Source organism: Silene latifolia, chromosome 2, assembly GCF_048544455.1.
Source record: "Silene latifolia isolate original U9 population chromosome 2, ASM4854445v1, whole genome shotgun sequence".
NCBI classification, from domain to species: Eukaryota; Viridiplantae; Streptophyta; class Magnoliopsida; order Caryophyllales; family Caryophyllaceae; genus Silene; species Silene latifolia.
In genome coordinates, this window is record NC_133527.1 from 43,816,722 (window position 1) to 43,888,810 (window position 72,089).

Consider the following 72,089-nt stretch of genomic DNA (forward strand, 5'->3'; position numbering starts at 1 on the left):
AAAACAAAACAAGAAACAACGAATTGTCAGAGGACGAAGGAAGAAGAAAGGAAGCAGGAACTGCGGCAGCCTCACGAAGAGGCGCAGCAGGTGCTGCGTCCCTTCTAAGAGGTGCAGCAGTTGCTGCGTCCTTTCTCGACGGTCACCTTCTGATAATCCGTGGAAAGGGATTTAAACAAAGGGTTTTAGAAATCGGTTTTAACTGTATTTTTGACATAAACCTTACATTAATGATACAATAAGTAAAGAACAATAAATAAAAAAGGATTTACACCCTCAGACTTACATGTTTGACGAAACGAGATGAACTAAGTTTATGTTTTAGTGATGCTCGACGCGAATGTAATGAAAGTGCCCTCGTAAGAGGAAAACGATTAAGATTAATTAAGATGATTATTGTGGAGTTGGTCAAATTGGTCGGTCATGCAAATGAGGCTGGTACTCAGAAGGATCCGAGCTTACGTGGTCGAAAGTTCAAGCATGTAGACACCAAAAAGTAAGAACGTGGACTTAGAATGCAAAGGGAGAAGAGAAGGGCGAACACTCGCGTGAGAAATATGAGGAACGAAGGCTCCTATTTATACTAATCACGTGGAGGAATTAGGGTTTTCGGAGAAACTTTGGAAGTGAATCTCGAAAAGATATGAAAAGATACGAAAAATACGCAGAAAAGGACCTGGGAAGAGGCGCATCAGACACTGCGTCCCTTGGAAGAGGCGCAGCACCTGCTGCGTCTGTTCCCAGGTGGTTTCCTCCTGCGGAAGAAAGATTTCCGTGTTTGGTTTATGAAATAACGGATTGATCTTATCTTCCTTAATATTTTGTGTGAATATTACGGGAAATTCTTTACCAAAGATTAAAAGATTGTGAAATATGGAATAGAAATATCCGGAACATTCCAGAACATTCTGACTCGGGATTTAGCGGTTATCATAAAATAAAGACGGTTTTAGGCCCGGACTCCAAATGTACTCTAATTACTGTCAAAACGACCGTATCGGCGCGTAGATGACATTTAAGAGGTAGACATAAATGTTTGAGCAATCACTTGACAATAAACTTACGAACTGTCACAAATCGTTCCGCGTACCAAACATGCGGCCCAATCATCACCGGGTGGTTTGCGGGAGGTGCAGAAATGAGGTATCTACAATAGTTGTGATCATATAAGTTTTTTTCACTTACTACATTATACACGATAGAACATTACAAATAGGTTTATGCATCGCACGGGCATTAAATCTAGTCTATATTATTAAAGGAAGCTTTTTTTCGAGCGATTATAGAGAGTCCATCTTTCGTAAATGACTTATTTAGAGATAATAACCAAAAATGTAAATCTAATCTTTACATCAAATAATTTTTGATAGAAATATATTTTAAGATAACCAAAGATAAAAATTTGATTATAAATTTGAGAAGAATAGTGATAGACCAGCCGTTGAACCGCATGCTACGTTTATAGCTAGTCAATATATATACTTAAAAGCGGAACTTTTGAAGCGGTATCATTGACCACTGTGTTTGTAAACTACTTGAATACTAAAATATTGAAATTAAACAAGAATTTAAATAATTAATTAGTCACTAATAGTTGTTGTAACGGTGTAGGAGTCTCAAGTATTATATTGTTAAACAAGTAGCCTATGTACTATCTAATATCTATATAAGCAGTATTATTATTATTATTATTATTATCAATACCTCCTTCCATTCACGTCTATATTTTGGATTGATTTGTTGTTTTTTTTGTTGCAAATTTTTGATTGATTTGTGAGGTATATAATAAGACTAGTTTTTGAACCCGTGCACTGCACGGATAGTAACGGAAATTACTATTAAAAGTTAAAAAAGTGTGTATTTTTTTATTTAGTAAATAACTAAATTTTAGAAAATACTCCATTACTTTGCCTACTTAATTATACAGTTTTGATAAGTTTATGTTGCTTAATTTTATTTGAAGTACTTTGCTTTTTTTTTTCTCGGTTTTTTTAACTTATAAGAGGTGAAAAATGAAAAGTGAATGTAAAATTATTGTAGATTTATAACCTGTTTATTTACGCAAAATGTATTTAATTTTTCTCATTGTTATACGTTTTTTGAATCATATTACCCCCTTGTTTGTTCTCCTTTTATTTCTCTACATTATTCTCTCTCATTTTGCACTCTCACCCATCATCGCCTGGACGTCTGGAAGTAACATTCAGCATCACTAACCGACTACCTCAAGATTCACCAGTAAACCCTCCATCGTAGTGCGTAGTGACCGTACCCAACACCTTAGCCCATAAAGTCCCTCTCAACCCTTATCTCAACAGCCATCACAACTAACCACTCATTGCAATCCATATCCTATATCCTCCAACTACCCTGCCCTATCTTGCCTCCACTATCCCCTACGTCCCGCACCTCCAACATAACCACCATCCCAGCCCCACTCAATGCGTGACCCCTAACCCTTCTCATAACCTTATGTGCGACTCCTCACCCCATCATTACTCACCCATCGTGACTCCTCCCCTATCACGACCTCCACCATCAACACCGCTCATTCATTTCACCTTTTAAGACGTCAAATACTTTTTTTTATTGGGCCATGCATGTTAACACTTGTCTTTCGACATTATAAATCATTTGTCCTGCTAATTTAGGATGGAAAATTGAACAATATAAGTAAAATAGATAAAACATTTTTTGCTAACACCTTGTTTACTCATTACCTTTCAATGTCATAATGTTATGCATTAGTTGTTGGATAAATTTTTATAGTCACTCCAACTTATACAAATTGAAAATAATACCAATTATCTAAATTAATTTTTTGATAATTCTATATCATCTATTTCTTTGTTTTCAACTTTGTTGTTAAAGAGTGACGTTAAGTACTCAGTACAACATTTTTTAGGTCAAATAGTCTTCCAATAATTCAAATGATAATTACATTTTATTGATTATCTTTGCAAATCTAACCTAATTTGCATTTATCTGTCTCACAAACATGAATGGCATTAGTAACTTCGGTGTGACATTATGTGTTTCCGATATAAAATACATACAATTGTTAATAAAAAAATGTACCAATTCAAAGATCACAATTCTCATTTAGACAGCATTTGCCGTTAAGTTTAAGCATCATACGACATGTATGTATAAGACAAATATATTGTTTTTCCTTTTTTTATACTAAAGTGGTATGTACTTACTCGTCTTATTAAGCTCAAGATGGATAGTATCGTCTTAACGGAGACTTATTGTTGAAAAGATTAATAGTGATATACAATAAGAATTATATTCCCAATTATATCCCCAATTAGGCAATTTTTGGCATTTTCATTAACAAAAACACGATTACATCTGTCATCATCTATCTTATCTATTACATTCATCTTATTATGAAAAAAAAATGTACTCATTTCACTGTATTCACATTATCACATATCAATTGATGTAGAGATCAATCAACCGAGGGTGTATTGTTAAATTACAAAAAAAGATGAAGTTTTATGTCATTTGAATATATTGAACAATTTAAGTTTTATGTCTGTTATCGTTCCAAGTGTTATGTTGACCATTTTGTATGAAACTATTATTGGCTCAGAGGATGATTTCAATATTTGATGAAACCAAATTCATCTGTATAGTGCCCCCCCATATAGAGCATAAAAGTGTAATTTTGCTACACAAAATAGAGAATTAATTAATGTATTAAAAACAATAAGCTCATAGTATTGAAATATACTTAATTATATGTAAATGGAGTGGTATTTACTCTTACTTTATATGAGTTAGCGCAATTGTCATTAGCTTTCCAGTTTTCACCCTTATTGTTGGACAACGTGACCTTAGTATAACTCGGGAAGCTCTCCAATGACATCTAATAGCCCGAACATTCTTATTGGTCCTTTTGATCAGATGGTGGCTTGAATTAGTTGTTGATGGGTCATCGAAAAACATTGATATTGTGTAACAAATTAACAATAATACTCGTAATAGTTAATATTTAATTACGGTTTTTCTATCATGTGCCTAGTTTTTCTAATATGTGCAAAACGAATATGGAAAGATTAAATGTTTTTCTTTTAAAAAATAGGAAAAGTAATTGCATATTCTAATTTCCTATAAAATGTCATTTAATTCTTTCCATTTTGGTTTTCGCACATGTTAGAAAAATCGATTTAATATATATGGTTGAAAAATATCTTTCGTCACATGCAAGTTGCTTCTTTTTGTTGCACGCATCTTTTTCGTTGAAAACATTTTTTTCATTTAGAGATCAGGACGTTCCTACTTGCACACAACTCTGACTCGAACATTGATATATCAATCCTGAATATTAATGTCACTAAAGCGGGTAAAGATAATACTTTGAGACGTTTTATTTTGTGATGTATTAAGCTTAATGGATAATATTTGTGAATATGATTTTTTGTAGTAGAGGTGGCCAATATTTGGTGAGAGATTCAGGGGATCCTATAATCAAGTTGTTTTGAGCAAGATTTTTGGTGAACTGACATGGTCGAGATTTGTGATTATTATTCTCATTTAGATTTTGAATAAACTATTTTAGTTAACTGAAATGGTTATGTTACTTAAAATATGGGAATATTAATTAAGATTCTTATGAAAATTTATACATTGTAGTCAGTAGAACCCGGATTTCAAGGAGTGGTCTAAGATTTCGTTTTGTAATTTTAGGTAATTACATATTCTATAATAGAAAGAATAATTATTAATTTGAAGTAGAGTGCTATATTGGATGTCTTATAAATTAATTATTTGGTATGAAATAAGTCTTCAAAAGGGAAGGAATATTTATATATATGGCTGATAAAAAGTTGCTGTTTATTACAGTTTGGAGTCCAAAATCTGTGGCTAACGGTGTAGGAGTCTCAAGTATTATATTGTTAAACAAGTAGCCTATGTACTATCTAATATCTATATAAGCAGTATTATTATTATTATTATCAATACCTCCTTCCATTCACGTCTATATTTTGGATTGATTTGTTGTTTTTTTTGTTGCAAATTTTTGATTGATTTGTGAAGTATATAATAAGATACCATATATTACTTATCCATTGTAAAATTATCATGAGCTTTTCTTATATCACCGTGAACTTTGTAGCATTAAGATTTTTTATGACCTTTTAATGTTTACCGTTATTACTTATACTTTGGCTGCCATAATGTGATATAATATACTAATGATAACCTCTTTCGTCGTTTCAGGATTTGAGTTCAATTTCATTAAAGAAATATATCTCAACGTAAAAACGGTTAAACATCTTCGTTTGTATATTGCCATGAAGCATTTTAATGGAACAAACAATTATTTTGACCAAACTATTAGAACTATGGAAATCAGAAGATAAACTAAGGTAATACACTCTACACATATTTAAGGGAGTATTTTTTTTACCCCATATCAGTAAGTTTTTGGGTATTGTGTATACCTCATTCTCCTTATTTCGTTGTTTAATTTATACGAGTTTCTTTGGTTAATGTGTGGATTTAACGTATCATAATAAAAGCATGTTTAGCTTGACTAACAACGGGTCTAATACATGAACACATCACGTTTACTGTATATGAGTTACTCCCAGGGTCGGTTTTGAAGGGGGTGCAGGGGATTCATCTGCATCCCCTTTATTCAGAAATATGTAGAAGTTTGTTTCAATAAGGAACATGAACATCAAGTGTTTAGTAGTCCAGTGGTTGGATACTTAATTTCCAATCCAATGTTCTTGAGGTCGACTCCTATGTGTTGGAGCTTGTGTCCTCCACAGTTAGTGTGATAACATATATAAATCTCTTATAGGTTCACAAGGGTATACTTAGTATTTTATCAGTTGATTAATGTTTATTAATAACGGTTGGCTTGCTAGAAGTTTGACGTTATTATCATACTGATGGCGGTGATCAACTGGTCCCTAAAAGTCACACCTAAAGGATGTGTTTGAGAGATGTGATTATATGAAAATATAATCATATTGATGCCTTATATGACTAAAAGGTTAGTCCGTGTATTTGACTAAACAGTTAGTCAATGTGATGATGAGACGATTATTTAATACAATTAAATAATATTAGCTGAGACGAATTAACTGTTAATTCGTAAATTGAGTATAAACTGTTATATTTAATTAATGTATATAATGTTAGCTTAAACGAATTAAGATGTTAATTCGTAATTAAACGTAACCAGTTATATTTAATTAGCAAATTATAAATATGTTATATTTATAGTTAACGTATATATTATGCGAAATTGTCATAATAAAATGTTGACAGACCGGTATTAATAAATCAACTACAAACTGTTGTGTGTGAACTTATTAATACATGTCGACATAATTGACAATTAATATGATACAAATTATATACAAATTTGACAACAACCAAAAATAAGAAAATTTTCTCCTTATTTTTGGTGGTTGGTGAAACCGAAAATAAGAGGAAAAAGAGGAAGAAAATATCTTCCTCTAATCCCTCCTTGGCACGGTTTTAAGAAAGAAAAAAGAGAGATCATTTCTCCCATTCTTTTTTACCTAATTCTATCATCACAAAACAAAACCCTAAAATTAATTAACAATTTTGGGGATCTCTTTCTAGCAAGAACAAGGACATTTCTCATAGCATTTTGGGTGCAACGATTAGGAGAATATCGAATACGATATTGTTCTTAGGCCATATTGCTAGGACCAAAGGTTGATTCATAATCTCTACTCCTTTTTGTTTATGTAATTTCATTTATGACTCGTATGTTCATAATTATAATTTCGTTATAATCCGAATTCTTGATGAAGTATACCAATATTTCCCACAAGTGGTACCAGAGCATAGGCCACAAAATTATTTTTATATGATTTTCATAAATGGATTGAAACATAAAATTTTGAAAAAGAAAAAAAAAACAATCGGCCGAATTATTTTTTTTTGCCGAATCATTTTTTTTTTGCCGAGTTGTTTTTTCGGTTTTGATGTTTTTGTTTCCATTTTGATTTATTCATATTGTTGTTTTAATTAGTTAAGATGATAATATGATAAATTTGTAGATGTTTTGATTTAATGAGAATTAAATTAAAATGTAAATGGAAATTGTTTTAATGATGATTATTTGTTTTTGCTATATAGTTTTTGGCTCACATGATGTTAAATTGTTGTTTAAGATCATGATTCATTAATTTAAATGTTGATGATTATGCCAATCATGTTCTAGTAGCAACATTAAACAAATTCGTTCATCTTAAAAGGGTTGTTTTTCTCGAAAAAAAAATCTGTTTTTTTTAGGGCATGAATGCCGAGAGATTAAGAAAAAAAAAAAAAAACTGTTTTTCGTTTTTTCCAGTTTTGCCGAGTGCAAGAAAAAAAAGGAAATAAAAACGGTTGTTTGCCGAGAGCAAAATAAAAAAAATATTTGTTTCTTTTGTTTATTTTGGCCAATGATTATTATCTATAATGTATAATAATTATTGTGAAAAGGTTCACAAATTTGAGATACCCAATTATTTTAAAAAGGTTTAAAATAATGTTGGATTAATTCATATCACAAACTAATGTGAATTAAGATTGGAATTATTGTGATTAATTGAGGAATTGTCACATAATTTTGATAATTATAAAATAGGTGGTTTGGAAAAATTACTCTACATAATTAAGGAATTATGTCTTGAATGATTAATTTATAGTTGATGCATTTTCAAGTTGAATGTTTTGTTGAATGGTTTAATTTACGTATTTTTGCAATCGGTTGTAATTTGTAATACCTAGTGTGGCCTTAGTTAATTATGTTTTCGTAATGATGGAAACATAATTTTAATGTAATTTTGAGATCTCGAATCTCCTTTAATTTTCTTTAGTATTATGTTTTTTGAAATAAGAATGTAAATAGGTTTATTTTTGTAATTTTATTAATTGTAATTTTGAGAAGACTAAAGATGGAGATTGGATTGCTCACTCCCGCTACATGGACCAAGATGAACATCAAGACAAGCTTCTCGGGTCCTAGGAAGGATTCCAAAGTTGTATTTATGTTCATTTACGTAGATAGGCCAGACTAGGACTTTATTTTGTTTTACGTTTTTCATTCTCGTTGTTTTTCATTCGCATGATAATTAGTGAATCATTTTCCGCCTAAACCAAACCACCTACTATTTAAATGCATGAAAATTGACTCATATAGATTGAATGTTAGTTATCATGGACATAAAGATGTCACACTTTTTAAGCCATCGCCTTAGTTTATTCATTCTCGCATGCTAGATATTAGTTCACTTAAAATGAATTAAAATAAAGTTGATGGGATAATCCTCTATAACTAAAATTGAGACTAGTCTTTATAAGGCCAAACAACTATGAATCCCTTCTTCGTCGGTAGGCATATAGGACCTTACTCTCCATGTGACCCCTTCTACGTTGGGTAAGTAGTTTGTGTTGACTTATTTTACCTCAACATTATAATCCGAAGAGTTTCTCGTGATTATGATGGACTATAGATAGAATTTACAGAAATTTATCAACCAAGAATTCTAACAGTAGAATTAGCCAAGAGGTTGGCTTATCAATTTACAGATAATTGAGTCTTGGGATCATTTATATAATTCTTGAGGGAGGTCAATTGTATAAATGCTTGAGTCTACGCTTTATAAGCAGTTTTGCATTAGACTTAAATCATAACGATGAGTATGCTTATTATATTTTTTATTCTTCTTTTCGCAGTGTAGAATTCGTTTATATTGATAATACTGCTTACAACAAATGGCTGGAAATAACGAAATCCCTATGCCAAGTGCCACACTTACACGCGAGTCCTGGCTCAAAACTTTCATGGACCACATGAATCAGTCCACCCGACTGAAGAATGACGGATCCAACTTTGCTGACTGGAGGCATCATTATGGAATGCTGTCATTGCTGACGGTAAGCTCAAGTACTTAACTGAGCCAATACCGCCAAACCCAGGCCCCAATTCAAGAGTCAACGAGTCACTTGCTTATAGTGACTTCATCATGGAAGCGGGTGCGATAAAGAACGTACTCATTTTTGCAATGGAAACCAATTTGCAAAGACGCTTCATAGCCCAAGGTGCAAACAAGATTTTCACCACGCTCACTAATGAGTTCTCAAAAGCACCGAAAAACGTTACTTATTAGCATACCTGTCGCTTCTTTGATGTGAAACTCCAGAAGGGCCAACCGGTTAGCCCACACATTCTCAACATGATTGAGAATGTCGAGAAATTGGAGGCACTTGATTGCAAAATCAGTGAGAGCATAGTCATTGACCGTATGCTTCATTCACTTCATGATGGTTTTGCCCTCTTCGGGGCAAATTACTACATGAATGACATGAAGAAAAGTCCTCATGAGCTACACTCACTTCTCGTACAGACCGAGAAGGATATGAAATTGAGTGGGAGCATGAAGCAAGATGTTCTCATGACTTCCAACAAGAATAAGGGTAAGGGCAAGGCTCACGGCGACCTAACAGCAGGAAAGCCAAAGTTTAAGAAGTCAGGAAACGGTAAGAGTGGGCCTGGTGAGACTAGTGGCTCCTAGGCAAGGCAAAGAGCAAGGACGGTAACGTTGAGTGCCACCATTGTCACAAAACTGGGCATTGGAGGAGAAACTGTCCCGTTTACCGTGAGGATATAAAAGCAGGCCGCGTCACTCCTGTTGGTATGTCATCTTATATTCATATGATTGAGATTAACCATATAAGTTTCGGAACTTGGGTACTTGATACTGGTTGTGGTTCTCATCTGTGTAATCATTTGCAGGGCCTAAAAAACATCACACCCCTCGCAAAGGGTGATGTGGACCTGCGAGTCGGGAATGGAGCACGAGTTGCTGCAGTCTCAAAGAGAACATACGTAATCCAGCTCCCTAGTGGGTTTGAGTTATATTTATATAACTGTTACTATGTACCCAGTTTATCTAAGAACATTATTTCTGTTTCCGTATTTGATAAAGACGGTTTTTCATTTTCAATAAAGGACAATAGATGTATTTTCTCTTTTAATGAAATGGTTTATGGCAAAGCAGTTTCCATGAATGGAATTTATATTTTAGATCAAACCACAGATATATTACATGTGAATAATAAGAAATTAAAGGTTGGTGACAAAGATCAAACTTATCTATGGCATTGTCGAATGGGACACATAAATGAAAAACATGTAAAGAAACTCATCGAGAGTGGAGCTATCTCCACATTTTATTTCTCTTCATTTGGCACGTGTGAATCATGTCTTATCGGCAAAATGACTCGAATTTCCTTCAAAGGTGTTGGAATGCACGCTAGTGACCTATTAGGACTCATACATACTGATGTATGTGGACCTATGTCAATCATCGCTAGAGATGGCTATAGATATTTTATCACTTTCACGGACGATTTGAGTAGATACGGATATGTCTACTTAATGAAGCATAAAAGTGAGTCTTTTGAAAAATTCAAGGAATACCAGAATAAAGTTGAGAACCAACTGGGAAGAAAGGTTAAAGCACTCCATTCAGATCGGGGTGGCGAATATCTTTCAAATGAGTTTGATCAACACCTTAAAGACCGTGGAATAGTTTTACAGTTATCTCCACCTGGAACACCTCAATTAAATGCTGTGTCCGAACGGAGAAATCGAACATTACTTGATATGGTTCGATCCATGATGAGTCACACGGTAGTACCTGATTCATTATGGAGCTTTGCTCTTTTGTCAGCTGCTCTTATACTTAACCGAAGTCCGTCTAAAGTTGTTGACAAGACTCCATATGAAATGTGGAAGGGAACGGTCCCTAACTTGTCCTTTATTCGGGTTTGGGGCTGCGAGACTTATGTCAAGTGGAGACACGAGGATAAGCTCGACCCGCGATCGGTCAAGACATACTTTATTGGTTATCCAAAAGGAATGTTTGGTCATTACTTCTATTCGCCTACCGAACATCGAGTTTTTGTTGCGGCTAGTGCAAAGTTCTTAGAGAAAGAATTTCTCGAGAACAAGTCATGTAATAGAACCTTCGAGCTGTCGGAGATTCAAGAACCAACAACCGAGGAACAGATGGAGGAAGTTATTCCTTCAACTGATGATACGGTTAATATTCCTCAGGAACCTAGGAGGTCGGGTAGAGTCTCTAATCCTCCAGACAGATACATTGGTACGGTCGAGGAAAATGACTTTTTGCTCCTAGAGAGTAATGAACCCGCTACTTATAAAGGTGCCATGGCCTGTTCCGACTCAAAGCTATGGCTTGAAGCCATGCAATCCGAGATGGACTCCATGTATGAGAATGACGTATGGGATCTTGTTGATTTAACTAGCAAGGTAAGACCTCTTCAGTGCAAATGGCTTTACGAAATAAAGCATTCTGTAGAGGGGCAACCAGATACCTATAAGGCACGACTAGTGGCAAAAGGTTTCACTCAAGTGCACGGATTGCATTATGATGAATTTTTTGCACCCGTAGTTATGCTGCGTTCCATTAGGATAATCTTAGCGATTGCCACTTTTCATGACTATGAAATCTGGCAGATGAATGTGAAAACCGCCTTCTTAAACGGTTATTTGGAGGAGGAATTGTACATGGTACAACTCGAAGGTTTCAAAGATCCTGAAAATCCTAAGAAAGTGTGCAAGCTTAAGCGTTCCATTTATGGACTTAAGCAAGCTTCTCGGAGTTGGAATCATCGTTTCGACCAGGTGATAAAAGAGTATGGTTTCACTCGATCGGTCGAGGAACCATGCTTATATGTCAAGTCGAGTGGGAGTAAGATTGCTTTCTTGATATTGTATGTCGATGATATACTATTGATTGGGAATGACAATCCTCTCTTATTTTCAGTAAAAGGATGGTTGAAGAACCATTTCTAGATGAAAGATCTGGGTGAGGCACAACGCATATTAGGAATCCGTATCTATCGAGATAGATAACGACGGATGTTATCACTGAGTCAGGAGTCTTATTTAGATAAGATTCTTGAAAGGTTCAGCATGACCAACTCCAAGAAGGGGAACCTTCCAATGACATCTGGGATGCATTTGAGCAAGTCTCAGTCACCCAAGACACCTGAAGGGGATGAACGCATGAGTCGTGTTCCTTATGCATCAGCCATAGGATCAATCATGTATGCCATGATATGCACACGTCCAGACATGGCATATGCATTGAGTATGACGAGTCGGTACCAAGGCAATCCTGGTGAAACACACTGGATAGCTGTTAGAAACATCCTTAAGTACCTACGGAGGACTAAGGATTGGGTATTGACTTATGGAGGAGATACTAAGCTATGTACAATCGGTTACGCAGATGCTAGCATCCAAACAGATCGAGATGATTCGAAATCTCAGTCTAGATCGTCTTTACTCTTAATGGTGCTGCGGTCAGCTGGAAGAGTTCCAAACAGGATGTTGTAGCAGATTCTACTACTGAATTCGAGTACTATGCCGCTTCGGAAGCAGCAAAGGAAGCTATATGGATGCGTCAATTCTTACAAGGACTATCCATAGTTCCTAGTTCGAATGACCCAATCACCATCTATTGTGACAATAGAGGTGCCATCTTCCAGGCCAAGGAGCCTAAGTCTAGCAACAAGTCTAGACATGTACATTGGAAGGCTCACCTAATCCGTGATTACGTGGAGCATGGGGAGATAATGATTGATAAGATTGCTTCGGATGACAACATCGCGGACCCTCTCACTAAACCATTGAAATATGATAAGCATGAAGGGCACGTTATTTCCATGGGAATTAAACGTGTTCCTGAGTTGTACTAGTTGATTATGAATTCGATACATTGTCTTTTCATATGCTATTTATAACTTCATCGTATTATTTCATATTTTGTTTTTCATGTGGATTGTACGACAACATTGAACGCCACAAAGTGAACTAAATTACATTATATTTATTTTGGTCCGTAATCGCCTACATGAGCTGATAACGCTGGCTATTATATTGTGAAGTTGATTGATGGTGGGTTCAACGAGCCATAAGTCAAACGGTTGGCTGATCGATCACATATGCGAGTTATGACGATACCTCGTAGGACAATTGTGACAACGTAATGGAGTTCTAAATGTTTAAAAACATTCGGTGCCAGGTCGTGGATTGGACGTCCATTGTGTTCCTAGAGTCGATTCTTTTGACTATCGACTGTCTCTTGAGATTAAGGCAGTTTTTGGGTGACTTTGGTTTCTTTCTCATGGTCGACCTTAACAGGAGGCTAAGTAGATTTTCACTGGGTCATTTCATACTGTGCTTACATCTGCAGAATTCGAGTTGAAGAAAATATCCAACATTTATCAGGTTTAGTTATTTCTCAGGGCCACTCGAAGAGTTGTAACTGAAATGCATGGCCATGCTCGAATGATGATTCATTTATCAGTTAAGTTACTCTCTAGTCGGGAAAACCACTCTTGATATTGATCACTTGTGAAATACGACCTTTGTGAATACGGATTTTGCAAATTGTTTTACATTGAGTGGGAGAAATTTTAGGATATGAGAATCGGTTATCGCACATACACTTGTGAGGACAAGTGGGAGTTTGTTGGAGCTTGTGTCCTCCACAGTTAGTGTGATAACATATATAAATATCTTATAGGTTCACAAGGGTATACTTAGTATTTTATCAGTTGATTAACGTTTATTAATAACGGTTGGCTTGCTAGAAGTTTGACGTTATTATCATACTAATGGCGGTGATCAACTGTTCCCTAAAAGTCACACCTAAAGGATGTGTTTGAGAGATGTGATTATATGAAAATATAATCATATTGATGCCTTATATGACTAAAAGGTTAGTCCGTGTATTTGACTAAACAGTTAGTCAATGTGATGATGAGACGATTATTTAATACAATTAAATAATATTAGCTGAGACTAATTAACTGTTAATTCGTAAATTGAATATAAACTGTTATATTTAATTAATGTATATAATGTTAGCTTAAACGAATTAAGATGTTAATTCGTAATTAAACGTAACCAGTTATATTTAATTAGCAAATTATAAATATGTTATATTTATAGTTAACGTATATATTATGCGAAATTGTCATAATAAAATGTTGACAGACCGGTATTAATAAATCAACTACAAACTGTTGTGTGTGTACTTATTAATAAATGTCGACATAATTGACAATTAATATGATACACATTATATACAAATTTGACAACAACCAAAAATAAGAAGATTTTCTCCTTATTTTTGGTGGTTGGTGAAACCGAAAATAAGAGGAAAAAGAGGAAGAAAATATCTTCCTCTAATCCCTCCTTGGCACGGTTTTAAGAAAGAAAAAGGAAGATCATTTCTCCCATTCTTTTTTACCTAATCTATCATCACAAAACAAAACCCTAAAATTAATTAACAATTTTGGGGATCTCTTTCTAGCAAGAATAAGGGCATTTCTCATAGCATTTTGGGTGCAACGATTAGGAGAATATCGAATTCGATATTGTTCTTAGGCCATATTGTTATGACCAAAGATTGATTCATAATCTCTACTCCTTTTTGTTTATGTAATTTCATCTATGACTCGTATGTTCATAATTATAATTTCGTTATAATCCGAATTCTTTATGAAGTATACCGATATTTTCCACACTATGGCAGTCATTTTTTCAGTTTTATCTCATTTAGTTATAAATTGTGTTTTTAATGCTATTTAATGCCTAGTTTTAGTCATTTATTTTCAGAATTGTGTTAGTTATAAATTCGTTCTATTATTTTTCGGTAGTTTCATCAATTTTTATATAAAATTTAAGTTAAGAAAATTAAGAGTTAACGTTGGTTGTAGTTTTAATGTTCAGAATTGTGTTAGTTATAAATTCGTTCTATTATTTTTTGGTAGTTTCATCAATTTTTATATAAAATTTAAGTTAAGAAAATTAAGAGTTAACGTTGGTTGTAGTTTTAATGTCGTGACTTTCAAATATCCTCGTATTTATTTAGTTACGATAAAATATTATGTACTCAAATATCTATTGCATCATATCATATACTTCTTTAATGCAGTAGCCACATCCGCTGATGTGGCATCATAATTAACAAGCTTAGTCCTACGTGGCAGCTTATTAGCATCAGTTAAAAAAAATTGTCTATCAACGTTGAAATTTCAACGTGAATATTGTGGCAATATTGTACAAATCCCATATGATTATTGATATGATGATGGATGGGATAATAATGGGATATTCCCAAACAAAGCAACGTGATTTCCCAAACAAAACAACTTGATTTCCAAAAAAAAATTTAGGTAAATCAATTAATATCCTTTCCAAAATAAAGTAGAAATTATAAAATTTGACAACTAATTGCCCATATTTTAGGGAAGAGAGTGAATATAATAATTAAAAAAAAAAGATAACGAATGATAATGATAATTTTCCTGATTCAGGTTAACTGATTTCTCCCAAACAAGGCAAGGTGATTTCAAAAAAAATATATTGAGGAAAATCAATTAATATCCTCTCTAAAATAAAACTAAAATTATAAAATTTGATAACTAATTGCCCATATTTTAGGGAAGATAGTAAGTGGAATAAAAAAAAAAGATACCAAATGAAATCAATTAATATCCTCCCCAAAATATTGCTAATCAATTCAACCCTACTTCCTAAATCACTATAAATTTCAATATCAACCCAGACGTTCCATCTATCACCATCGTTCATCTTTCATAAATAAATAAAAAAAAAAATTCACAACTCCTCTATGGCCTTCAACTACACTCCCGTCGCCATTCGTCACTTGAAAGAAGGGATGCTCACCGTAGAAATTGTCGTGCGCGTTGTACACATATGGGAAGAAAAAGTCTCTACAACAAAGACGAAACATTGGCGTTATAGATACTATTGTTAGATGCAGAGGTATTACGTGTTTTAACATTAATTTACACGTTTTTTCTGTGAAACAATCATGTACCGTTAAATAACATACCATAATGACTATAATTTACAGGACAGTCTAATTCAAGCAACTATCCGCACAAGCATCATTACCAAATTCAGGAATAGAATCAACGAGGGACATTTATACAAACTGTCAAGATTCACCGTGAATGCAAATAAGGAGGCTGAAATTACAACTTCTGGGGAACTTCGCATTGCATATCCTACAATTGTTAGAGAATTGCACGATCTACTCATCCCTCGATATGGATTTAGGTTTGTGGACTTTGGTGATATTCTATCTGAGAGGATATCTGATGAACATTTCATAGGTACGTCTACTAAACTCATACTTATAATTTCTTTGGTGATATTCCAGACAAGTTATAATATTTACTTATAATTTTTTATACACGCAGATGTCATTGGCAAAATTCGTATAAAATCACAAGTATGCATCAAATTAATTACGAATATCGCAATCGTTAGCATTATATAATAATACTCCAGTAACGAAATTAATAATCAAGGTACGAAACTCACCTTAATTGAACAATCGAACATCCAAATAATCAGGGTGATCTGAGTTGATCACACCGCCCTTAAAACGATCATTACGCCATATATTCTACGATTCATAGTTGTGATTTTTTTCCTCTAAATACAGATTTGCTTCCTACACAACATAAAAAATCACAAGTGATCAAATTAAACTACCAGCACAGCAATCATTAGCATTATATAATCAAAATGAAAGATACGAAGGTAATAATTAAGGTAATAAATCAGTGAGGACGACATCTGCTGATGCGAGATGATCTGGAGAGATTTTAGTATGAAGAATAATCGTAAATTGTTTCGCTAAGAGATGACAGGCATTGGGTTGGAAAATATGCACAATAATCATTGAGAGACGACGGGTATGGCGAGGCAGGAGACCAAAACATCTAATAGTGTCTGCCTTCGGTTGAAGTTTGAAGTTTCGAGCTTGGGGTTGGAGATTTAAAGACAAACCGATGAAATAGAGCTCACCATTCATGGAGGATATATGATGATGATGATGATGATGATGATGATGATGATGATGATGATGATGATGATGATGATGGAGGTAGAAGATGGTGGGGTGTGACGATTAAGGAGACAAACCGATAAATGAGACGGAGTGTGGTGAAGAGTTGGACGGAGTTAGGTGAGGGGTTAGAGTTGTGTGAGAGACGGAGTTAGGAAATGTTGGGTGAGGAGTTGGACGGGTTAGGGGAGAGTTAATCATCTGATATTTGTTTTTGTTGTTTTAGTGTTTTACTCTAATAATCTCTCGCGTAATGTAATGAGTAATGCAGGCATTAATTCGATTAAAATTTTGTAAATGGGCTCGGTTTTGTACCCGTGATTTTTTATACAATATCTATATTTTATTAATGAAAATTGAAATGTTTAATCCTATAAGAGTTTGATTGACTTCGGTTTAATAGATATAATTGTAGTCTCAATAAATTTAATTATTTAACACAACTTTATTTGTGATGATATTTTTATTAATCGAGTTTTTTAACAATCGGTAATAATTCACAAGTTTTAATGTAAGATTATTTTTATATATATTAAAAAATGTGCAATAGATAATTAAATGTGTACTAATTTTATTGCAAGTCTTGATCATAGTACTGAACACGATATAGCTCAAAGAAGAATAATTATTCGAAAATAATAACTACGTAAATCTTTAAACTATTTATCTTTGCTACTATTAACCATATTCATCTAAAGTCTAAAAGCAGACCCGTGAATTTCACGGGTTTTAACCTAGTTTAACATAAAGGAAAATATCATATTATTAGACTACTCGAATTATTTGGATCCAATTTTATTTTAATTTAGTGTTTTACTTTGTCCTCGGAATTTTTGTGTTTAAATTTTAGTTCCTGACTTTCTGTCGCCGAAATCATTGTTAAACTTGCACCCCCTATGATCAAATCCTAGAATTGCCCCTGGTTACTCCGTATATTATTGGTCAAAAGACTTGGCAGAGACCGACTCGATGAGCATCTTACCACATTGATATAAGAGCAAACATCTTTTTGGATATTTTACTATTTGAAATTATGATTTTATTTAAAGAGAGATTATATACTAAAAGAGAGAAGAGAGAGATTAGCATTAAAAACATAATTTTATGAACGAATTGCTTGCATCAATCGTTGGTGTCAAATTAAAGACCGAGGATTATATAAGTTTAAAACAAATCGCATCTAACTGCATTATTATTGATAAAATTTTAAGAGTCGGCCCTCCTGAACATTTGGTTTTCCTATAAAAAAATTTTTAAACCCCTTACGACAAATTTGTGGAGACTGGCCATTCTCGAGATGACAAAGCCGAAGATAAGATTTAGGATAGTTTTTTCATAAATATAATAAATTATAGCGGCGTTTTCATATAACCTAACTAAGAAGAAATAGTTGCTTTAGGATAGAACTTTATCAATTAATAACAGAGAAACTCCTAAACAAATTCTCAAATTTTCGCAGCAACGGAGTTATGCATGAGCTAGCACCAAGCTTTCCCAATAACTTTACAAACAGTGGAACTCTAGAAGAAGAATAGAACTCTTATACGGAGTAATTGTTTAATTAAAATAGGTTTACTTATTTATGTAGTGATGTTTATATTGTATTTGCGTCTATGTCTCCATCTTTTTCTCTACTTTAAAATGTCATATTAAAATCTTATCAAGAGTTTTTTCAAATTCTATCAAAAGATTACATTTATATATATTCTATTGAAAAAAAGAGAATAAAATCTTATCAAGAGTTTTGGACGATGAACAAAAAATGGAGGATGATACTTTAATTCTTTAAAGGCTTAAAGCAGAAAACGAAATACAATGTGATCCATGTCACACCAAACCAGTAAATTTTTAGGCACCCAAGAAATTAACGTTACTACACTTCCCCATATAGCGGAAAATGATTATTGTTTTACAAGATTCTTCATTACTGTATTCTCCTATGAAATAGACTCGATGTGTTAATTTGATGCTTCAATTGGCAATTTTTTTTGTAGGGTTTTTGTATAATTAATGAGAGCGTTAATTAATAACAAGTTCATGAATAAATTGTGTTTCTTTATATTTCCCCTTTTGAGTTTATAGTCGTTCCATGTTTCTGAAAAAAAAAATAGAATTTTTTACCATTTCTTGTATTTTTTATACAATGTAAAACTCATAAGTCATAATAACCTAACTCATTATTGGTTTGCATAACTTAAATGGCTAAATCAAATTGTGAATAATGTAGCTTAATATTTCTCTCTCGGAATTAATACAATCATTTTATCATACAATGGAATTATTATGGTTATACTCTGTATTACTTATATAGTGTTATATTGTGTTTTTGATTCAGGAACTTCATGAGTGACAAAACAATTCGCAGAGGACAAGATTCCAGTTCCTTGATCGACTTTAATGGCGGACTTATATACTTTCTGTTTTACAATGGAGATAATCACTCAAGTCTTTAGCATAGGCACATAGCAGAAGATGTTTAACTAGCTCAATAATTATTACTCCATAGTAATGATTACTCCCTTCGTCTCAGTCATTTGTTTATCCTTGATTTTTGCACAAAGACTAAGAAAAGAGAATGGTTGATTACTTAGATGACAAGTGGAACAAATTGAGTGTTGCGATCAAATTATCGATCAAGTCAATTACTTAGATGACAAGTGGAATAAATTGAGTGTTGGGATCAAATTGTCGATCAAAGTTATTCCTAAAATAGAAAGGTAACCAATTGATTGAGACGCCTTATAATAGAATAGTTAAACAAATGACCGAGAAAAGGGAGTATATAGTATTAGAAACCCATTTTCTGTAAGTTGTTATGGGTCACTTTGAAGACAAATTAATGTCAAAACATGAAGTTTCAGGACCGGACAATTGAATACCCTACTCAAGATTAAGTCACTTTTCTATCAACTCGAATTTTATGATCCTAAAGGTGTTGCATTTTAGATCATCTTTGATCTTTCGATAAACTTATTAGACATTTGTAAGTGAATCTCATGATAAACTATTTGAAATTGTTATTGTGTATTACCCGGGCAACGCCCGGGCTTGAACCCTGGTATAAATATAAAGCAGGAATTTTTCGAGCGATATTAGAAAGTCCAACTTTTTTAGAAATCATAATGAGTGCAGATCTAGCTTTTTCCTCTTAATAATTTATGAGAAAATTATCCTAATCGAATTAGATCAAATAATTTATGAGAAAGTATAATCCTAATAGAAGTAAATCTAATAATTTATGAAAAAAATAATACTGATAGAAGTGGATCTAATAATTTATCGATAATTTTTTACTAAAATAATAATAGAAATATAACTTTATAAAGAATATTTATTTTTCAAATATTTATAACGCAAAAAAAATCATATAATAAACGTTTGAAAGTGTTAAAATTGTATATTTTATAAACATACAATTAATCTTTAATTTATGAGGGGAAAAAAAGAGATCCTAATTTCTTACAAATATAAAATATTGTCAAAAATCTAAGTTGTTCGATTTTAACTACTTAGTGAAACTCGTGTAGTAACAAAGATAATTTTATTTAAATTTTTTTTTGAATATTTAAAAGATTTATAAAATATTCGAGTTGTTAATTATAACCAAACCCGTAATTGTCTTACAAAAACCTTAGGAAAAACTGATTTTTATTTTTTAAAAATATTTCAGGAAAAAGCAACATGTCATAATAGGAAAAAGAAGTAAACATTTACATTTACTTAGCATTTGGCAGAGAAAAAATTCTACAATGACAATATTAGAAATAAAAAACTTCAACGATGGCATGAAATAGTTTTAACTCTGATTTTTATTTTTATAAAAATATTTTTAAAAAACCTTACGGAAAAACTGATTTTTATTTTTAAAAAAACATTCCAGGAAAAAGTAGCATATCATAATAGGAAAAAGAATAAAGATTAACATTTACTTAACATTTGGGAGAGAAAATTTTCTACAATGACAATATTAGAAATAAAAAACTTCAACGATGGCATAAAATAATTTTAACTCTGATTTTTAAAATAATTTTAACTCTGATTTTTATTTTTAAAAAACCTTACGGAAAAACTGATTTTTATTTTTAAAAAAACATTTCAGGAAAAAGTAACATATCATAATAGGAAAAAGAATAAAAATTAACATTTACTTAGCATTTGGCAGAGAAAAATTTCTACAATGACAATATTAGAAATAAAAAAACTTCAACAATGGCCTAAAATAATTTAACTCTGATTTTGTTTAAAAAAAAAACCTTACGAAAAAACTGATTTTTATTTTTAAAAAAACATTTCAGGAAAAAGTAACATATCATAGTAGAAAAAGAATAAAGATTAACATTTACTTAGCATTTGGCAGAGAAAAATTTCTACAATGACAATATTAGAAATAAAAAAACTTCAACGATGGCATAAAATAGTTTTAACTCTGATTTTTTTTTTTAAAAAAAAAAAAACCTTACGAAAAAACTAATTTTTATTTTTTAAAAAAGATTTTAGGAAAAAGTAATATATCATAATAGGAAAAAGAAGTAAAGCGGGTTGTATTCAAGTAAGTCATCCCACAATTTCGTGAGTCTATCGTTGTACGCCATTAGAGATTCGGTGGAGCCTTGGCGACAAGCACTAAGATCGGCCTACAATTGATAAATACGAGGATCGTTTCCTTGACAAAAGCGATTCTTAATATCTAGCCATACCTGCTTCGCCTCGGGACGTAATGACATCGTTTTGCGAGTACTTGGTTCGATGGAAATGAAAATCCATGTCGTTACTAGTGCGTTGGTAGATCGCCATGTCTCGAAGTTGGTCGCCGTATTTTGGTAATAGTACCATCATATTTTCTCTTTCGCGAGAAGAGCTAGATGAAAAGAACGAGACCATTCATCGTAGTTATTCCCGTTAAAGGCAATTTGAGTGATATTAGCACCTGGGTTCTCGACATGAACCATGGAATATGATTGGGGTTTTGCAGAATCAATAGTTGTGTCGGTGTTTGTCATTGATCGTGTTCGTTTTTTTTTTCAGGTTTCGATTTTTATGTAGAAAAGAAAGCGGAGGTAGAGTTAAAACCCTAAGCCTGATACCATAATAGAGATCGATATTGAGAAATATAAGCATTATATTACGCAATTTATTTTCGCAATACATTTTTTTTACTCATTATAGTACTTTTTACCTAGTATTATTTTCCATTCGATACCCTTGGATGAAAAGTTGAAAACTAGTGTGTACTACATTCAAAAAAAAAAAAAAAAAAAACAAATGATCTACGTAGTACAGTACTCCCAAGTCCCAACCCGAACCCCAACCCACCACCACGTTCAAGTGTTCAACCACCACGGCACCACCATACACCCCACGGCCATATCACCGTAGTTAGGTCGCCATCCCACCCGTCCCCTCGTTGTAGCAACTGTTTCATCCCCGTTTGCGTTCAACCCTCCGTCCCTCCGCCTCGTCCAACAAACCCACCCTCGTCACACCATACTGACCCTCCGCCAGCCACCGCCCACGCACCATACTTTAAGCCCCTTCTGCGGGAAGCCCGGAAACTAATTCGTTCTTCCTAACACATACACGCACAAACCTGTCATTTTTGACATCAGTGGAACCATGTATGGTGATAATAGTTGTCGACGGTGGAATAGGACGGTCGTTTATCGCGGTGGTTAAAGTGGTTGTGGGTCGGAGAATAAATGGAAAAATAATCAATTAGATGGCTGCTTCTTGTTTTTTGGGAACACGGCTTTTATAATTGATTGTCTACTTCAAATTGCATATGGGTACTTGTTTGCTTTATAAGAAAATTATTGGTCTAAGATGCTATTGTTTGCAACTTCCAATTAATCAGAGAAAAATAGTGTGAATTAGAGAAAAGAGATTAGAGATTAGTTAGAGAGGGAGAACTGATGGGAAAATGAGAGGGGTATAATTGTCAATAATGTACTGCGATGAGTAAAATACGTACTGCGAAAATCAGCACCCTATTACTATTGTGAGTTGTTTTGTTACATCGTATAAGGCTAGCTATTTATACAGGGATGAGATAAACATATTTACGGAAGGAAATAAGTATAACGACTATAATATATACTTCATCCATTCAACTCCACTCTACCACTTTGCTTTTTCACGTTGCGTGTTTTACGCGGTAAATATCGTTAGCTACGTATTTGCAAAAATTATAAAAGATATTTCTAATGTACTCGTAAAGACGAATCAAACAAGATCCCGCATGAATATATTTTCACTTATATATTGAGAGCAAATCGAGATTGAATGTGTATTTGTGAATAGTGTAAAAAATAGAAATAGGTAGAATGGAGTTGAATGGAAGAAGTACAAGCAGGGAAACACGAGATTGTTGCCTTGAATGGAGGAGAACAACGGCTAGCTTGACCGTGGATTGCGTAATACTCCCTCCTAGTCTAGATAACTCTTCCTATTCAAGAGTGACACAAGAATTAAGGGTGTTTGAATTAAATAAGCTAAAGTATTATGGTGGGATGAGGTAATTCGAGAGAGGGAAAATATTGTGGGTTATTATTGTGGGGTGAGGTGATTAAAATAAGTATAAAACTTTACTAAATAAGAAAAGAAGGAAGATATTGTGAATAGATGAAAAAGGAAAGAGAGAAGGCTATTTAAAATAGGAGGGAGTAATAAACACGGGTTATATTCAGTTATAGGGCGTTAGAATATCACAAATTCTCATTATAGACGGACACTATCCCTCTATAGTTATAGACAGATAGTGTCTCCCTCACAAATGAAAGTGGAAGTGGGTGGGAAATTGATATCTTCACTTGCCCTCCCACTTCCATTTTGTGAGAAGGCCACTATTTGTCTATATCTATAAACGGATAGTGACCGTCTATAATAAGACGGACTGTCAAAATATTTGAATGGGAATTGGGGATACACCTTCATGCGGAAGGCAGCGCATCTTAACATAAAAGTTACTCCCTCCTATTCACTCATTTCCTCCCTCTTTCCGTTTTCATGATAGTCGGATTTTCTTCCTCTTTCCTTTTTCGGTAGGTTTTGGAAGTATTCAACTGTGAAAACTCTGAGAAGCAGAAGTGCTGTGCAACCAATGGGTTAAACAAATAAATAACATAAAGAAGCTTGAAGCAGCAACAAGGTCGTTGTAGTATAGTGGTAAGTATTCCCGCCTGTCACGCGGGTGACCCGGGTTCGATCCCCGGCAACGGCGCTTTTTAATATTTTTAGATCCTCGAAAGTTCAAACCAAAGGCAGTATTTTATTTTCTACTCAACCCCGCCTTTGAAATCATCTATTACCAAAAATCCCATTATTTATTGTCCTCTTTTTCTTCTTCTCAATCTTCCGTAGTTTTAGCACAGGGACACAGGGTACTTCACTCTCACATTTCTCCACTTACTTATCAAAACTGAAGCATGTTTTTCAAATGCTAGGGTTTTTTACATGCTGATTTGATTACTTTATTCACTTTGAATTTTACAGCTTTTTGCCCTAATGGAAACCGATGATTCCACCCGTGCTGTTCCCTTTCAGCTCCAATTCGACAAACCAGCGCCTTCTCAGGTATCCCCCTCCTACCCTTATTCATTCGTTGCTAGTTACTTTGTGAGACGGTCTCATCTTTTTTTGATGATCGGAAATTATCCCCCTTTATATGCCCAGTGCTACTTGCTGCCACATTTTTACAATGTACCTTGCTTCGGATGTTGTTTCCTACTTCGAGAGACGGTCTCATACTATTTCCATGATCAAAACTTTGCTCCCTATATATGCCCAGTGCTACTTTCTGCCACATTTTTACACTTTGCTTGGGATGAGGGTAATTTTTGCACCCTTAATCATTGTTTTGTTACTTTGTGAGACGGTCTGGTGGAATTTCCTTGATCCAAAGTTACCTCCTTTATATGTCGATTGTTATTGGCTGCCGCATTTTTTACAATGTAGGATCAAGGTTTAGGGTTTTTGAAGTTTGGCGTGGTTAAGTTGACTGGTCTAGTACAAGATGTTTTGATTTAATTTAGTGTTGTTGTTTAGCTTGATTTACTTATGATTGATGTGGATATATATGTAATTAGATTAAATTGGCTGAGTGGAATCCGGAAAAAGATTTATTGGCAATGGTTACGGAGGATTCCAAGATCATACTTCACCGCTTCAATTGGCAGAGATTATGGACGATATCACCTGGTATTGATTGTTCAATTTTTTTGTCTTCCTTCAGTTTGGTGATCTTGAGTGGGAAATGGGAATAGCATTGTGATGAGTTATGGAGCAGTTGTGAGTTTTGTTGTCATTATAATTCTGAATGTTATCCAATAATATTAGTTATTAATGAGGGGCTTACACATTTTTTTCTTTGTGGTATGGTTTTACTTGCTATTGGCGGTTTCAAATGATGAATTCATGTCAACCGACCCCAAAACATGTTGGAATTAGTTGCAGTTTCATATTTTTTGTGTAGTTTGTCCTATAATATTAGTTGTACTTCCTTTTTTTTTTTTCGGTGCATTTGGTTTTAGCACTATATGTAAGTCCCGTGAAAGTTAAGTACTTTTTGCGCCACATTACATGTAGAATAGTGTATGAGGCATTCTCATTCATTTTCTTGTGTGTTCCTCACTTATATATAAGATCGATGGGCTAGTCTTACATGTAACACCCTTTTTGAATAGTTTTTTGTGTGTAATCAAAGGGTTCGTGTGCTGAAATCTACTGTGCTGTTTATTATATTGTCTGTAGGGAAGCCTGTCTCATCATTATGTTGGCGACCTGATGGTAAAATTATCGCAGTTGGACTCGAAGATGGAACAATTTCATTGCATGACGTTGAAGTAAGTGCACGCCGAATTTTTATTTTACCACATTCTGTATTTTTACAATCCTGTATGGCATTGCCGCTTCAGCTGGTATATTGCTTTTTGCCAAGATTAATTAGGTTATTAATGTGAATCCATTTATCAGGATTAATTCCGAGCTTCTATGCACTTGGTTTATAAACCTTTTCCGAGTTTTCTGTTCCAGTCTGATACAAAGGAACAATATGTAAAGTTGGTAAAGAAACATAATTATACTTATTTACCTACCTAAGTGTGAATGTTGCTATTGATGCAGAATGGAAAGCTGTTAAGAAGCATTAAATCTCACAATGTACCCATAGTCTGTCTTAATTGGGAAGATGCTGATGGACGCGGACAGGTGAGCACACTATGCATTGTTTGAATATTGAATGATCTTGGTATTCCTTGGTGCTGCATGTTTGATGATTGATTCAGTTGGGGGATGGGTTGGAGTTCATAGAGCACTACTAGGCTCAATATAAAGCACTACGAGTCTATACTGTACCAAACTAGACGAACCTTCTTCCAGTATATGATTTGGTTGAGGATCCAACAACTGATCCTACCGCGCTTTTCTCCGTTATCAAATTATTTGTCGCCTCAGGCCTAAGGTTCTTGCTTAAGGTAAACTTACAAAATGTATGTGAATGTTGTTGATTTCAATAGATTCATGGAGTCAAATCTTAATATTCTTAGTTGGTCATACAGGAAAAAAGCAAAATGGCTCTCTATAGTGCTTGCACGTCGTTTTAGTGTGAAATAGTAGCCCATTGAGACAATGATCGATGCAATTTTCATAATAGGTAATCTGAAATTTGACTTTTGGTTACAACACACAAGTAAAGATGCGTACATACAGCTTCCCCCACGTCGTTTTAGTGTGAAATAGTAGCCCTCGAGACATTGGGGTAATTTTGTTGTATGTGATTGCTGTATTGCTGGAATGCTCTATGCAATTCTAGATCGATTATCTGCTTTCTACACTTGGTTTTTCACTTCTCACTATGGAAACTTAACTTTATATCCTAAACAGGACGATGAAGATGATTATGTTTATGAAGATCGTACTCCGCGTTTCTTCCCTCCAGCTCCTCGAGTCCCACGAATGCCTGGAGTAGTATCAGGAGATTCCACTCTTATGGATAACAATGAAGAATCCTTCCAAGATTTGTTAAATACTTCACATCAACAGTTCAACATTCTCTGCAGCGCAGATAGTGAGGGTGGAATTTGCTTTAGTATATTTGGTATATTTGCCATTGGAAAAATTGTGAGTGATTTCACGTTCAAATTACTATAATATGTCACTCTCAAGAGTTGTCATGCATATATTTTCTATATGAGAATCTCATATTCCAAGTCAGATGATCTAATCATCGGGTAATGATAAGGCCCCCAAATGTTTCAGGGTGGGTGTGTAAGGGTTAAAAACAAAAACAAAAAAGCTAGATATGAAAAAGAAAATCAGTCTCTTATTAGTTACAGTATAAAATTTAAATTCTTATATTAAACCTTCCTTGGATCTTGAACATAGCGGTTTGATTATACCTCCTGGATTATGAAACATGTTACAAGGACATTGCAAAAGGATGTGATAATTTTTAGATTGATATTATAGAGTTTGCCTTGTGTTGACTATTCTGTTTTTTGTAGATATTGTTGTTGTACTACTCTGTTTTTAAAATTTGTCACTGTGATTCTGTCAGAACATACACAGCTTGTCTCTTCCAATCGTTGGCGAGGAAGCAGCTCACCGTGTCCTGCAAGCTTCAATTTATAAGGTCTGCATTCTCTACTCCAATCTAGTAATTCCTTTTACTGAACTTTATTATATTATGGGACAGTAACATCATCTGATTATTTACTGGCCGCATGTAGTTGAGTTTCTTTAGTCCTTTCTTCCGACTATAAAGTAATTTACCTGAATCACACACAAACATCATTAATAAATCATCTAGTTGCTTTTGAGCATACATGTTCTTTGTTAATTTAAAGAAATTAAATTATTTATTCTTCTCTCCTTTATTACACTTTTTTACCAACCACTCTATGTTGCTCGGACTCGGGTACGGCGTACGGATACGGGTACGAATCCTTGTATCCGACACTTGAAGTCATAAAATCTAGGATACGAGGACACGAATAACTAACGGATACGGCAACATTTGGACACGGTCAACGTATCCACTTTTTAAATTTGGACACGGTCAACCTATTTCCAATTTTATATTTTTCCTAGTTTATAATTTAAAAAAAAAAAAAAAAAACTCCATATGTATAATTGCGTGTTGAAAATTAGGTGGGAAAGTATTATGGTTGGTTGAAATTGACAGATGTAAAAGAGAGAATAAAAGAGAATAAAAAAAGAAAAACCCAGACCCACAGACTGACCCCCACTATTTATTAGTGAGAGAAGATAACAAAAGCTTTTAGTCTATCGAGACAATTAATTCCTTCTGGTAAAAGCAAAGATAAAAAAATAACAATTTTCTATTCCCCATAAATCTACCAGTCTTTCTTTCTCCTCTCCCTCATAAACACATCTCCTTCTGCTCGCCTTCTTCCATGGCTTCCGCGGACTTTTCTTCAATGGCGTCAGGTACTCCTCTTCTAAAACCGTGTCTATCTTCTACGATGATCTGGACCTCAGACGTGTCCGTTTTTCAAGCTACCGACCGGACACGAATTCCGTGTCGGTATCCGTGTCGGATCGGCCGGATACGGGTACGGCGAGTAAACAGGCGAGTCCGAGTATCATAGCAACCACTTTCTTATAGATTTTACTTGGTTTACTTTTAAGGCATTTCGGATCCTTAATTCTATTTCGGTTTTTAAAATCGTTTTAATCTTTTCTCTCGATTTAAATTTTAAGTTTTTATAAAAGAAATCCGGAATTCGATTTTAAAACCCCTAAGTTTACCTTGACTTTCCATTACATTTTCGTTCTCCCTTTTTGTTTTTCATTCTCCCTTTTTTATTCGCATTTTGAGGCGTGCGTTCACCCATGGACGGTTCGAAAGGATGATTCATGTCAGCCGACCCCAAATCATTTTGGGATTAAGGCTCTGATGTTGTTGTTGTTGTTGTTGTGTGCAAACTTTTTAAGCTTTATTCCATGATTCTAACGTGGTGAACATATAATCAGTTCCCTTAGATTCAATGACCTGTTTATACTTTATACAATACATTATTTTCATTTTGTTTCTCACTTTTATTAGGAGTATTTCTTTTATTGAATTAATGCATTTTTGTGTGACTTTGTTTTTAAATATATCTATCAAAGAGGCTGAGATGATGCATATAAGAATGAAAAACGCACCTGATAGAAATTGATTAGGGAAGGAATAAATGAAGGGGACCATGTGAGTGACACAGACAATCACGTCAAATGTAGAGCTTGTTGGCAAGTCTTCTCCTCATGGGTCTTGCCTTTCTTAATTTTGGTTGACACTTTTGTTGTTTGATTATTATTTAATGAGAACGTTGTTTGATTATTATTTAATGAGAAAATTGATAACTCTCACCTTTTCTATACCACACTTTCGAAACACCCCCATTTTCTAAAAGTCCTTTAAAACTCCCACCTTTTCTGTAGTTTTCTTCCAAAACCTACACCAAAAGCCATATCTGAAAGGGGAGAGGGTGCCTACTTCACAAGCCAAAGAGACCTCCATCTTTCCTAAAACCAATTGGCAATAGGAGAAAACCCCTAGCCCTTATAAAGTAAGCAAAACTCTCTACTTTACTACCAATATGGGACCTCACGTGTGGGGTTTTTACATTCCAACACTGATGAAAAAAGAAGTGATTTCCCGAATTAGCATTAAATAGTCTCACAACCATGTTTCATTTTTCATTTGCTTCCTCTAGATGCCAGCTTACATTTTAAAAAACCCAATTCATGCAACATTTGTTCTTAATTCGCTTAACATATGTTCTTAATTCAATCAACAACGTTGAAGGACAAACTACCTCACTTTTCATGCTTGAATCGGATTATTCTCAATTCATTCAACATTGGTTCTTCACAACAACATTGGAGCCTTAATCCCAAATGATTTGGGTTGCCTGACATGAATCATCCTTAAGAACCGTCACTGAGTGTCGCACACCTCAAAATGCAAAGAGATAGAAAAAGACTTGGTCATGCGGTTAAGCTAAATTCAATATTGGTTCTTTATTAAGCTAAATTTGGGGTTTTCTTAATTACAGTTAACTTAATTTATTGGGCAACGTTGATTTGTATATTCGAACTTAAGATGTGAACCGCTCCATTGAATGGGCATTGAAGATTGAAGATTGATTCATCAATTAGATATTTCGTAAGCATCCAGTTAGTTGTCTGTCACCCACTTCTCATGTGTACAATTTTGATTCTCTGGAAGGTATTTTTGCAAGTTCTGTGAGGTGTTGCATGATTTGCATCTAACCAATTTGTGGGAGAGACTTGGTCATGTAGTCAAGATCAAAGGTGTGAGTGGGTAGAGAATGAAAATAATGAATGAGAGCACATAGGACAAAGAAATACCTGAAACTGGTGTAAAAGGTGGTGTTTAGGCTTCAAATTATTGAAGAGATGTAAGGGAGATGGGTGTGCTATAACAAGGGGAAGGGTAGTATAGAGGTAAAAATCTCCATAAAGGAAAAAGTCAAATACTTGCCAGAATTGTTATCAAATTTTTAACCGAAAATCGTTTTTGCTGCCACTTTTGGAAGATAATTATATGAAAGGCAGGAGTATTTTTTTAGAAAAGGTGGTATAGAGATGGGGGGAGTTCAAGTTTCTCTTAGTCCATTCAACAACTGATTCATATCGGACGTTGTAACATTCAGTGGTTGGAGAAGAGGGAAATTTGGGCTGAACAGATTCAGGCCAATGAGCTTTACGAATTTGGAGGAAGAATTATTCAATCAGTAATATCCATATCACATGGTCTAATCAATCATCTTTCATATTAAAATTTGAAACAAGTACACAACTATTTCATTGAAATGTCCTCCAAATTGTTTTAAATTTCCCTGACAGTATGTTTTAATTGGTCTTCCATCTATGCATATCAATTAGATGGTGAACACTTTCTTTCGTTTTCTGTCATTAGATTGCTTTGTCAAAGGATCTTTGTCGCATGATCATCATATGCTCTGGAGAACTCAGCAAATTCAGTGGCGAATTTAATCACGGAAAGTTGGCTGGACATAGAACCAAGGGTTTGCATTGCTTTGTGTTGGACACATCAATATTCCGGAGGAGGTAATATATGTAAATTGGCAGTCTGATGATTTTTTTTATTACTTAAAATGCCTAAATACTGATCCCTAACTTTACTTTTGAGTGTATGTTTTTTTATTCATTCACTTCATGCTGATAGTCATTCAATATTTCAATGTGCTTTCACAAGATCCTATTTTAGGATTATGTAGTCCTAGATGTACCTTATGAGTCCTCTTACCTTTACTGCATTTTTTTAAAATCTGTAGTGTTCATCATCTACCTTTGCAATTAATAATTTACTAGAAGTAATAATGTGCAATATCAATTATCAAAGCACAGAAAATGCAATGAAGATTCATTGACAACACTATAAGCTTATAAGGCACATTTGAGACCCAAGAGAGCTTATTTACAATTTCCCATGATGCGTAATTAAGTTTGCTATGTATATTCAGTTCCTTATAGGTACCTTATCCATCTAATTTCGAATTATTAATAAATTTTCTCATATTATCAATATCATACTATATATTAATCTTCTAACTCACTGCTGACATGTCGGCCTATATTGTTAGCACAAATGACATGTCAATCTCAGCTATGAAATAGAGGCATATGAGTAAATAAGGAAAATAAATTATTTCATATTCAATCATCATACATTTTAAATGGGAATTAAAAGCATTTCTGTTGGTTCTCTTACTTCTCTACGGTTGGAGTTTATCCTATTTTTTTTATGATAAACAAATATTTAAATTAAATAAAGGAAAAAACGTATGAAAAAACAAATTCATATAATTAATTAACCACTGTTCGTTATTAACATTGTGACCATACATATTACTTCAATCTAAACCATCAACTAACAAAATTTAATATTTTCTGATGTAACTTGACAAAAGAGAAATAATAACTAATAATAGATGAGTAAAATTTTATTCAATGAGCATAAATCACATCCCGAATCTTTTCGCACACAAGAAGTTGATAAATTATGATTTTGAATGCTTTTTCAATAAATATATGAAGCAAATAAACAATTTTATTAAACTGTAATAAAATAATTAATTTAATAGATAACGAGTAAGTGGGTATAAAACAAGAACAAAAGCTCCATCCTCTCCCACCATCTATAACGGGTACAATATTTAATAACCATATTTGCTCCACCGACAACTCTATATAGCTTTTACGATAGTTGGCAAATTACAATAAAATAGTTCACGAAGGGTATTCTAATTTGTGGTTCATAACATATTATGAGCATGAATTATTCCATAGCGATTATCTCTACAATAATTTTACAATATGCACCTTATTAATGATAGAAACAGTAAGTACAGAGTATATAATAACATACAATAAATTTACATACGACTACCATATTGAATTAGCAGACTTTGTTAAAGATGTTTGGTACTTAACATATTAAAATTGAGACATGAACAAATTATGGACTATAGAATGAAGGTATGGTTTAATATTTTCCATGGTTAAAAAAGCGAACTTAATTTTTTCTTAATGTACTGATAGAATAAGGTAGGCGAGCTGCATATTTTAAAATAGTAAATTTGACCCTAAACTACTAAACATGTTTGCGAAACACCAAAAAACTAGCAAATTGATCGGTCAAATATGTCACAAGTCCCAAATATGCTAAAATTTTTGCAACCCCCCAATCTACCATTACCCCTACATCTTTACATGTAATATTTATATGGGTTTTAGTATGTTCACCTTTTTCAAACTTGCAATCATTTTAATTCATATAATGATATGATACTAAGTATACTCTTTAATCATATAACTATTGCATTCAATACAAATACAACAACAACAACATCAGAGCCTTAGTCCCAAAATGATTTGGGGTCGGCTGACATGAATCATCTTTTCGAACCGTCCATGGGTGCACGCACGTCTCAAAATGCGAATAAAAAAGGGAAGATGAAAAACAAAAAGGAAGAACGAAAATGTAATTGAAAGTCAAGGTGAACTTAGGGGTTTTAAAATCGAATTCCGTCTTTCTTTTATAAAAACTTAAAATTTAAATCGAGAGAAAAGATTAAAACGATTTTTAAAAACCGAAATAGAGTGAAGGATCCGGAATGAACCAGATGAAATCTATAAGGAAGTGGTTGGTGAAAAAGTGTAATAAAGGAGAGAAAAATAAATAAATTAATTTCTTTAAATTAAATAAAAAAACACTAAATATGTCAAAAAAACATCAAATACTAAAAATCCACATGTATCCTTTCCCTCCATTTTGCCCTCTCCGTCACCATACTCTCCTCAAGCCCCAGAACTCTCATATCGTGCTCTATCACTCTCAACCATGTCTGTCTCGGTCTTCCCTCTGCCTCTAGGGACTTTTTCTGTTCTCCAAGTCTCCGACCTCTAACCGGTGCATCCATAGGTCTCCTTCTCACGTGGCCAAACCATCTTAGTCGGTTTTCCATCATCTTGTCCTCTATTGGCGCCACTTTTACCTTTTCCCTAATCACCTCATTCCTTAACCGATCTTTCCTTGTATGTCCGCACATCCACCTCAACATGCGCATCTCCGCCACACTCATCTTTTGAATGTGACAATGCTTCACGGCCCAACACTCGGAGCCGTAAAGTAGGGCAGGCCTAATTGCCGTGCGATAAAATTTTCCCTTTAATCTTTGGGGCATATCTTTATCGCATAGAAACCCTGAAGCACTCTTCCATTTCAACCATCCCGCTTTAATTCTGTGAGCCACATCTCCGTCTAACTCCCCATCTTTTTGAATAATAGATCCTAGATATCTGAAGAAATCCGAACCCTCAACAACATTCCCATCGAAAATAATACTCCCTGCCTCTGTCGATCTCAACCCCGCCACCTTAGTGAACTGACACCTCAAATACTCAGTCTTATTCCTGCTGAGCATAGATGAGAACAACCCGTGAATTTCACGGGTTTAAACCTAGTTAGGTTTATTCTTGGAACTTTTTTCTTTGATTTTGAATCTTTCTTTGTTCTTTTCCCAAGGTTCACTGTTACTTTTCTCATGATTTTTATCCACACTTATCTCACCCCATTGTATCTCCTCTTAACTCCCACTCAAAGGGTGTATTTGGATAGCATTTGACGAGGGAAAGGGAGGAGAAAGGAATTGAAGGAAGGGGAAGAGAGGGAAGGGGGTGGAATGAGGAATGGGGTAAGGACAATTTCCCTTCACATATTTCCTTTATTGGAGGCATTTTGATTTACCTTGGAGAAGGAAAAATGGATCCCTCCATTATCTTCCTACCATATTTGCTAGCCTCCCTCTTCCTCTCCTCCTTTCTCTCAAATCTCTCCATCCAAATAAGGCCAAAAAGGTTTATCTCCATGCTTATGAATTGTTCTCTCTTCTGCTCACTCTTTCTCATATCTTGCTTTGTTTACTCTCTTGTTTTCCCCCTTCCTCTAGATTTCTATTTGTTGGAATGAAAGAATAAATCCACATGTGAAGTTCCATATTGGTGGTGAGTAGAGAGGTGCTCACTTCATAAGGCCTACGACTTCTCCTCCCATTGCCAATTGGTTTTAGTAAAGACGAAGTTCCCTTGGGCTTGTGAAGTGGGCACCCTCTCTCCTTTCAGATACGGCCAGGCCCATTTCAAATTATAACATGGTATCAGAGCCCGGGGCCGTGTTCGTCTGTGTTCGCATAAATCTAACTGAGCCTCATTGCCACTGCAGCATTTGCTCCCAGTCCGGTGCGTCCCCAGTCGTGGGTCTGTTAAGTGGGCTTCACATGCGACGGGGAGTGTTGGAATGTAAGAAGAAACCCACATTGATGGAGTAGAGAGTTGCTCACTCTATAAGGCCTAGGGGTTCTCCTCCAATCGCCAATTGGTTTTAGAAAGGATGGAGTTCTCTTGAACTTCTGAAGTGGGCATCCTCTCTCCTGTGGGGTATGGCCAGGCCCATTTCAAATTCTTAACAATTTTCTTCACCATTTCACATTGATGATTCCATAACACTAGCATGTTAAATTGTTAATTGACCCGAAAATATCAAGATGTTGTAATAAATTTTCTTATCCAACAAAAAAAGTCACTTAAACATTGCCAAGATCATAATTGAGCTGAATAGTTGATATTTTGATATGCAGGAAAAAAGAGCTTCATCAAGTTGCTCAACAGGCATCAAACGTCGAAGATTTGACAGAGGTCATTCGTGCCTCACTTTCAATCATGTATAAGCAATGGTGTGATGCTATGCAGATGTTTCATGACAAATTTCATTCTCTATCTACACTAATTATTAGCAATGGTAACTTACTAAAGAAACTATCCGTAACCTTATATCAGCTTCACAGTAAATTTATGCTTTACTAAGAAACATTTATTTCCATCTGCACAGGACTCGACTCTTCACCTCAAGAGGAGCTTTTGAGTCTTTTGGGTGGTGCTCGAACTAGTCCACCGGTTCATCAATTTTTGGTCAATTCTCTAGGTGAATTGGTATGTATGATCAACTTCAAGAGTTACGCCTTGTTTGGATAGAAAAATTAGATGGAAAGGGAGGGGAGGGGGGCATGGAGGGAGGGAATTTTCGTCCAAATCTTTCCTTTGATGGAGGAGAAATAAGTTGCCTTAGAGAAGGGATATGGAGGATCCATTTTCCCTCCCCTCTAAATCCCTCCACCTCTAGTGTTCTACCCAAACAAATGAATTCTCCTCCCTCCAAATCCCTCTATACCTTTTCCCTCCAAATCTCCCAATCCAAACACACCCTTAAAAGTATGTTTAATAGTCATACTATATTTCTGAATAGGGTCTCAAGCGTGTAATGAAGTCTGTATCCAGTGCAGGAAAAGAGCTACAGCTCATTCTCCTTGATCATATCCAGGTTCCCCCTTTCTTTCTCTTCTATCATGCACATCCATCTTTTCCAGTATATGAAAGCTAGGCAATGCGTATTTTTTATTCCCTTTCTTCTGGTGGGATATTGTCAAAATTCACACGTTTCGATTAAGCAGAAGACTATTGGTTGCAATTGCTGCTTAAATATAGGGCAAAGAGTTCTAAGGGGAGGAGGAAAGATATGTAGTGCATGAACACCTTCCACTGACGAGTTAAATTATCAAACACCTTCGGAAATTCTTCTTTGAGATATGATAGCTACAAAGGACAGAAACCACCCTACTCTCCAAGTCCCGAGGGAGTCCTTTAGAATGTTAGGCTCGACTCACATACACACATTGATGACCAAAAATAGCAAGAAGCTTACACATTGTGCAAACTGCAAAGTGGAACAGCAAAGGAAGGAGTTTGAAATAGGAATACAAGTTAAACAGAGGGCATGATGAAAGCTCGGACAGCATCGAGTAGAAGAGCATCCAACTAACGCCAATGTATTAATCAGAAACTAATAATTAATCCGAGTACACAGTGGAAAAACCAGGTTATGCTGATAATATGGGTTACTGGGGGTTCAAAGTTTAAAACTACTGATTTCACATTCCTCTAGAGCAAACTCCTTAAATTAACTAAATAAGAGCCCTACCTTACTTGGGTTATTAAAGGAACTTCAAATCGAAAGTTGAAACTAAAGACAAAGTTCTTACTCTTGTTAGTGAATCCTTTTTGTAAAGGCGATTTCATTCAATGATAAAACCAGCATTTACAAAGCTTGCGATATGATCTGGGTCAGGTATTCCTGGCAGAAGTACAGGGTAGCAATTCTTGTACTCTCGATTCCCATCTGCACTGTTAGTAGCTAGTCCTTTGCCTGTAAATTCTCTTATTAGGTTGGTTATCAGCATTATAAAAGACTTGTTGTGGTGGAAGACTAATATTTGAATGGAAAACTGTAGCCGTGTTCTAATTATTTACCAGAGAAACACTCGGCTACATTAGTAAGTTGGCAACACAATGTGATACTTTGTTATCTGTTTTTGTATATAAGGATGTGTAATGTTTGCGGATATGTCTGGGTGAAGGGAGCAGTGGCTCTGTTAAACATCGACTTCAGAGCACTTTTAAGTTTGTTAATCTAGCCTAGGGCGTCAAAAGGAGAAGATGATTCTGTTGGCAGGCTTTTAATGGCTACATTTCTTTTTTAATAAAAGTTCCTGAATGGGGGAGGTGATTCTGAAGTCTCATTGATAAGCTAGCCTTGTACGTCATTAGCACAGCTTTCTATTCAAGAAAAAAGGATCTGATAAGTTACCTAAGCTTCTCAACAACATTCATCCCTCTTCTCTTTGCAGCACTAAGCATTTGTGGTGTTGGTGTTAAATAATGCCATAGATTGTCCAATTTGAATTTTCATGTTTTTTATGTGGCATGACAAGATTGGTCTTTCACTTGTGAAAAAAGATTTGTCACCTGTACTCAAAATCTCAGATATTCGGTTGCCACATTGAGTTTACCAAACAGCTGAACTGCTGAAGAGAATATTGTAACAAGCATGACTTCATAGCTTATTGATACAAAAGAAAAGCTGATAACGTTATTTCATTTACTTTGACCAGCCAGCTGCAGAAATAATTGGTTTTAGAATGGGAGAACTTAGAGGCCTATCAAGGTGGCGTGCACGGTATGGAGGCATTGGTCTTGATGAGAAACTTATGGACAATGCGACCGAAAAAGTTGGAATGTTTATTATGCAGATTGTGCGTTTCGTCCAGATTCTTTCACCTGTTGTCCAGCAGGTGCACTGCCAGACTTTCCTTTTCATACAATTTTTATATGCAATATTTTTTTTTTCAGCTCTTTGGGAAGATAAAGTCCTGTATAGAAATGCCAAATTATTCCAGTGTGTAACAGCTCGATTCAGCTAGTGATTCTTTTGTTGCATACATGAAAATAAACATTTATGCATGGTCTCAAATTGACCGTCATATTTTCAATTAATTGTTCTATCACGCCTAATGCTAAATATTTTTGGTAGTTAAATTCAGTTAACTTCACTGAAATGTGTCAAATTTTGTATTGTACTCCGTTTTTAATGGAGAGCCATGCCTGACCGTTTTTTGGCTTTCAAATATGACGGAATAACGAAAACTGACTCATAAAATTGTCTAAGCCTCTTATGCTGTGAAGTAGCAGCTGGTCAATGCTAAAGTTGAGGCTATTTTCTTCTTTATCTATAAACCATTAAAGCACTGATAAGGTAGTGAGGCTGCGTACAACCTAGCCCCTAGCCTGCCATTCGCGGGAGCTTTCGAGGCATTTTGTGTTATTTGTTGCTGTTGTGGTGGTGTCAAATTGTGCTTATCTTGTTTCTGAGGTTTTATTCTAGTTGCTCAGTCTTTTCACTGTGCTATATGTCTTCTTAACATTTCTTTTCTTTGATTTTAATTTCTCAGTTTTCGAACTTCTTCACCTGGCTGTTGAAATGTATTAAAATTCTTATGTCAGAATCAATTGATCAGCTTCCGACGTACAACAGGTATTTATCATTTATGTTTGATTTTAATGGAACTTTGATTGTTCTTATCTCTGGATAGTGGTTAAATGTCTCTTTTTTTTTACTCTGCAGTGAACTCGTAGTAATGTTTTTGAAGTTTCTATACGATCAAGACCCAGTGAAGCTGCTTTTGGACCAATCTGTTATTGATCATCACGTTCAAGTTGATTTGTAAGTCATTTACGCACAGATAGCCTGTACATGACCCCCCCCCCCCCCCCCCTCTCTTACACTCCGTTGCGTTCAAATCATATGTTATCGATTAGTCAAGGGGAGATGTCGGAACATTAAAAAGTAATGTTAGTGAGAACTGTACATGAAGCTTGGGGATGCCCAACTATAGAACCGTGGTATATAGGTTAAGTGTTCTCCATTTCTAATGCAGTTGAAAGCTCACTATTCATAGTTTTTAATTATGTTGGAATAAAAAAAATGGAATATAAGAAATTAGTCATGTCTTAAATCGTACAATTTTGGTATTTGGAAGGTATTTCTGGGACGAAAGGAGTACTTGGCTATATATTGGTTAGGCTAACTAATCAGATTCCACTGAGACATATTCATTGCCAACCTAGGCGGGGGTTGCTATGTTTTTTGTTTGTTAAGTTAATTATCATGCACTTCGGTAACCATCGATTTACCTCTTATCATGTAATCATGTATTAATGCATAGCAAATTCTTAAGAGGAAAAAATGTGTAGCAAATACATAACCAGAAATAAGACTCAGTTCATTACTAGCTCTGTTATCCGGGACTTCAGTCTTTTTTCCCCTTATCGTTTTGGTTTGGCCTTAGAAGTTTGACAGTTTTCTCAAGACTGCCGATGTGGCTACGTTGGTCTCTTTTACTTGGCCTATAAATATGTTAGAATTGAGTTTAATATAGTTGATGGATTGGTTTATTATCGTTATGATTTTATAATGTGATTTACATAATGCATCAGGGATACGACTCAAAGAATTGAAGAGCTTGTGAAGCTAGGTGGTTTTGCTGATACGGAGTGCTTGAACCGCACATTAGCTAAAGAATTCCGTGATATGGAATCCAGGTAGGTCTTTTTTCTCTCTATATATGGATTAGGATGTTTAACAAAAATGTTCTTTGCATAGAGGTGCTTATGTGTCTTTCTTCATGAACTTTAACCGATTCTCTAAAGTTCTAGGGAGCATCATTTTCAAGTTCATGACATCGTGCTTAGTTTATATTACGTCTCTCTACTGTATCGAATGATGGTTTTATTTTATATGCAGTGCTCTTTGTTCAAGAGTATATTTGTTTCCTCACTTCTGTTTATTTAAAGGCTTCTCTTTGAAAACATGCTTGTGCTTTCAAGATTTATTTTTCATGTAATGATCTCGTGTTCCAGTTTCAGAGAGGCTTTTAACATGCCGTATACAACAATTTCAAAGGACATAACATGTCAACAGTTGCTTCCACTGTTTTCCTTTCCATCTTCACCACCGTCCATCCCCTGCTTTGTTCCAGCATCAGTATCATTTTATTGGGTATGTGCCTATGGGCTCTTTAGTAAATATTTCTCTAACGTTTAAGACTGCTTGTAATATAGATAAGCTTGCAACTGACATGAATCAAAAGGCTCTGTTATAATTATGTTTTTTTTTTTTCCTTGGGACATCCGCATAGTTTCTTGCCTCATAGTAAATATAGTTTTGGTTGCTATTCTGTTGTTTTATTCATATGCCTGCATCTTAAGTATAGGTCTTAAACTTTCCTTCCTATGAAACTGGCCGACAATAAGGACATCGGATCTCAGATTTATCTTCCCCTTTTTTAGGGTGGTGGGTGGGCAAATTGTTGGTATATGCATGTGAGGTTAAATAGCTGCTTGAACTTATATATATGGTGAATTCTTATCGACTATTTATTTTGTGTCTTGATTGCAAGATGTTATCTATGTTTGCGTTCTACCTTCTTTTGTTTCGTTGTGAAAGATCAAAATATAGTAAAAGAATGTATGGCTCTTTCGATGCAGTTCTCAATGCAATTTTCATCTTGGGTCATTCGGACATAGCCTCTTTGTGTAGCTAATATACAAGGGTAAGGCTGCGTTGGTCAGACCTCCCTTACTCCTCAATTTGGGGAGTCATTGAGGCACTGGGGTGTAATGTTGTTGTGATGTTTCATTTTTGTGAAATTTGGATTGTGGTGCAGTTTGAGACAACATAATGGCATATGTCGCAACATTTGCTGCTTGCTTTCATGTGCTGTGAATGGTTTTCGAATTTCAGGGCATGCTAGGGAAAGTGTGGGACTAGATTAGACTTGGCAAAACTGAGCTTGCCCAAACCCAAAAAGAGCAACCTGAAGTAGACCCAAACCCAAATTCCACATTTAGCCAATGTATCCGTAGGTCACTATTGACAAGACCCATAGCCATTGACCAGAAAACGACCCAATTAGAACTGTTGTGTATCTGAAATTACCTGATTGTAGCGCACTTGAAACAACCGGAATAACCTGTTTGCTAGGTCTAGGAAAGAGGTTCTGTCCATGGCAGCATCTGATATCTGATGTCTATGATTGTTGTTGGGTGCTTCTAATGCATTATCTTATCTAGGACACAGCTCCCGATGTTCCAACATGTGAGACCGGTCGAGAAAGCCTCGTGGACTACATTGCTTTTCAGATACCTGAATGGTCGTCATCAGATGTTTCAAGCTGTGTATGCATAATCCGAGGAATTATGGATGAGATCAATGTCAGACAGGGATACTGTAAGCTAGAAGCGTTGCTGCTGTCGGTCTCAGATAGTTTCGGCTGTGTGGACTTATCTCTATATAAAGTATAGTTCAGAAAATGCATTGTGCCTTTTTCCTTGCTGGATCTCTACCATGTCTCTAAATTTTGAAGTATTTGTGCTTCTCTTTATAAACAGGAACGTCAGATAGTCATGCTTATGAACGAGAGAGCTACTTCAGAAACCAATGGAGATGCTCTTTTGATGATTCTACAAGCAGATGATCTACCATTCATATCTATTCCAAACTCCAATGGTGTAAACATTTGGAAACTAGATCAATTGCAGGTGTGTGCTATTCAAAATTATAACTAACTTTGACAAGAAATTTCTGAGAAATGGAGCAACTCCCGTTAGTCGCTTGCGGAACCAAAATTGCTCTAGTATGGGGTCATTTTTAGTTTAGGTCATCTATTTTTTTTTTTTCATGAGGTCTTTAGGTATACAAAATTTTTAAACCACCAATTTTAGCAACGTAAAATGTTAATTGTCTAAAAAAAATGTGGAAAGATCCCTTAAGTTACATTGTGACTACGCCATTGACTTCCATAAAGAAATGGTGAGAACTAAATCCAGAATAGATGGCCAGTATAGCACCACCAATCATTCCTTCCTGGTTAAATGTGGCTTATCATGCGCCTTTTCGGAGGAACTAAAAAAGAACCTGTTCAAATTAGTAATATCTAAATAATCAGCTTATGCGCCCTCCTGGCTTTATAGGTTGATTGAATTGTGTTTTTCGTAGCGTCAGCCAACAGGGTCAGCGGTAGCACATCAATGTTGTTTAGCACTTTAGCCTGTATTTACAATCACCTGATTCCATTGTTTTTTCGTCTAATAATATATTTATTACTCTTAATAGTTACAGCAGGTTTTTTAATAATATGCTTACTGAAACTTTCTTCGTTTTTTTCTTGGTTGGGAGGGAACATTGACTATGTGATTGATGTACACATCGTTTATATTTTCTTATGACGAAGTATTCCTAATTTTGTGAAATATAGGACTCCGTGTTCCCCTTGCAAATGGAAACTGCAAAGGTGCGAAGTATTCCTCATAGCGTGGTCCCACCACTTGCTGTAAGCTGTAAGTATTCTACTTTCAAGCTGCTAATACTTGTTACCGGAAGAAAAACGCTAAACCTTATTTACCCCGTCCTTTCTCAACCCGCTTTTTGAGATAGAAAGATATGAGAGGAAAATGAGAGAACAAGAGATCCTTTTGTACCGCCTGGTTACTGATTTGTTTAAGTATACCGTTCTTTGTTGTACCACGGTCCTTTGGCAATAATAGACTTATCAAGAAAAAGTCATCTTTCAGGACCTATTTTGCGCCTTTTGGCATTAGGTCAATTGTTTATTTATGTTTTTGACAGATTGGCACTGTCCTTAATTGTGAACACTAATCATCACCAGAAGTTATACAACACCACCACCCAATATGAAAATTGCTATTGAGAACTACAATAGAAAGAGCGCGGCCACTTTAGTGAGCCATTTTGCTTTATTCCATCATTATCCAAAACCAAATAGTAATGAATTTTTGGCTCCATTAGAAATTGGAATAATTACCGCAAGTTGGGTTAAAAATTTACTTGTCATTCTATTTTTCTTATACAGCATCCAGAGGTGTTGGATGCGTTTTCGCTGCTAAAAAGCGGGCCCTAGTGTACATTCTTGAGGAAGACGAAGAAGAGGAAGAAGCATCAGACATGGACTGAAATGCCGCATTTAAATGCTCATGCATTCTAACGTATCTGCACTTGAGCAGTAATCTTCATGTGGAGGAGACAGCTCCCACAGGCCACAACAATACAATTATGACGGAGCAAGGTGTGACCACTTGTGAACATGAAGATAGGAGACTCCTATTTGGTAGGTTTCAACTTGATTTTTGTTCCTTTTAATTTGTGAGAAGAAAGGAGGGACACAGTTTGTATGATAGCAAACAGGGAGTTGAGCTACCGACCTATGGTCGACCAGCCCTCGGTCTCATCCATCCGACCAAGTCTCAATCACTAGGCTAAGACCTCATCAGTTGAGTCTGTACTAGTTATGCTCAAGTGTAAATGCAGTTACGATAAGGCATCTTTTAGGAGTTGTAGCATTGCTCATGACCCATCTCTACCCGTCTCTTTCGTTTTTCGAATATTGTCTTGGTCCATCACTTGGCAAATGGCAATGTCTTTTCAAAAAGGTCAAGTGACCCAAGAATATTGTATTTATCTAGTTGGCAGCTTATAGGATTTGTAAGGAATGTTAAAGTTTGGTGTTTTGATGGTGCCTCTTTTTGGCAGATTGTAAACATACTTTCAGTATGAATGCCATATTTCGGTTTTTTGTGGAAAACCCTTGTTTTTATGCCTGCCTTGCCACATTCATTAGAATTTGAACTTGGAAATTTTATTCTTTATGCTCGAATCCTATGCAATTCTTAGAGAGCGACGGGTCAATAGTGTCTTGTTGCAATTAATTTCAAAAGTTGTAAAAAATGTCCTGTTGCAATTAATGCCAAAAGTTTACAAAAATGTCTTGTTGCAATTAATTTCAAAAGTTATCATTCCTCTGTGTAGTTCTAACAGAGTAATAGGTATGGTTGATTATGAGACGAGACAATCACGCGAGCAATTCGAGCTCGGCTCGGGCTCGAGCTCGACTCAAGAACTTAACGAGTCAAGCCGAGCTAACGATAGCTCAGCTTGAAAAAGCCGCGAGCAGCTCGAACTTGTGTGATTAGACAAGATAATGTTCATATTTTATATAAAAAAAATAGTCATAATTATAAATTTGTATCACACGTATTAGCTCATTGATTTTTTTCAAATATTCGTATATATAACTTTCGAGCCTCGTTATTGAAAATATTGAAGAAGAAAAAGAAAAATTCAACAATTATATATAGGCTCGATATTGACTCAAGCTCGCAATCTTGTTAATAAGCAAAATCTTTTCAAGCTCAGATAAGCTCGAAATCGGCTCAAGCTCAAGTTTTGCTTTATGAGCACAAGCTGAGCAAGGCCATGCTCGAGCTCGGTTCGACTCGGCTCGTTATCACCCCTACTAACAAGAATGATGAGGTTTTGACATGTTGGCTAAACTTCTGAATATTAAACACGGGATTCTTTTTTAATTAAGAACCTAAACTTTTAAATTTTCCAGTTAATGAACTAATCACAAGACTAATGTTTGTCAGTATTGGTTGTACGCTTGGCGAATCTCCAAGGTTTGGTTTGAGGAAATAAGGAATAGATTGGTCGGATACTCGGATGTATGTAAGCTTAGTTTGTGTTTACAATTTAAAGAAGTTTCCAGATGATCCAAAATGCGTTGAAATGTATCATTACTGGAAGCGGATTGTTTAGTACACTAAATTAATTCAAAACTACAAAACAATGATCGATGAAAATGTACCCTGTAACACACAAAAAAGTTCACTTGTGTTATAGTGGTGGATCTTGGAGCGAGCGATAAGGGGGCCAAGTACTTAAACTATTAACTTTGTATACGAATATTTAATTTACAATCATCGAGGCAAGGGGGGCCGAATTATAATATAACACGTAAATATAAAAAATCAGTGGGGGCCGTACACACACCCTCCCATCATAGCTAAAGGTTCTCCACTGCCTGTGTATGTCCATAAACTACTAGAAAATAAAGCTAAATACATTATAATAATACGAAGGCTCATAATAATTCACGAGATTGTCTCATATTATACCCGGACCGTCTTATATGATAATTTGTCGACTTAAATTCATTTTATTCTCAAACATGATACATTTGTAATTGTTTTTTCGGAAAATTCACGTGGTACCCTTCAACTTTGCCACTTTTCACATAGTTTTCAATATTTTAAGTTTGTGTACATGATACCCTTTACATTTTATTTTCATGCACAATATGCCCTTTTTGTCTCAACAAAAACTTTCAATTGAGGGTAACTTCTACATCGGAATTCGGAATCGGCCTTTTTTTTTGTCCTAAAATAATTTTCTTTTCATATTCTATGATTTGAGATAAAAAAAATTGTCGACGGGCATTTTACAGGGTTTTATTTTTCCGACAACCTTAAATCAACCGTAATTTCGATCTTAAATTTACGAACAACCCTTTTTCGTTTCATAAAATTATAGATCTCGAAGAGATAATCAAGTATGAAAAAATTTTGTTTAATTCCGATTTCTGGTCTACGATTTATGCTCCATTGAAGATTTTAAGAACGATAAAAGGACGCGTCATACTTGAAAATCAAAGCTTAAGGGTACCCTGTGCACAAACTTAAAAAGTTGGGTACCACGTACAAAATGGCGAAATTTAGAGGTACCACGTGAATTTTCCGTTGTTTTTTTCCTAAATATACAAAGGGTAATTATCAAAGTATCTTCCTTATTTTGAAATCCAAATTTGTAAATTCTATGTATTTTGATGAAGTAAAGTAGAAGATAACATTAGTGACAAAATACAACAATGGACAAAGTCACAAGTGGTACCAAATGTTAGGAATAACCCATCCACGTAAGATTGTACTAAATTCTCTGTCAAGACTCAAGTGTCATTTCATAATCACGGTTAAACTTATAAGTGGTCCTCGTGATCATACAAATAATTTGTCAACACATAAATCATGATTCATGAATGACCCCCCCTCAACTTTCCCTCATATACACTCAAAATTTCTCAAGTGTCTTGGCAGCTGGTAGACCCGTAAAACAGGTCGGAATGAGTACCGATAAATTCTTGTGGTGTTATGAATGTTACTTAAGCTAGGCTTAAGTTTATATTGCAGGTCGACGTACATTTTATGGTCGGTCAATCAATTAATATCTATGTTACTCAGACAACGATCATAAGTATTGAACAAGTGAACGTGGTTGAATGCCAGACAATACTTTTTTTTTTTTTTTTTTTTTTTGCAACCATAAACAAAGGTTCCTTACACGAAGCACACTTGCATCTCTAAGTGAGGTGCAAACACTACATTATTATTACAAAAACTTAAACTAGGGCTGGTGGTACTTAAAATACGGGGCTTCTTCAAACAGTTGCTGGAGTAGCACATTGATGATGCCATATCTTTTCTTTTCTTCGGTAATTGGGCTTAAGGAGAGTACCTGCAACAAGACACACTTACGCCACGAGGACGTAGAAATTTATGGACCATGTAAATGCAATACATTAAAATAGTTAAAATGAAGAATTTGAGTACTATTGTGCTGGAAAAAGTATCAAAACAATGCCATTCAAGCGATGAAGTAGATCAGAACTAAGGAAACGAACGAGGAATTCATTCAAGAATATTGCATTTAAAGTATAAATACAAAGATCTCACTATGTTAGACGTTAACTGATAAGTCATGCTACAGAATACACTCAAGAACCTGTAGAATGAATTAAAAAACTTATTGGGCAAGATGAATTTTTAAAAAAGGCAGAAACTTCTGGCATTCTTATTCAGTGAAGGGTGTCCCAAAAATCCAGTCTCTCACAAACTGCCAAATCCTGTAGCACTCAAACAGTCGGTCATTCATCGATCACATCTGCAATGATCTCTACTTCAAGTGCGCGCATAGACCAGCAGTACTTGTTTTTTAACCATTCTGATATTTCCGCATTTCCTTGCATTCCGCCAGTTACCAAAGTCATCTCGAGTTGGGTCATTACAACTCCGGCTCATTTCACCTGTTGTTACCGGGTCACATTTCGAGCATGGGGCATGTTTCTGCTTTGGGTACGGGCTCAGTCAATCGAGGGGTTTCCGTGTCAGGTCATATTTTAGGTTAGGTCAGGGTACTTTGAGTTTGGATTTGGATTTGAGTGAAGTAATTCTGGTATGTGGATGGATCATTTTGCAAGCTTACGATGTAACAAGGTCTTCGGTAGATCTATAACTCTGTCTCATCCAGATCGACAAGTTGAGCACGTTTCTCAGCGGCTTTTTTCCTAATAAAAATTCCCCATCTAAGGGCAGCTTTGAGCTTGAGCCATCCCACAACAGCTTTACCTGAAGAACGGACTCTATCCTCATCAAAATTAAAGTTGATTTCTGGGGAAGGCGCATAAGCAGGTCCTGAATACGAGTAAGGATTTAGTGTCTGGCCAACAGGATTTTGACCATGACATTGACCCCCCATCCCAAAAACGCGTAGCAAATGTTGCATATCGCCATGTTCAAGCATCTCATTACTCCGCATGCGTATCTCCTCTTCTGATAGCAACTCATCAGTACCTCTATAGAAGTTTGATGTACCAACTGGGTGGAATCCGGGTAAGGATTGTTGAGGACTAGAAAGTGTGTCATTGTTGCTTGAGGGCTGGGTCACACCAGGAGCACCGATGTATTCATTTGGGGGCATATATGAGGCGGCGTTGTATTGCATGGACCCATTAGCGTTCAGTGTATGGGATTGCGTAGAGTACCTCGCGCTAACCACGTCACTTAGACCTAATAAAGCAGACGAGAGTTTGTAAGATAAAAAATAGCAAAAGTGTATAATGTCCGAAAATGTACGCTTAATGATCCTGTGTCCCTTTTGGTGTCCCATATTTCAATCCCCCACCCCAGCCCCATCAATCTCTTCTTATGATACTTACATCATCAAACCAACACATTCATTGCCAATTTTATTTGTTTTAAAAGCTGATTTGTCGAAAGAAGAAAGATGAAACAGATGAGGATACAACAAATGGGACACACGACCGATCCTCTTTTAAAATCAGTTAAGAGATTTCGGGATGGGCACAGCCTATTCAAAGAAAAAAAACTTAGCTACCCCTTGATTTTTTTTGAAACAAATTAAAAATCTCGTCGTACCAATTTGTGCAAGAAAATCAACTAATAAGGGCTTTGACAACATAGACTGTGTTTCTTATGTTCATAGATTACTCCTCATTTTTTTTAGTGGATCATCAATTTATTTAGCATAGCAAAGGTAGAAACTGAAACTTGCTAAAAGCACAGAATAAATAATAAGCGGTTGAAAAATCGGATTTAAACCTCCAATCTTGAGACTAGGATGAACAGGAGGCTGCTCTTGTGCAGAAGGAACTGGCACACTTTGGAAAGACAGTTGATGATTGTAGTAATTGTTTGGCTGAGTAATTGGTGCTTCAAAACCGGCATTATCTTCATTCTTGTTTTGTTTTAAGCTCAAAAGAGACTTGCTATCATATTCAACAACATGCATCCAATTGTCATATGCTTTCTTTATCAAGGTATCTGCATAAATCTGTCAAACAAGCTCGAATTTCAGTACTTAAATTGACAGAAGATATTTGAATCCCCTCAAAAGTTGATTCTTTTAAAGACCCTTGACGAAGACCTTTCTTTAAACCACAAAGAAAAAATGGAAGCAGCTTATGGGGAAATAATGTCAGTGAGGTGTCGAAGTGTCAAGACTCAAGTGTCGGACACAATCAGTCAAGTATCCATCTGCCATGCAGTAATCAAACAAATATAATCTCGCGATTAAAACGGATAAAACACTAACCTTCTGATCATCAGAGAGGGCATCAGTTGAATAGTATTGTCCACCAGCAATTAGGCCACTAAATTCATAGACACTATTGAAGATTACGCCCACACCATGAGGACCTTCAGAATAGTAAATATACAGCTTCCCACTCAATACACAAGTCTTTGCATGTTCCACAAGAGCATCCCACATTTTATTTGACATTCCACTTCCAAGTATCTACGATAACTCGAGATTGGTTAGATAAAAACATTGAGATGAAATAACCATCAGAATGAGCGTATAACATTCTTACATTCCGTAACCTCTGAGGATCTTTGACAACAAACCGCAAGAAATCTTCAACTGAAATTATTCCAGCTTTAGTCAGCCTTTTATGAAAAGCCCCGTCTTTTCCAATCTTCTCCAATCTCCAGACTTCATCACTCAAAGCTGGAGGGTAGTGCTTTTTGTACACTATATAGTGACAAATAGAAAGGGTTCTGTCAGAGAGACAGAAAGAGGCATGCAGATACCAAACAGAAGGAAATACATAAACCAAAGAATAGTGAGCCTTGAGCTCCATTAAGAATGCATAATACATAGAAAGAAAATTAAAAGGTTTGGATACTCACATTCTCCTCTATGATCCTTGACAGTAAATGCTTCTGTCTTTGCCTCACGAATTCGGATACCTTCACATTGACCTGAAGCAACCTTAAGACCTAATCTGAATTGTCTACTTCGAATCCAGCTTGAGTTATCAGTAAATGTGAGTTCCCCAAGAGTTCCAACACCATCTTTCAGTGTCACTTGCACTTCCCCAGTTAAGAGGGGCCTCTTTCCTTCACGCTCTTTCACGAGATGACTCTCAAAGTCTTCCTCGGTCCAATTTGTATCATCTTCATCATTGAAATCACCTTCAAGCACCACGATATCCAGTTTTGCATATGATTCTGGGCCCGATGTGACAAGTTTCCCAGTGTTGGCATCTATTAAAACAATGTGGATTGCAGCCCCTTGCTCGCCTTCTACTTTTCCACCGGTGAAAAGAGGTAAAGAAAGCCTTGTTCTGAATTGAAGCTGCAAACTCCTACCATCATCAGGTGCTTCTATCCTCTTGGGAGAGGACCTGGAATATTCAACAAAATTTATTGATTATAATTAGTTGTCACAAATAATCCTAAGCCTCCAATGCCTCCAACCAATGCCTTCGATTCAGATGTCATCTTCAAGTGGATACAAGAGTAAAATATATGTGGCAAATTGTACCTTCCAACAAGTCTAGCAGGCCCTAGTTTCGCCAAAGCACGTTCCACTTCCTCACTTACCTGCTCACCATTTATCAAAATCAGTCGTTTAATCTACTTAAAATGGTTACTATAATGTTGTCTATAAAGAAGAATCATAAACAGGTTTAATAATCTTACAACTCTTCGAAGAATGGGTTCCAAGGACGAGCAAAGCCTTTGCAGACTATCGACCTTAAGCGCTTCAACAATCACACTGCATAACAACCAAATACAGATGATGTAATACAAAAAATCACACAATTATTGATGCATATCAGCACAAACAACCTACTCAGTATCATCAAGTTACCGACCGAAAGACTAAATAAATCCTAATATTACACAACATCAATACATCATCAAATAGGCACAGATCATACTTCCTATATTGATACAATTCAAAAGCTTGAATCATTCAGAGAAAAAAAGAATTTTCAGTTGTGAAGGGAAACATGTTACATTATTGATTTGTGGACAATTTATTTATCTGACCATTGCATAGTTAATTCACAAATGAGACAATTAAAAACAAAGTTATACTATCTCAGTACATTATTAGTAAGTCCCCACAATATCGAATAAAGACCGTCGTACAATAGAATTGCTGAAGTAACCTATAATCAGGAAAAATTAAATCAAACACTGTTAGTAATTAGTATAAGTAAGTGGCCATTACTGATTTTCCACAATAAATAAATTAATAAAATGGTAATACATACCCAACAAAATTGAAGCTGACAACTTTACAAAACAATTTGAATAATTAATAATCGGTATAACTTCATCCGTCTCAATCAATAGTTTACATTTTTACATAATTAAAGAAAAGAAGAGGAAGGTAGGAGAAATGAACCTAGCTAAAGCAGGTCGTTTTCGATCAGGTTGAGTATCATCATCATCAACATCATCATTATCAGAAGTATAATTTGAATCCAAAGGTCTCTTTTCTCTTCCACTCATACTATTTGATGTTTCCATATATCTTGTCTGCATTGTTTTTCTCACAAATATTCAAACTTTATTATAACCAGATCTACCAAAACCACTCAAACAATTTTACTTACCCAACAACTACAAAAGAAATTGAAACCCAATTAAATTTTTTAAAATTGACCGAAAATCTGACTTACCCAATACAAGAAATGAATAAAAATGAGACCCAAATAAATAAATAAATAAATAAATATTTTGTGTCACTTAATTTGTAAAGCACAAAACGACCCACTAAAATAAATTAACATGGTACCCACAAACTAAATTTAACAGAAATTTGCAAAGTTGAGCGGGAAAAGCAAACACCTTTGATGTATGTTTGAGACAGAGAGAGTAAAATGAGTGATGATTTATATGGTGGGATTTCTTTTTTTTTTTTTTTTTGTCGGAAAGGTGAATTTTTCAAGGAAACGTCTGGGAATTTTCGTTGCAATACTGACTGACGCCTTATTTGTACACTTTTATAATGAAAATGAATCAAATGAAGCGAGAAAACGCGGTTTTAATGCTTGAGATTTATTTGTTTTTAGGGTGCTCATATTTCCGCGGGATGCATAGACCAATCCACGGGAAATATAAGCCATATGCCTAAATCATCCTTTCTTATGTATTGCAGCATTATGTGTAGGGCCCACAAAGCACTCTTTTAGGGGCATTTATGTTTGGAACATCCGTGGCTCCATACATTCACCCCGTGAATTTGTGAGAACCCTTGTTTTTATAGTACACAATCAAGTAGAATGTATTGTATTGTACTTCCTCCATTCAACTCCACTCTACCACTTTGCTTTTTTCACATTCGTCAACGCGTATTTTACGCGGTCAATATCGTTAGCTACGTATTTGCAAAAATTATAAAAGTTTGATATTTTTAATGTACTCGTAAAGACGAATCAAACAAGATCACACATGAATATATTTTCACTTATGTATTGAGAGAAAATCGAGATTGAATGTGCATTTGTGAATAGTATAAAAAATAGAAATAGGTAGAGTGAAGTTGAATGGAGGAAGTATTGTGTTCTTGTATGGAGTTTTCAAGGCTTCTTTAGCTCATTTTATTCACTTTTTTTTGGTCTTGTTTGGTAGTCAAAAAAAAAAAAAAAAGAGGTTGTCTTGTTAGATGAGTTGTCAATTGTCGAGGTTGTCTTTGTGTAATTATTGATTCTGAGTAGGAGTGACAGATGCGCCGTGTTTGGCTAAATGAACCCGAAATCGGCTCGGGTTCAAGGTTGAGGGTGGATCGGGCCTGATGAGAGTGGTCTTAGAGCCGACCCAGAGTAGGAGCGGGTCGGGCCTGGTGGGGTGGACTCGAAACCAGGTTGTGCCGAGCTGAACACGGGCCGAGTCAAATTGTAAGTGTTGGTCTTTGCTACTAGGCAAGTTCCTTTAACATTCCAACAGATTGAGAGACGAAAGTTGTTTCACATCGGAAATAAGAGGCTTGTGATATGTTTATAGAGGTTTTCAGTTTTCCACCCACCCTTAGCAATAAGACCTTGTGCTTTTGGGCTTAAATGAGGATAAATAATGGCCCAAATGTATGCATTCCATCTTATTAGGCTTGTATTACGACGGTTGTGGGTCGGGTTGTTATAGTTCTGTCCTGACTCCGTGCTAAAACCGCTGAATGCATAGGGATGATAGAATGGTAATTAAGAATAGGAGTAAGCGAGTAAGTGGTGGATTATGAATTATTCATAGCCCGCACAATTATCTTTTTAGTGATTGCAATTTGCAACTCGGTATATGATATGATTATGGAGAGCGTGATGTAGTCGTCACTACTAAACCCTAGATTTTCTAATAGTATATCGTATGTGGCTCCTCTAAATCTCTAATGGACCAAAGGTTTAGTCCATCAATTAATGGGAAATGTCTATACCACTCTTACTAAAATTTCATACTATCATACTTTAGTACAAGTAATTATAATATCAAAATTCAGGAATATATAAGGATAGTGATACACTCAAATAGAAGAATATTCTACTGTATTAAACAAGAATATTTAATTTAAGATGACAGTAATAAATTTAGTTAGTAATAAAAAAAAAATACTTCGTAGTAAGGTTGAAGTAGGGAAAGGTGGAGTTTGACAAGTCATGTTCATTCTTTTTGATGTTGGGGCTTTTTGTAGGAAAAGCAAGATGATGAGTTGGAACAGTTAAAATACGTGAAATTCTGACATGGGTCTGCTGATTACAAGGATGCATGCACGTGTTTTAGTACTGGAGTTTTTCTGCCCATTATTGCCCATCTGCCGCCATTTCTGGAATGACACTCTCCTACAGTAATTCTTTTTTACAACTTTTTTTTTTTTTTTTTTTTTTTTTTTTTTTATGAAAAACTTCACAGCCTTATTGACTTATTGAGAGACTTCTAACATGATAGGGTACAAATCCACTGAATTTCTCTTTTCCTATTATATTTTCCAATAAATTAATGGGAGACGGTCATGAGACCTACTGTTTTTTTAAGTGACCACTTTTTGGTAACTGAAAATCAATTATTATTTTTTTGAAAAACTGAAAATCATTTTGAACAATTATTAGGTTCTCCAGGAAAACCATTAACGTGTCATCTCTAACTAATGGAGTAAGAACTTTTTATGTCCATTTAAAAGTTATAAATATAAAGGTAAATATAAGAACAATATTAACATGAAGATTTCTTATTGATTAGAGATGAAATATTAATGGTCACTTTCTCCTAGTCACTCTTGAAAGTCCTAAGAATTTTTCAATCATTTTTAGTTAAATAGTGAATACTTTGAAAAAATGACTTTTTTAAATAATAAAAAATGTTCACTTTCTCCTAGTCATACATACGACGGCCGCATAAGAGAATTTGTGATTCTCTTATTTATGTCCACAAATTCCTCATTTGTGAGAAATGTGACATTTTTTATTATAAAATGAAATCTTTAGTTGATAAATAACAATCTATGGATGGTTAAGTTTTATCATAAAATAGTCATATTTTGTCTCTCACAATTTGTGACCCATCACAAGAAAGACCAATTGATTTATGTCCCAACATTTAGACTAGAAATTGGTCATTTTAAAGACGGATCTATTCGTCTTAAGACTAAAATGAGTTAAATAATATACAGTACTTGTTTTACTAGTGCCTAGGAGCTTTGCCCGTGTCCTATTTCTCCTATTTAACCTGTTTTAACTTTTAAATTTAAGGCAAAAATAACGAGAATTTGTGTTAAATTAAAGCTTTTTAAGTATAGGTTAAAGTAGAAATTGAAAATTTAGACGGATACATTAAACTACTCACATTTAGAGTGATTTAGAAATTATTATTATTTTATTGTTTAGGAAGAGCCATCATTTTACTCTATTTCACAAGTTATAGCTTAATGGCAATAAAAAGTTTTTTTTTTTTGATTTTTTTTTGGGTAAAAAGTGGGTTTTTATTAATCTTAACATTTAAATTACAACACTTCCAGTTTCATCCAAACAATTAGCTATATAAAACAATATTAAACGCAAATATCAATGCTATGTAACCAACTATTATGATCAATTAACTCAACAAGACTGTCAATCTTCAGCATGACTCTACTCTTCACGAGCTCATTTCCTCTCCATTTCCTCAAAAGAAATGGAGAGGCAAGTACCTATTAATGGCCCGGATCGTATCTTGATGTCATCTAACGGTTCTAAATTTACGCATAAAAATAAAGGCAAATGAGGGTGAGAGAAGAAATTATTATTGAAGGAGATTGTGAGAGGAAATGGAGAGAAAGGAAATGGAGAGGATCCATTTCCACTCTTCACCTCCATCTGGATATGTAACCAAATATGATCAATTCTACGCAAATATCAATGGTATGTAAGTACGTAACCATCACTTTCTCATGGTCATATATCCAGCCTCATATCCATCATGCACTTGTTCCTCTGCAACCTGATGGCTATACTTTGACTTTCGCCTTGTCCAAGCCTCAGTTAAAGTGAGAGCTCTGTAGATACCTCATTTCTGCACCTCCCGCAAACCACCCGATGATGATTGGGCCGCATGTTTGGTACACGGAACGATTTGTGACCGTTCGTAAGTTTATCGTCAAGTGATCGCTCAAACACTTGTGTCTACCTCATAGTCGTCATCTACGCGCCGATACGGTCGTTTTGGCAGTAATTAGAGTACATTTTGAGTTCGGGTCAAAAACCGTCTTCATTTTCTAATAACCGTTTAAAATGCCGAGTCAGAATGTTCTAGAATGTTCCGGATATTTCTATTCCATATATTTTCCAATCCTTTAATCTTTGGTAAAATATATCCCGAAATTATCATATAAAATATTAAGGAAATAAGATTAATCCGCTATTCCATAATAGAAACAGGGAAATCTTTCTTCTGCAGGAGGAAACCACTGAGGAAAAGACGCAGCAGGTGCTGCGGCTCTTCCAAGAGACGCAGTGCTTGCTGCGCCTCTTCCTCAGTCCTTTTCTGCGTATTTTTCGTATCTTTTCGAGATTCACTTCCAAAGTTTCTCCGAAAACCCTAATTTCCGTCGTGTGATTAGTATAAATAGAGACCTTCGGTCTCACATAGTTCTCACGCGAGTGTCCGCCCTTCTCTTCTCCCTTTGCATTCTAGACCACATTCTTACTTTTTGGCGTCTACGTGCTTGAACTTTCGACCACGTAAGCTCGGATCCTTCTGAGTACCAACCTCGTTTTGCATGACCGACCAATTTGACCAACTCCACAATCAATCAACTTAATCAATCTGTTTAATTCCTCCAAGAGGGCACTTTCGTCGTACATTCGAGTCGAGCATTACTAAACATTTACTTAGTTCATCTCGTTTCGTCAAACATGTAAGTCTGAGGGTGTAAATCCTTCTTTTAATTATTGTTCTTTATTTTTGTAATCATTATTGTAAGATCTATGTCGAAAACACACTTAAAACCGATTTATAAAACCTTGTTTTAAACCCTTTTTACGGATTATTAGGAGACAAACGTCGAGAAAGGGCGCAGGAACTGCTGCGCCTCTTCGAAGGGACGCAGCACCTGCTGCGCCTATTCCTGAGGCTGCCGCAGTTCCTGCTTCCTTTCTTCTTCCTTCGTCTTCTGTTTGTGTGGACACGGCCCACCTGCGAGCCCACTTCGATCTGTGGACGTACAACGGTATTTTTGAAAGCCACGCTCGGCGGCGTAAAAATGCTTTCGACCGGATCGTTTTAGATCGGCCGGTTTCGTCTCGGTAAGGGTCTCGAAACGATTAGAGATGTTCGGAGTCGCCACCAAGCATTTGTGGGATGCCTGAAACCCGTTCGAAATCGACTTTATACCTCGGTCAAATCGAAGCACAAAGCAGCGTTTGACATAGGTACTAAAGATAAGGAAATCGTCCCTCTTTAGCATCCTATCTCTAGAATGACTCTCGTACGTGCTGGATAAGGTCGTCCATTATCCAAAGTTTCTGAGTAAGAGGTGAAGGTACGTATTGGGAAGCCCTTTAATCAGACACCCTGATACGTGCATATTCTATACACTTTATTTGCAGTTTTGGCACGTATTTCTATGCGTATTTGTTAACTTAAAGCTACTATTTCTCCCGAAACGGTTTACTTTGGAATTTCTATGATTTATTGTAGGAATGAGTGGAAGTGAGCTAAATCAAGCTTAAATCGTCCTCCGGAGGCAACTTTATGGAAACTTGGAAGATGGGAGTTCGGACTTGTCACCTTGGGATGCGTGCTGGAAGTTGAGAGCTGCTACAGCATATCTGGTCTATCGACCAGATACCCCAGCCTATCGACCGTGGAGTTCAGTGGGGAAAGAAGTGGTGCGAACTGTACTGGCTGGTCGATCGACCGTGCCACTTGATCGATCGACCAGGCCGCGAAGCTGTTGTTTATTTTATGCTTTAGTCTTTTGAAAGCCCACTTGTAATTAACTTTTTGGGGAGAACGTTTATCAGTAGAAGGCAGCAATAATTTAGGTTATGCTTTTTATTATTCAAGAACTGAAGTTTTGGATCTAGTTTTGGAGACACGAAGTGGAGGCATGGATTCGAATTAATTGTTGTTCATCAATTTCCTTAGTAAGCTTTAATTTAATTTCAATCTTCTTTTATTCTCGTTTTTAATTCTTGTTGTTACCAATTTATATTCAAGTAATTCAGTTTTAATCCTCTATTTTTAATTTCAATTCAATCATGTCAATTTTATTCTATGTCTTTAATTTTGCAATTGTTATAGTCTTAATAATGCATAACTAATTATCTTGATTGGGAACTAGGTGAGCCATGGCGTAAATTAGGGTCGATTTTATAGTATGATTTCTTCCGTATCGATCTTATTTTCTTTTGATAAACCCGTCTTGCCAGATTGAAAGATTAGTAGGTTAGGTTTTCATTAGTTTTGGAATTTCCTTTGAGCGAAAGTTTTGAGAAATTCTAGGGAGTTAGAAGACCGTAAGGTTAAATTTGAGCATTGATCGAAAGGCTTGCTCATATTTCCTGAGACCGTATTACAGGACCTCTGCTACCTTTTCGACCTGACCTTAGCCATGGTGAACCGAAGTTCCTGATCTCCCTTTTATCTTATTTGAGAAATTTCTTATTTCGCCAACTAGCCTCTAGAATCAAACAAATTCAAAACCCCCATTTAATTGTTACTTCAATGGATTAAAAATAGCAAATAGAATTGATCTTGTCTCTCTGTGGTTCGACCCTTACTTTCACTAGCTATAGTTTTAGTTCGGATTTATAAATTTAATTTTGATACAAAACGACGGTATCAAATTTTGGCGCCGTTGCCGGGGAGACGGTGTAATTCTGTTTGCTTTATTTTTAGTTTATTTTTCTTGTCTCAAGGAACTTTGGTTCCTTGAGGCCGTCGCTTACTCTTGCTTCTAGTTTTGCTTTTGCACAGTTAGAAGACAGATTTTTGAGGGGAAGACTTGAGTACTCTCAGTTTTGCGATCATGACTACAATATATGATAATCTTCAGCCACAAGTGCAGCATGTTCCAAAGGGATACGATTTACCCACCCCCACTCATGGTCATTTCGAATTCCGTTCCTCCTATATCGATTTAGTGGAGCGAAATCAGTTTGCCGGTCTACCGGACGAGGATCCTTTGAAGCATATGGAAATTTTCACGGACTCTCATTGTTCCATACCCGTGCACTACTGGGTGACCCAAGATGAAGTAAAGGGGATGATGTTCTTATACTCCTTGAAGGATTCTGCGCGAGATTGGCACCGCTCCCTTGATAGGGTAGCAGCTAGAGTCACAGATTGGACATCTCTAGCATTAGCTTTTTACAAAAAAATACTTCCCACTCGCAAAGACTGATGCCTTGAGGAGCAAAATTACAAATTTCCAGCAAGGACCTGATGAGGAATTTTGTGAAGCATGGGGACTGATACCTGTCGAAGTGAGTACCAAAAATAATATTTATAAATTCCGAACTACAACTAGCAAGCGGTAGTAAGGGTCGATCCGCAGGGAGGTAGGGAGATAATAGTTGCTTTTAATCTTAGTCTAAGGGTAACAGTTTTGAGGGGGTTTTGATTTGAGTTATATCTAAGTCTAAATGCGAAAATAAATAAACAAGGAATAAAAATAGGAATAAGCAAATGATAAAAGGAATGCTAAGACGGTCGGTTCACTATAGCTGTGACGACGGTATCTAAGTAAGTCTGATAAATCACGATAGGTGGGCAAATAAGAAGTCTTAACTAGTGGCGCCTCTCAGCCTATGCTACTGGTCCCTAGGTCTCACTAATACTAGCTCTCGCCCTGAAAAAGCGATTCCTAATACCTAAATTACTTATATTTCGATCTTAGCAATTTATTTTTTGGGAAAATGTAAGTCTTATCATTAAAATCATAATCTCCATACAAACTTCTTTTAAGGCAAAGTCCATTGGACCTTTGTTCCTTAATTACTCCTAATTACATTCAACCATGCTAAAGTACGAACATTTTGACACTTAATTTGACAATTTTTTAGCCTATGAACAACATCACACTTAACCTGCTCCACCAGTTTCTCAGGTCGTAATAAAAACGATTCCACCCTGCTCTTGTTACGGCACATCCAGATGTGATACATCAGTGAGGAGACAATGATTCCAAGAGCCTTCTTCTGAGTAAGGGTCCTAGACCTCAACGCTATCCACCACTGGATACAATTTGCAAGTGGTATCTGAAACGAACACCAATCAGAAACCAACCTGCAACAAGTAGCACTATAGACACACGCAAAGAAAAGATGCCTGTGATCCTCAGGCAGAATTCCACAAAGATAGCAGCTATTCTGTTGAGCAATTCCCATAGTCATCAGTCTGTCTTGGGTGAGAAGTCTCTGTTGGACAATCAACCAACAGATAAATCTGTGTTTAGGTAAAACCCACCTGTTCAGATGCCATGAATGCCAGTCAATAGTACCAGTGTCTGGTAGCAGCCAACTGTAACCATAATTGATAGAATAGTGAACATTCTGAGCCCAAATGCAGTCCTTCATCAGAGTCTTAACTTGACAAATTTTACGCCATGCCCAGCTGGAATTTAAAGGTGGTTCATAATCTTTCCAGATATCACCCTTAATATAAATGGCATGCACCCATTTCACCCAAAGGTGATCTTCTTTCTTCTCAATCCACCAAACATACTTAGCTATGGCAGCACAGTTCCAGATTTGAAGATTCTTGATGCCTAGCCCTCCTTGTTTCTCAGCTCTACAGACCTTATCCCAAGCCACCATAGCAGGTCTACTCCCAGCATCCTTGCCATGCCAAAGAAAATCTCTGCAAATGGCTTCAATCTGCTTGATCACCGTTTTTGGGAGGATAAAAATTCGAGCCCAATAGCTGTGAAGTGTACTAAGTACATATTGTATAAGTATCACCCTCCCAGCATAAGAAAGCTGCTTTGAACCCAGACCCCGTATCCTGTCAACAACTTTATCCACAAGGCAATTGCAATCCAATATAGATAACCTCTTGGGAGAGACACTGACCCCAAGATACCTAAAAAGGAACATTACCCCTACACATGCCCGTAGCTCTCTCAACTTCCTTTACCAGTCCTTCATCAACACCATTATAGTAAAAATTGGATTTACCTCTATTCAGCTGTAACCCTGAAGCTTTGGAGAAAAAATTAAAAGCATTCACCATTAGCTCAATTGAAGCTCTGTCTCCTTTGCAGAACAGGATCAGATCATCAGCAAAACAGAGATGAGAAAGACCAATCCTCTTGCATAAAGGGTGGAATCTGAACTTAGAATGTTTCTGAACAGTTTGGAGTATTCTACTGAGATATTCAAGACAAAGGGTGAAAATGAGAGGGGAAAGGGGGTCCCTCTGTCTAAGGCCCCTTTGTCCCTTAAAAAAACCAAACACTTCTCCATTCAGAGCAATGGAATAAGAAGGTGTACTAATGCATTGCATAAGTATTTGCACCATCTTATCAGGAAACCTCAGAGCTCTTAAAACTTCTTCCACAAAAGTCCACTCTATGGAATCATATGCTTTTTGCATATCCAGCTTCATCAACATTCTAGGGGAGCATGATTTTCTTCTATACAGTCGTATCAAATCCTGACAAATTAGTATGTTCCCTACAATATCTCTACCTTTGATGAAAGCACTCTGAGAGGGGTTGATGACATTAGGCAGAATATTACTCAATCTATTGCAGATAACTTTAGACAAACATTTATAGAGTGTGTTGCAGCATGCTATAGGCCTGAACTGCATTACATTGTCAGGCATAGCAATCTTAGGAACCAAAGTTATGACAGTATTGTTACATTGCTTAAGCAGCTGCCCACTCTTGAACACTGACTGGATTGCCTCAACCACCTCCTGGCCCACACTGTTCCAACTGTCCTTAAAGAATTGACTGCTGAAACCGTCAGGGCCAGGTGCTTTAGTACCAGGGATAACGAACATAGCTTCCCTGATTTCTGCAGCAGTAACAGAAGCCATTAAACTCATAGCCTGGGAATTATTCAAACAAGGTCCTTGCCTCATCACATTAACCTTGACATGATCAACAGGTTTTGAGGAACCCAGAAGAGATTCATAGTATTCCACAAAAGCAGCTTTGATATCATCAACCTGGGTGCAAAGCTTACCCCTTATATCTTTCACCTGGTACACCTTATTATGAGCTCTTCTCCTTTTGATGCTAGCATGAAAAAAAGAAGTATTGTCATCTCCCTCCTTTAACCAAGCTTCCTTGGACTTTTGCCTCAGAAACTTCATTTTTGCTTTTGATAAAAACTCAAGTTCCTTTGAACATACTTTCTCAGCATGGCACAAGTCCTCATTAAGGGGATCCTCCCTCAGTTTGGTCTGGAAGTGCTGCAAAGTCAACTCAGTGATTCTGGTGAGGTTTTCAATATCACTAAATTGATCATTATTCAGCTGCCTCAGCTCCTTCTTCAAGCCCTTTAATTTAGAGACCACATTGAATATAGGTGTCCCTGGTACATTCTTTTCCCAACCCCTCATGATAGTGTCCATAAAACCTTCAGCCATTGACCACATGTTAAAATATTTAAAAGGAGGTTTACTCCTCTCCCTAGTCTCCTCAAAATGCAGATCAATGATCAAACATGCCTTCTGGTAGGAAATTAGCATAGCTAGATGGGAATTGGGCTAGCTATTCCTCATTATGTAACACTCTATCAATTTTGCTGTAAACTTTTCCATCAACTTCATGCTTATTATTCCAAGTGTAGTAAGAACCACAACTCTTCAATTCATGGAGATCACAAGCCTTAACCATTTGTGACATGGGCTGTATATCAGCATTTGAAACTGCAGCCCCACCAATTCTCTCAATAGGTGCCATGATTGCATTGAAATCACCAAACACTAACCAAGGTCCCTGGCAGGTCCTGCAATAAAGTCTCAATTTCTGCCAAAGAAACTCTCTCTCAGCTGCTTTATTAAGCCCATAAACCACAGTCATCCAAAAAGTAACCCTCCTTCCTTTATCAAACACTTTCACATGAATACATTGAGATGTAATATCCTGCACATCCACCCAGAAAGAATTGGGGTCCCAAATCACCCATATCCTCCCTCCTTTATGCATACTAGAGTTAGTGCAGATGGACCATTGCTCACAAATATTATTCTTCACCTTTAGCCACGTGCTACTCCTAATTTTAGTTTCTAAAAGCCCAAATAAACCTACTTTATTCTGATTTAAAAACCACTTTATTTCATTTTGTTTATCAACATTATTCATACCACGAATGTTCCAAAACCCACAGTTAACCATTATCAGGTGTCTGTCTGCTAGGCTTCCCTTTCTCATACAGAACCCTCTCAATCAGTCCAGCCTTAGATTTTTGGATAGACAGAGTTAAAGCTTCCATGAAAGAGATGCTACCAGGAGTAAACACCTTCTTCTTTCCATTATCACCTTTCAGCAATTTAGAGATAAATCTCCTAGGCATTGACTGAGTCACCACTGGTGTATCCTGCTCAGGTTCTGGAGAGGTAACCCTTAGAAGGAGCTGCTGAGCAGGAGTAACTGGTGGGCAAGTAGCCTGTGGAGGTTTCTCCATCCTCTTCTTCTGAGGCTGCTGCTGTTTTGGAGGAGCAGGTCTAGGTTGTTGAACTTTCTGTGCGGGAGCCTTTGGTTTCCACACTTTCTGAGCACCAGTCCCTTTTCTACACACTTCAGCAGTATGCCCCATGCCCTTACAGCTAGAACAAGTAGTAGGCAGCCAGTCATATACAATTCTAGCCCTCTGATTATGTCCGTTTTCATCAATGAATTGAACAACATTAGGGAACTGTTGACCTATAGTGACTTCTACCATAACCCTTGCAAATCCCAGATAAGTTCTATTGCATGTAGCCTCATCACACTTAATGAATTGACCCACAGACCCACAAATTTTCCTCAAACTCTTTTCACCCCAGAATTTGATGTCTAGCCCATATACTTTCATCCATAATGGTATCTTCGACACATCATGCTTTAGCAATTCTGAGTCAGGAGTCCATTCATTTATGATTACGGGCTTATTATCAAACAACGGTGACCATTCAGAAAGACGACTTTTCATTTGCTCTTTTGTTTTGAATCTAACCAGGAAAATCCCATTCGGGAGAAAAGAAACCCTATCAACCCCATTAGCCGCCCATACCCTCTTAACAAAGCCATTGATCACATTGCTAGGAGGGTTTGCACCTAATATAAAACAATAGATTGAAGAAGACCAGTATGAAATCTCACCAACAACATCCTCTTTCATACGACGGATTGTTGGAGCAGAAACAACTGGTTCCTCCGGTTCCTGGATAGGTAATTCCTGTTCCTCTTCTTCCTCTATGATGGAATCCAAGTCAGACTCAAACTCCATCGATGAAAACTTGATATGCCTCGCAACAGCTTTTCCTTTGCCTTTGATTGACGACGACGAACCATTTTTTTGTGTTTTTTGTGATTTTTCTCCTAAATTTAGTGAAAGATTTTTATTAGATTTTTCTCGATCTTGTGGGTCGGTCAAATACTAAGCATTTAACAAGTCTCCTCTCGGTCTCGTTGTCAAATATTGCAATTAAAACATTGAAACAGTGCTAATATATCGCACGTCAGTCGATCGACCACTATAGGCAGTCGATCGACCAACAGGTCCAGTCGATCGACTGACTAATCCAGTTGATCGACCAAAGGCCGACATCAGGTTTACTAATCTACGCTGTCTTCGCTACAGATCCCCTCGCATCTTAGCACGGGGTATTTAGCTACTCATAATAATTCTAACTACAACTACGAAAGCAATTAAAACAGTAAACGGAAGCATGATTAAAACGATTTAACAGTAAATTCGCAATAAAGAAAATTACGGCTTTAGGGAACTAATCTAGCAATTTTAACTACGAAGATAATAAACTTAAAGACTGAAATTATGATTGAGAAATACCGAAACTGAAAGCCGAAAAGGAAATCCAGATGCAAAATAGCGAACTTTATTGAGAAACTAAAGTATTTGAATGTAAACTATGCTAAACTCGAGACCTCATGTCTCTCCTCCAAAAACTGATAATTATTCTGAAAACATAGGTTAGTTATATAGGAATATCACGCACTCTTATTCCTAGACCTAAGAATACATTGGGCTTTCTAATTCTCGATCTTTTAATTTGCGCATCAGCTCGCGTGGTGGTCGATCGACCACTGAGGCCAGTCGATCGACCAAAGGTGCTTTGTACAGAATTACATTCTGATGATTCCTGCAGCGCGCACCGATCTTAAAACAGCTGCCATTTCTTCGTTACTTGGTCAAATCAGGCGTTCTACGCGGCGTTGGAAAGCTAAGAGGATAAACTTTCACCTCCAATTAGGATCACTCGATTAGATGCTCTAGAACTCGAGATATAGCCATATGAACGAGGCTGCAATATCGTGAAATGCTTCTTTGCTTGTTAAACTCGTACGCACCCTCGCTTTTGCTATCTTTAGGCCTTGAAACGCGCACCAAGCTCATTTCTCAAGTCAATACTCCATGTCAAATGCAATGCTAAGTACTTAGGGACGGATTCGGCTTATTTTCCACTGAAATCTTCATATTCCTACAAAATCACAAGAAAAGGAAGAAATACACGAAACAAGGGAAATAGTAGCATAAACTACTCAATTGAGCTCTGAAATGCGTGTAAAATAGGGTGTAAAACATCATATAAATGACACGCATTAGGGACGTTTCAAGAGTTTGGTTCGGTCTGTCCCTCACCACGGTTTCCAGCAGTGGTACCTTTGTAACTTATTCTACAATTCTTTATATGATGACTACAAGGTTATCCTGGATGCAGCTGCGAATGGTAGGTTCCAAAATAATACTGGTCAGAATAAAGGTTGGAACACTATTGAGGAGATGGCAGTCCATAGAGCTGAGTTTGGGAGTTCGCGTGGAATCTCGCGAAAGCCAAGTGATGAAATGAGTGCCGTTGCGACACTCATAGCTTCTATTACAGCCCGACTCAAAAAGCTCGAGACTTCTAAGGTTTCCGAGAGAGAAATTGAAATTCTTGTTCATAACTCAGATGAGACCGCGGAATTGAGAGAAATAATCTGAGCTCTTTTGGTTCAAGCCACAAAAATAGAAGAAGCTGGGATTGAATCTGCAAGGAATTTTGTGAAGCAGTTAGAGAATCTAGCGGCTAACCAAGCCGCCAATTCTTCAAGCATATGTGAGGGGCCAATTGAAACCATTATTGCCATTAATCTCCGAAGTGGCCTTTCTTATGATGGTCCTGATAAGCCAAGAGAAGACTCGGGAAATGATGAAAAGACAAATTTAAATCCTGGTGCGAAAATGAGCTTTACTGCCAGTACTAGCGGTTGATCGACCAACAACATCAGTCGATCGACCAGAATCTCTGATGAAAAAGTTTCTGACCAGAAACTATTTGAAGCCAGCGCCGGTGGTCAATCGACCAAAACCATCAGTCGATCGACCAAAGTTCGTGATGAAAAAGTTTCTGACCAGAACCTGTTCGAACCCAGCGTATTTGGTCGATCGACTGGGTCTCCAGCGCAGGACGCAAATCCATCAATTAATTTGCATGATTCTGTACTTATTAATGATTTGACGGAGGTTTTAAATTTACGGAAGCCGAAGGTTGCTGATCCTACGGCCAGTGTTGCAGTCCCGTATACGGAGCGTTTAAAGAATACCAAGCTGGAGCGCAAGTTTGGTAAGTTTTTGGAGATGGTCAAGAATCTTGAGGTAACCATTCCATTCACTGATCTAATTACCCAGGTACCCTCTTACGCTAAATTTATGAAAGACATTTTGAATCGTAAGAGAAATTTTCATGATAATGGTGCTGTTGCTTTTATGGAAGAATGTAATGCTCTTTCGCAAATTAACATACTACCTAAATTAAAGGACCCGGGTAGCTTTTCAATTCCTTGTACTATAGGTAACCACGAAATTGGAAAGGCCCTTTGTGATTTAGGGGCCAGTGTCAGTGTCATGCCATATTCTGTTTGCGAAAAGCTAAATATTGGTAGACTTAAGGTGACCGATATTACCCTTTAGATGGCAAATAGATCGACTCAGAGACCTTTAGGAGTCTTAGAGGATGTATCCGTTCGAGTGGGTAAGTTTTTTATTCCTGTCGATTTCGTTGTTTTGGACATTGCAGAGGACAGTCAGATACCTATTATTTTAGGTAGACCATTTTTACATACTGCTGGGGCTGTAATTGTTGGGAAATGTGTCCTCAACAATAGTGCGATCACATGATTTAAATATCATTATTAAATCTCATTACAAGAATACGGAAGGGATGATACATAATATATATAGTCAACTGGTCCACACATATCGGTAATGATTGGCTGGCTAGAGTTTGACATTCTTGTCGTGCTTGACGGTGGTGATCGATTGATCCTTGAGGTCACACCTAAAGGACGATTCCCTTAATTGAAAAGGTTAATTAATTGTATACCGATACAGATTAATTAATTCCTTAAAATTGAACAAATTATTATAAAAGAGAGAATAATGACATCTTATTATAATGTGATTAAATGAGATTTCATTTAGTAATTTAAGAAGTTATATTACTAAAATTAATCGGTGTTTGCGAAACACGCGAGATGAGAATGATAAGTTAGTTATAATTACAAGATATTGTGAATTATACTAACTAGTAATTAAATGACCATTTTATGAGAAAGTAATTTTAAATTACTAGTCAATTTGTTAAATATGATTTATTTAATTTATAAATGATATTTAATTTGTTAAATATGCATTTTAAATTAAAACAAGACATAAGACATGTCACATGTCTCATGACATTCAATTGTACAATTGACAAAAATAAAATGGACTCAATATTACAAGGAAAACCATTTTATATGTAGTGAGTGGGTGTTGATGGTTTTTGTTATTTAAATAATAAAATAAACATCATGATAACACCTACTACTAGCTAGCTTTTCGTGTGAAGAACAAAAGCAAATTGGGAAGAAAAATTTGTCTACTCTATGGCCTCCCAACCGGTTTTCTATATACAACATTAGAGAGAAAATTTTCTCTAATTAATTCATTCTCACTTTTTATGAAAAACCTCCCTTCTCTCTCTTGTTCTTCACAAAACTCATTTTTGTGAATCTAATTTGTTTAAATCAAACACTAATAATACTAAAAGTAGTATATGAGTATTAGTAATAGATTTTAAGGTAAACCACAATATAAACATCTAGTACATGTTAGTTTGTGGGATTAAGGGATAGTTTTGGGTGCAACTAATTGGAGGGCTTCTAATTTGAAGTCAAGTATGTTCATCCATTAATGGAAAGCTCAAGAACTAACAAGAAGGAGATCTTGTTGGTGCCCAATATGACCGAAATTATTATGGTGAGAAAATGTTTTCTTATCTTCTTTTATTAAAGTTTGCATGCATAAAATCCACCTTTAATTTTATGACAAATTAATTTTACATATATGAGTATGTTAGTATGTATATGAATCTACATTTCCTTCAATCGGTATCATGAGCCACGGTTGTTTGCATGCAAATCGGTTAAAAGTTTTTCCGAGTTATAAGAATAACAAATAAAACTTGTAAAATTTGTGTTATTATGAGATATCACGAAATCAATCCATGCATGTTAATATTTCTGGTCCTAAAATGTTTTAGGATATTTTGGTTAATTTTTCGGATTTTTATTGTTCATAATTTACTATAATGACATTTAAATGTGATTTTATGAGTAAAAATGTCATTTTTGGTCTAAAATTAGCTATACTTCGAATTTTCACTTGGATTTTGGATATGTTGTCACATATATTATTTTGAGATAACCTGTAAATGTTCATAATTTTTGGACTTGTTATGCTCGAAAAATGAATTTTTCATTATTAAATTCGGATTTAGGTGAAAAATAGGTTAATATGAGTTAAATTTCGAATCTGGTCATAAAAAATTAATATGTTGTCACATGCAATTTTACAAGATGTGTGTAAAATAATTGGCTATAAAGAAGTCTTTTTGCATGATTTATGGATTTTTGAAGAAAAATAGCATAAATAGTGACATTATTAGTGGAAAATTAATAAAACATAATCTATGACTTAGGAAAAACGTCTAATGTTGCATTTTATTATCTTTTTCAGATCTAAAATTGAAAAGTTAGTGAAAATAATTTTTCCATGTTTTTATGATTATTTTATTAAAAATCGATAAACCGCAACATTGTTTTTCCGGTAAAAATTTCGAAATTTTTAACCTAAGATTTTGAACATTATGAGTGTCATGGAATTTTTCCAGAATGTTCTTGAATTTAAATTTCAAATTTTGAATTTATTTGAAATTTTGTGATTTATTTGAAGTTTAATAGCTTATTTTTGTAATTTTGGTCCATTTATGAACAAATTTGTAAATAAAGGTTAATTATGGTCAAATTATTAGTGAAGACTATATTTTGAGTCCTAAGAAGTTAGGGTAATTAACTTATACATAAATATGAGTTTATGTATTTTTGTGATTATAAAATGTTGAAATCACGCAAATCCGTAAAAACCGAGTAATATACGATATTGGCTAATTAAAGGCGATTTAGCATAAAATTGGGCATGTTCATACATATCATAATGCTGCATTTTCTTTATGATTGTCATAATTTTTAATTTATGTAATTTTGAATTATGTAATTTTACTTAGTATGGCCTTAGTTTTTAATTGGTATTTCCCGAAATGTATGGGAATATCGATTCGGTTGTAATTTTTATTGTGATCTCGTATCACCGTTTTGTAATTTAATAGATTTATTTTATTTTAGTTACAAATGTATAATAGGAAATTATGTAATTTGTTATGTAATTTTATTCATTCCGGAGTTCCCAAAGACGGATTTTTTTCAAGAATGGCGATACATAAAGACGGTGTTACCTCGAGATGCATGCCACAACCGAAGTTCAAGGGACCAATGGAGTTGGTTTCCGAAATGTAATAGTTAAATAGTTTTTCTATTTTAGGAAGGCCATACTAGGATTTATTTATTTTTATGCTTGCATTTTATTTCATGTCGCATGCATTGCTAAATCGCCATAACTAAACATGCATTGTCATTTTATCGAGTTCATCGACCGTGTCAATTAGAATTATCGTAGTTCACCGCTTTAGTTCACTTAAAACGTGATAGATAATAAATTGACATGACCTCTCGCTAAAACAATCAATTGAGACATAGCCTTACCAAATAGTAGAAACCATGAAAACCTATTTCGCGAGGGAGTGCACTCGGCTACCCCGGGGTACAAACCTTGTTACGTAGGGGAAGTGGGTGATAAATGTCTAATCCACCGAATTCATGTTGATGAGGGTTTCATCGGCTACCCCGTGCCTAAGTTAATGTGGGTTTGGATAATGGACACATTTATTCGAAATTTGGATTGAACTCAACAAAAGTAATTGATAAGGGTTTCATCGGCTACCCCGTGCCCTTGTTGATGTGTTTTGGGCTATAGATAAATATTAGAGTAATTTTATCGACCGAGAGTTCTAAAAGTAGAATCGATTAAAGAGTTAATCCACCGAGTTATATTGATAAGGGTTTCATCGGCTACCCCGTGCCCAAGTTAATATGAATTTGGATCTTGGAATCATTTATCATAGTTGGGTAGAGGTCACTATGTAAATGCTTTACTTGTTATTTACAAGTATTAATATAACGATAAATGTTTTGTTTTCACTATTCCGTTATTATATTGTTCTATTTCTTAACCACAATTCATATACGATATCATTTCGTTTTTGATTCAAATCTCCATTAAAATATCGTAACTAAAGACAAATATGAGTTTGCTTCTAAAACCTCAAATGAACCATTGCTAAGGATCTCTTGTAAAGAGTATAGATAAAGGTTATTCATTATCAAACAGGTTTTTGATTCTTGACTAACACATCTACTTACAATGGATTGTTATGTTTCATATACTTAATTGAATTAAGTACCTTGAAATGATAAATTGTTTTGGTAATTAGTTTTGTCAAGAATTCGTATTTGACCAAAATAACGCAACCACTTCAATGAAAGTTTTTAAGACTAAAACGAACAAATGAAGAGTAATCTTCATGAATTCAATTTTGCTTCTCAAAGCAAAGACTCATTGAAATAAGTGGGAGCATTCTCTTAAACCGTTAAGATGAGGACGAGGTTCAAAAAGTAAAGATTATAATGGAATTGATACAAGGTAATGTTAAAGGTAAAGTTGTTGAGAATGACGATACTAAACCTATCAATCCCAACCGATAAAGTTTCCATTGTCTTAAATGTTGGACACGAGAAAGGAAACTACCCCAAATTATTGAAGAATCAGCAAGTTAGTTGTGGGACATCTAATGGGACCTTCTTCTTTAAAAGTGTTTATTTGATTAAACATAAATTTTGCTAGTGCCACTTCGTCAATATTAGAAACCAGTGGAGGTTTTCATCATTGTATTCGACACATAAGATGATTAGAATATGACGACTAGCAACAATAATGTTGAGAGATAGAGTAATTGTGTACTCAATCTAGTTTTTGGATTTAAAGTTGTACTTAATTGTGACTATTAAGTGCATAAACTCTAAATAAGAATGTAAACTTGTTAAGATACAAAAGAGGTTTTCACTTTTGTGACCCTATACACCACGATTTGATGTATGGCTAGCCCATTATCAAGGTGATTATATTCTAAAACAAACTAGAATGATATATCATGTAGATGATGTAAGATTCAAATTGGTAACCCAAGATTAAACCTTAAATTTTGGAATGGTGAACGCAAAGAGTTATCGAGTACTCTTGAAACCATTAGATTGTTAATGGTTTATGCATATCTTGTATTCAAAGCAAGATGTCTCGTGCCTTTTGGTTGAAAAGGAGATCGAGGTTTTAAATCATCATCCAAAATAGGTTGATCATTTTCTTTTACCAACGATTTAAGTTGACGCTAATGTGTTCGCTTAATAAGGTAAATGGAAAAATCTTTGAAGAAGTTCAAGAGTTCAAGGAATCACGATTTAGTCGTGATGGGATTATCAAAGTGAAGACTTTGATATAAGCCAAAGGAAATGTGATATAGTATCACAAGTTAATCTCTCTTAGCACGCATCATGGAATAATGTGTGATTGGATAAGAATTCAAACGCTATTCAATATGGTTTGAACTTCGATCAAGTTACTTTGAGTCACTTGAATCCTTTTGGGGATTTTATCATTTTTGTCTAAATTATTTTTCCACTAAATCAAAACATATGAGATATGAAATGGTAAGGGTACCATGCTTGTAAGTTATCACAAGAAACAAATGCTCATTTTTCCCTTTCAATTATCACGAGTACGACGGGTTTTTGCGGCTCTGAAGAAGTTTGTCTTTCTAAAATACAAGTTTATTTCTAGAAGACAGAGTGGGAGAAATTATTCAAAGAGCCACAAAGAATGTTATGTAGCAAGAAACTGGTCTTTCTTGGCTACATGAGACGTTTTGTGTAAGACGTTGTTTCTTCAAAACCTAGGAGGTTAAAATTCGTCACTTGTTAAAAATGATGAATTCATGCTACTTTGAAGAAAGTAAAGAGCTTATAACTTACAAAAGAAATTGTTTGATTCAAGTTGATTGCTTCTAGAAAGTAATGAACATATGACTTACATAAGAATGTTTAAGTCACAACTCAATACAAGGCTTAGAGCCATGAAAATCCGAATCAAAAGGGCTTGATTAGTGACAAAGGGTTTTTGCACTAATAAAGAGAAATTTCAAGGTTTGATTGGTTGCAAAGGGTTTTGCACCAGTTGAAATGCTTAAGTCTATTTGGATCTTCTTAGGGATTGTGTTTTATTATTATGAAATACGTAGCAAGTGAATCTAAAACCCGCTTCTTCAAAAGAAGGAATGTATTCAATACATGTCTTGAGTTTTGTAGATTCTTGCAATCCTAAGTTTGTGTGAAACTTAAGAGAGAATCTTAAGTAGGACATCAATGAGTTGGAATCAATGATTTGATCATGTTATAAAACGTTTCTCGATAAGTCGAGAAGTTGTGTTTATACATGGATTTTAGTGGGAGTTACGGAAGTTTTAATTAGTCCGATATGTGGATGACATATTGATCATTGAGAATGA

General features: G+C 35.6%; 2 protein-coding genes and 1 non-coding gene across 5 annotated transcripts; 2 read left to right on the top strand and 1 right to left on the bottom strand.

Moving 5' to 3' along the window:
- Positions 1–24,074: 24,074 nt before the first annotated feature.
- LOC141642669 (anaphase-promoting complex subunit 4) lies at positions 24,075–43,564 on the top strand. Of its 2 annotated transcripts, none has more exons than XM_074451530.1 (20): positions 24,075–24,343; positions 24,456–24,536; positions 25,049–25,160; positions 25,713–25,804; positions 26,085–26,168; positions 26,844–27,080; positions 27,517–27,591; positions 30,910–31,061; positions 35,153–35,313; positions 35,404–35,504; positions 35,818–35,892; positions 37,520–37,699; positions 38,357–38,439; positions 38,530–38,628; positions 39,402–39,506; positions 39,825–39,963; positions 41,037–41,261; positions 41,355–41,504; positions 42,221–42,302; positions 42,836–43,564. In XM_074451530.1, exons 2-20 carry the CDS (start codon positions 24,468–24,470, stop codon positions 42,934–42,936), a joined length of 2,322 nt encoding a protein of 773 aa, XP_074307631.1. In that variant the 5' UTR covers positions 24,075–24,343; positions 24,456–24,467; the 3' UTR covers positions 42,937–43,564. The 2 variants fall into 2 exon arrangements, 1 of the variants encoding a protein (XP_074307631.1); XR_012543390.1 differs by having other exon boundaries at positions 24,230–24,343; positions 41,044–41,261.
- TRNAD-GUC (transfer RNA aspartic acid (anticodon GUC)) lies at positions 24,112–24,183 on the top strand. The gene has a single exon. It is a non-coding gene; the product is annotated as a tRNA-Asp (tRNA).
- Positions 43,565–46,482: 2,918 nt separating the features above from the next.
- On the bottom strand, positions 46,483–51,452 carry LOC141642671 (calmodulin-binding protein 60 B-like). 2 transcript variants are annotated; one of them, XM_074451532.1, is made up of 9 exons: positions 51,261–51,452; positions 50,815–50,948; positions 50,100–50,175; positions 49,942–50,000; positions 49,305–49,801; positions 48,986–49,146; positions 48,706–48,909; positions 48,213–48,444; positions 46,483–47,660 (listed from the first exon to the last, which is right to left on the bottom strand). In XM_074451532.1, exons 2-9 carry the CDS (start codon positions 50,937–50,939, stop codon positions 47,101–47,103), a joined length of 1,914 nt encoding a protein of 637 aa, XP_074307633.1. In that variant the 5' UTR covers positions 50,940–50,948; positions 51,261–51,452; the 3' UTR covers positions 46,483–47,100. The 2 variants fall into 2 exon arrangements, with proteins under 2 accessions (XP_074307633.1, XP_074307632.1); XM_074451531.1 differs by having other exon boundaries at positions 50,815–51,452.
- Between the last annotated feature and the right edge of the window lie 20,637 nt (positions 51,453–72,089).

Bases quoted from the DNA above. Each gene is read 5' to 3' on its own strand.
- LOC141642669 (XM_074451530.1), top strand. From the start codon at position 24,468: ATGGAAACCGATGATTCCACCCGTGCTGTTCCCTTTCAGCTCCAATTC. The intron at 26,169-26,843 runs GTGAGCACACTA...TATCCTAAACAG, and splicing joins ATGCTGATGGACGCGGACAG to GACGATGAAGATGATTATGT. The intron at 31,062-35,152 runs GTAATATATGTA...TTTGATATGCAG, and splicing joins ACATCAATATTCCGGAGGAG to GAAAAAAGAGCTTCATCAAG.
- LOC141642671 (XM_074451531.1), bottom strand. From the start codon at position 50,954: ATGCAGACAAGATATATGGAAACATCAAATAGTATGAGTGGAAGAGAA. The intron at 50,001-50,099 runs GTAAGATTATTA...AATGGTGAGCAG, and splicing joins AACCCATTCTTCGAAGAGTT to GTAAGTGAGGAAGTGGAACG. The intron at 49,802-49,941 runs GTACAATTTGCC...TGAATATTCCAG, and splicing joins CCTGCTAGACTTGTTGGAAG to GTCCTCTCCCAAGAGGATAG.